The sequence below is a fragment of the Myxocyprinus asiaticus genome, chromosome 29 (assembly GCF_019703515.2).
Source record: "Myxocyprinus asiaticus isolate MX2 ecotype Aquarium Trade chromosome 29, UBuf_Myxa_2, whole genome shotgun sequence".
Taxonomy (NCBI): domain Eukaryota; kingdom Metazoa; phylum Chordata; class Actinopteri; order Cypriniformes; family Catostomidae; genus Myxocyprinus; species Myxocyprinus asiaticus.
The window spans coordinates 14,684,822-14,741,817 of NC_059372.1; the positions used below are offsets into that span (position 1 = coordinate 14,684,822).

The following is a 56,996-nucleotide window of genomic DNA, read 5'->3' on the forward strand; positions in this document are numbered from 1 at the left end:
TACTTTTATATATTCCATGGTATCCCCATAGCACATGTCCAAAAAACATGGTATTGCAATGGTACATGTTCAAAAACATGACATTACTGTGGGACATATTAAGAAAAAAAAAACATATATGTTAAATGTTCAAAGAGCATGTAAGTACCATGGTACTTGTCCAAAAACATATTACCATGGCACTTGTCCAAAAAAAACTGGTATTACCATGGTATATGTTAAAAAAGCATGCAAATACCATGGTACATCCTGTAAATTGTACAAGTACCACAGTACATAATATTACCAAGGTACACTACCGGTCAAAAGTTTTGAAAAACGTATTCTTTATATAATTTTTATTTTATTTTATTTTATTTTTTTTCTTCACATTTTAGAATAATAGTAAAGTCATCAAAACTATGGAATAACATAAATGGAACTATGGGAATTATGTTGTGACTAAACAAAATCCAAAATAAATCAAAACTGTGTTATATTTTAGCATCTTCAAAGTAGTCACCCTTTGCCTAGAATTTTCAGACATGTACTCTTGACATTTTCTCAACCAACTTCTTGAGGTATCACCCTGGGATGCTTTTTAAACAGTATTGAAGGAGTTCCCGTCTATGTTGGGCACTTATTGGCTGCTTTTCTTTATTATTTGGTCCAAGTCATCAATTTCAAAAACGTTTTATTTTTATTTTTATTATTATTAAATTTTAGTTTTATAATGAAATAAATTAATATGGTGGCACAATTATATTTTTGTCTACAAAACTAATTTCAAACATTTAAGCATATGCCTTCAGATCAAAAGTTTTTTAAGATCATGAGAAACATTTCAGTCAAGTGTTTCAAAACTTTTGACCGGTGGTGTACATGTCCACCAAAAAACATAGTTTTGCCAAGTTATATGTTCAACAATCAAGCAAGTACTTGTCCAAAAAATAAAAAAAATTAAAAAAAAATAAACTTTTTACATGGTACATAAAAAACATGGTATTACCATGGTGCTTGTCCAAACAATAACATGATTTTACCATGGTAAATGTCCAAAAACATAACATTGCCATGGTACATGTTAAAAAAAAAAATAGTATTACCATAGTATATTTTCAAAAAGGTCTTAGAATGGTCCTTATTTAAAAACAGGGTATTACCACTGCGCGTGCTCAAAAAAACCATGGTATCACCATAGAACATGTAAAAAAAATAAATAAAAAAAAAACATAGCATTACCATGGTTCAAAAAGCATACAAATACCATAGTACTTGTCAAACTATGGTAAAAGTAAGGTATTACTATGGTACATGTCCAAAAATCATGGTATTACCATGATATTTGTTTAAAAACATGGTAAATGTTCAAAAAACATCGTATCACCATTGTGCATGTCCAAAAAACATGGTATTACAATGGTACATGTCCAAAAACATGATATTACCATGGTACATTTCGGGTAAAAAAATAGTATTACCACAGTATTTGTTCAAAATGCATACAAGTACCATGGTACTTGTCCAAAAACATGGTATTACTATTGTACATGCTCAAAAACCATGGTATTACCATGAAACTTGTTTAAAAACATGGTAAATGTTCAAAAAAACATATCATCATTGTACATATCCAAAAAACGTGGTATTACCATGAAACTTGTTTAAAAACATGGTACATGTTAAAAAAATATATAATCATTGTACATGTCCAAAAAACATGGTATTACCATGGCATAAGTCCAAAAACATGGTATTACCATGGTACATGTCTAAAAAAACATAGTATTAACATAGTACAAAAAAAATACATACCAAAAACAATGGCATTACTATGGAATATGTCCAAAAATATGCTAGTACCATTGTACAAAAAACATGGTATTACCATAGTACATGTAAAAAAAAAAGACATGGTAATATCATGGTACATTTTTGTTAGTGTGACCAAGCCCAAGTCAAAGCCAGTCAAAAGAGCAATCTTGGGTTTATCTATTATTCTGGCTTTTTATATGCATGTATGTAAGTGTGTAAGAGAGTCAGAGATTAAACTCAAACACATCCAAACTCCCACTCAAGGTAGCAGGGTGTTTCCTCGCCTTGTCAGCCATCTGTGGGTGGGTCTCTGAGTGTTGTCGCAGCTGCGAGGTTCGTCGATTTTTCCCTCGCCACACTCCAATGGTTAGATACTCTCACCGAGGAACAGAGTGAGAGAAGAAAAAGAATGTTAAGTGTCAGCATTCAGGCCACACCGGCCAAGGGAGGGGAGCTAGGAGAATCCCACGAGAGTTTTTTGTCAGTACTGATGGAGTGAAAGATAGAGAACTCTAATGGCATGTCAGGGTGAGGTAGTAAAGTTCAGCTCTACGTCATTTGTTTAGGCTAGAACACTTGAAATGAACATAAATATCGCACCGGGAGTCTATGGTTCACGTTACTCTGATAACTTATGGCTTCCTGTACTGACTGGAGACCACCTCTCATTTTAACTTTAAGTTTTGGAATGGGTCTTATATAATAATTGCAATAATTTATAATTAACTAAACGTCTTTGCATAAGTCCCTATGGTTTCGTTTTTCTTTCACCTTATTGCCTAGTGATGACAATCCAGTGACTTGTGCTTTATGAAAAATGAGAAATGCAATGTGTTTCATTGTAAGCCTGATATTTACAGTGTCTGCAATGCACTAAAAAATGTCAATGTATATAAATATATATTAGGGTCATCAGAATTAACATGTTAACACATGCGATTACTTTAAAAAGCATTGATTTTTCTTAATTGCGATTAACACATTTACCGTTAATACAGCATAAACACTGGTGTGAAGGGAGTCATTACACTGATGCACACGCCACAAACAGACACACAACAGCGCCTATAAGCTTAGCATAAAACAGTATAACGCGGCGGTCCCATAGACATTCTATGGGCGGTACTGTCAGAACACGCTAGTTGACTGTTACGCTTTCTCCTATAATAGAGCTGCGGAGGTTGTAATCTCAGTAAATAAAAGAATCTCTGACAGCACTTCCCAATGTCAGTGATAAAATGATGGAGAAAGGAGCTCTTAGCACTATTTGTGTAAAGATGCTGGCAATGGCAATGACAAAGACGATGACGTGAAGATGAAGAACCCAAGTGCAGTTTATTTACAAACGTGATAACCAGTAACCCTATCTACAAACGTAAAACATAAAATATAAACATGAACTTGACTATGACTAGAGTTAAAACTTGACTTGACATAAACATAACATGGCTTGATTTGGCTAGAACAAAACACATCCACATACATACAGTACTTGACAATGGACAATGGCAAACATGAGGGCTTAAATACAAGACATGGGAGAATAAGAACCAATGAACAGACAGAACTCTAACAAGATAATTAAACAATAAACCAATGAAAACATGACACATGAACATGGAGGGAAAACATGAAATCACATGACAAGGGAACAGGAACTAAACTTTTCAAAATAAAAGACATGAATCAACAAAATACACATGACAATTTGATGTACAAACCAAGCCCAGATGGGATTGTGATAGAAATCAAGTATTTTTCAGCCTATGCAAGGCGCTTTTTATTTACCACAGAAGCACACCAAGCCTTAACTACCTCCGAAACGCAGAATGAGACGTTTTTGTCTGCAAGCGCTTTTCAGGTGGAGTTCAAAGCGGCGTTTGACGCTGGCATTGACGCTCTGATGCGAATCATGAGCGCATCTTCACGATAGCTGTAACAAAGAAGATAGCCACAGTCTACCAGCTGATTAATATTGTGGAGGATGAGAGTTTAGGAATGCCCATTGCAATGAATACGCAACTTATGTGAGGACTAGTTCTTTCAATTAGTCAAACTCCCACTTAGACTTTGGGAAATGTTTAATGTTACTTGAATTGGTTTTATTTTAGTGCATTTATATCTTTAAAAATGTGGAAGGCTTTATTTGGAAAATGTTAATAAAGCATTATATTGCTACATATTGTTTTGTTTTCTTTCCTAACGTGGAAATAATTTTGACAAGAAAAGATGTAGTGTCAAATGATGTCAGCACTTTTAAAACTGTAATCGACTGAAAGCACTAATAAATATATATATATATACAGGTGCATCTCAATAAATTAGAATGTCGTGGAAAAGTTCATTTATTTCAGTAATTCAACTCAAATTGTGAAACTCGTGTATTAAATAAATTCAATGCACACAGACTGAAGTAGTTTAAGTCTTTGGTTCTTTTAATTGTGATGATTTTGGCTCACATTTAACAAAAACCCACCAATTCACTATCTCAAAAAATTAGAATACATCATAAGACCAATAAAAAAACATTTTTAGTGAATTGTTGGCCTTCTGGAAAGTATGTTAATTTACTGTATATGTACTCAATACTTGGTAGGGGCTCCTTTTGCTTTAATTACTGCCTCAATTCGGCATGGCATGGAGGTGATCAGTTTGTGGCACTGCTGAGGTGGTATGGAAGCCCAGGTTTCTTTGACAGTGGCCTTCAGCTCATCTGCATTTTTTGGTCTCTTGTTTCTCATTTTCCTCTTGACAATACCCCATAGATTCTCTATGGGGTTCAGGTCTGGTGAGTTTGCTGGCCAGTCAAGCACACCAACACCATGGTCATTTAACCAACTTTTGGTGCTTTTGGCAGTGTGGGCAGGTGCCAAATCCTGCTGGAAAATGAAATCAGCATCTTTAAAAAGCTGGTCATCAGAAGGAAGCATGAAGTGCTCCAAAATTTCTTGGTAAACGGGTGCAGTGACTTTGCTTTTAAAAAAACACAATGGACCAACACCAGCAGATGACATTGCACCCCAAATCATCACAGACTGTGGAAACTTAACACTGGACTTCAAGCAACTTGGGCTATGAGCTTATCCACCCTTCCTCCAGACTCTAGGACCTTGGTTTCCAAATGACATACAAAACTTGCTCTCATCTGAAAAGAGGACTTTGGAACACCGGGCAACAGTCCAGTTCTTCTTCTCCTTAGCCCAGGTAAGACACCTCTGACGTTGTCTGTGGTTCAGGAGTGGCTTAACAAGAGGAATACGACAACTGTAGCCAAATTCCTTGTCACGTCTGTGTGTGGTGGCTCTTGATGCCTTGACCCCAGCCTCAGTCCATTCCTTGTGAAGTTCACCCAAATTCTTGAATCGATTTTGCTGGACAATCTTTTTCTTCAACACTTTTTCCTTCCACTCAACTTTCTGTTAACATGCTTGGATACAGCACTCTGTGAACAGCCAGCTTCTTTGGCAATGAATGTTTGTGGCTTACCCTCCTTGTGAAGGGTGTCAATGATTGTCTTCTGGACAACTGTCAGATCAGCAGTCTTCCCCATGATTGTGTAGCCTAGTGAACCAAACTGAGAGACCATTTTGAAGGCTCAGGAAACCTTTGCAGGTGTTTTGAGTTGATTAGCTGATTGGCATGTCAAAATATTCTAATTTTTTGAGATAGTGAATTGGTGGGTTTTTGTTAAATGTGAGCCAAAATCATCACAATTAAAAGAACCAAAGACTTAAACTACTTCAGTCTGTGTGCATTGAATTTATTTAATACACGAGTTTCACAATTTGAGTTGAATTACTGAAATAAATGAACTTTTCCACGACATTCTAATTTATTGAGATGCACCTGTATATATATATATATATACACATACTACCAGTCAAAAAATTTTGAAACACCTCACTCATTCTTTATTAATATTTTATTATTATTATTATTATTATTATTATTATTATTATTTATTTTTTTATTTTTTTTTTTTTTCACATTTTAGAATAATAGTAAAGTAAAATCAAAACTATGGAACAACAGGAATTATGTTGTGACTAAAAAAATACTAAATAAATAAAAACTGTTATTTTTAGCATCTTCAAAGTAGCCAGCTCCACTTGTTGAGATCTGCTACATGGGAATTGTATTCATGTCTAACTGTGCAGCAGCAGGTCATACATGCTTGATGCAGCATGTCTTGTGTTTTTCTAATTGTGTAGCAGCGGCATGTCTACATGCTTCACTCTCTGTGTCTCTGTATGTTCTAGCAGTAGCAACTCTCCGTACTTGCTCTGCAGCAACAGCAACAGCAGCAGCAGCAGCAGCAGCATAGCAGATCTAGTCCGCTCAGTACAATATTCTATCAATATGTCATACCCACATTAACATAATAAATCTTTACAAGAGCTGTCATGACTGAATTAGCAATATAATGATAATGGCAAAACCAATCAGACCACACCCCCTAATAAATAACAAGCCTGGTGCTACTAACAAGTCTCTACCATCTACACCAGTGGTTCTCAACTTAGGGGCTGGGGCCACCTTGGGGGCCTCAGCAAACTTCTAAGAGGGCCTCAAGATGACTTCAAATTATTTAAAATGAGTTAAAGGTGCATTCAGTAGTTTGGAGCCAATTTAAAAAGTTTTACACATTAACGAATGAATTGTGTTTTTATGAGTGATCTGAATAGTGTACACTCACATGAGATGAAGACTGTACTCATAATAGTTTTCTATAAAAAGTGTTTCATTCTACATGGTGCGGGTCACCCCTTCAATGTGTTTCACCATGTTGAAATCACATGACCGGCGGAGTTTCACTAAACATCAAAGAAGAGAATTCTCATGCTTATTGGCTGCCGCTTGTGTAGATACTCTTGGTTATGCTTAGAACAGTATTGTTTGGTGACGCAAAGAGAATCTGACCTGATTCAAGCAACTTGCTTTAGGCAAGAAGACAGAAAAACTGGCAAAGGCAAAAAACTAGAGTAAACATCAGTAACAGTAAAACATCTACATCTTCATTCGTTTAGTGCAATGTAGCTTGGTACAGCGATTGTTGTGGGTTTTATGTAAACCATGACGTTGGTTTCTTGGAAACAAAATGAGTTCTTCAAATACAGTATTCATGGACATGCTACATTTGATCATCAAAAGCAATTCTAATCTTTACCATATCATTCTGTATCGCTAGATAACTGAGGTTTATTTCACGCTAAGCAGTTCTCTAATAAAGGTAATAACTGTCTTTAGAAATAATGTGAAATGTAGACAGTCTCCAAAGATTATTGATATGAGGGCCAATAATAATCTCTCCTTAACAGTAGAAGCATGTTCACTTGATTTCTGACATTTGTTTTTAGGCAAAGCAATTATATTATAGGAATAATAAATAACTTTAGAAAGTCCCTCAAACTCTGACATTTTCCAGATGCAAATGATATTCCAAAGCTGACAAGGGCAGCAGAGACAATCATGCTGATCCACGTCGAAAGATGGCAGTACAGCGTCTAACACCACTGTAACATCGGTACTTAAAGTACACGAAGAAGAGCAATGCTAACGCTAACTAGAGAACTGCTAAATGCCCCTTTAATAAGCTATAATGTAATAATATAACTTGCAATAATATATATATATATATATATTTTAAATGCTTAAATCCACTAAAAATCAAGATGTACAACATGTAAACTGCCATCATATTTTTTAGTTTAATTCAACAACTCAGTTCAACAACTGTTATTATTAAAGAACATTCAGTTCTTGAAATGTGTGGAATCACAAAGTGGATCATGATGAATTATTTTAATGTACTAATGTTTCAGGTTTCTGTTAATACAGTTTGAAAACAAGACATTTTTGTCATCATTCACATCAACATCAACAATCACATCAACAACCATTTTGCATAAAACACTGGGTTTCTACATTGGATTTCAATTACATTGGAATTAAATTCCTCACAATAAGCAGAGGTTATAATAAATTGAAACCCTCATCATTTGTCCTTATTTACTCACCCCATGTCATTCCAAACCCATTTGACTTTCTTTCAGTGGAACACAAAAGCAGGTATTTTAAAGAATGTTCACACTGCCCTTTTCCATTTAAAAAAGCGTTCAGTGACGTCAATACAGCAGGGGCATAGCAATCATTTCAGAAGTGAGGGGGACAGAATGCTCAGAGTAAAACCAGAAAAAAGTAACCAAGTTTTCTGTTTTGGCTTGTCTTTGACGTAATTGTGTTTATAGCATACTGTACTGGTATACACTCATTTTAGTTCGACGGCCAGACTTTTATTAAAGATATGAGGACACGACCCTGCGTATCCTACGACCATGCAATACAGTGATGCACCATAATAGTCCATATGACTTGTGCACTATAGTCAGGGATGAATTAACCACTGGGCCAATTGGGCTATTGCCCAGGGGCCTCTAAACCCAAAGGGCCCTGAGCTCGAAATCAATTATTTATTTATTTTGAGATACCTATTATAAATCCACGTAAATGTCAGCCTTATGTGAAACACTATTTGTTCAGCCGAATGCGTGCCAGATGACAGCAGCGCAAGCTCAGGGAATCTGCGTCTCACATGTGTAGCGCGTTTATTTGAATGCTGATGGTTTAAATTCATATAAGCGACAGAATTCATGCAACAGTATAGAGGACTTTTAAGTCCTGCATGCATTTAATGTTTAATGATAAAGAGAATGATGCCTTAATACCCTAAATATGTGCACGGTAATCTTTTGTAATATTTGAATAACCACGAGAGTTCAAGATTGGTTATTGTTTTATTTGTCAGGACTCGCGACTCAGGAATAAAGAACATTTAGATGTGTCAAACACAATCTCAGAAAGCAGGGAATAAAATGCACAGTAAACTATGAGCCTAAATTGCACAATACATACAGTTGTGCTCAAAAGTTTGCATACCCTGGCAGAAATTGGGAAATTTTGGCATTGATTTTGAAAATATGACTGATCATGCAAAACAAAACTGTCTTTTATTTAAGGATAGTGATCATATGAAGCCATTTATTATCACATAGTTGTTTGGCTCCTTTTTAAATCATAATGATAACAGAAATCACCCAAATGTCCCTGATCAAAAGTTTACATTTACCGTTACAGACACACATGGTGACTCACATAGGTTTAAATGGCAATTAAAGGTTAATTTCCCACACCTGTGGCTTTTTAAATTGCAATTAGTGTCTGTGTATATAAATAGTCAATGAGTTTGTTAGCTCTCATGTGGATGCACTGAACAGGCTAGATACTGAGCCATGGGGAGCAGAAAAGAACTGTCAAAAGACCTGTGTAACAAGGTAATGGAACTTTATATAGATGGAAAAGAATATAAAAAGATATCCAAAGCCTTGAAAATGCCAGTCAGTACTGTTCAGTCACTTATTAAGAAGTGGAAAATTCGGGGATCTCTTGATACCAAGCCAAGGTCAGGTAGACCAAGAAAGATTTCAGCCACAACTGCCAGAAGAATTGTTCAGGATACAAAGAAAAACCCACAGGTAACCTCAGGAGAAATCCAGGCTGCTCTGGAAAAAGACAGTGTGGTTGTTTCAAGGAGCACAATACGACGATACTTGAACAAAAATTAGCTGCATGGTTGAGTTGCCAGAAAGAAGCCTTTACTGCGCCAATGCCACAAAAAAGCCTGGTTACAATATGCCTGACAACACCTTGACACGCCTCACAGCTTCTGGCACACTGTAATTTGGAGTGACGAGACCAAAATAGAGCTTTATGGTCACAACCATAAGTGCTTGTTTGGAGAGGGGTCAACAAGGCCTATAGTGAAAAGAATACCATCCCCACTGTGAAGCATGGTGGTGGCTCACTGATTTTTGGGGGTGTGTGAGCTCTAAAGGCATGGGGAATCTTGTGAAAACTGATAGCAACATGAATGCAGCATGTTATCAGAAAATACAGGCAGACAATTTGCATTCTTCTGCACGAAAGCTGCGCATGGGACACTCTTGGACTTTCCAGCACGACAATGACCCTAAGCACAAGGCCAAGTTGACCCTCCAGTGGTTACAGCAGAAAAAGGTGAAGGTTCTGGAGTGGCCATCACAGTCTCCTGACCTTAATATCATCGAGCCACTCTGGGGAGATCTTAAACGTGCGGTTCATGCAAGACGACCAAAGACTTTGCATGACCTGGAGGCATTTTGCCAAGACGAATGGGCAGCTACACCACCTGCAAGAATTTGGGGCCTCATAGACAACTATTACAAAAGACTGCATGCTCTCATTGATGCTAAAGGGGGCAATACACAGTATTAAGAACTAAGGGTATGCAGACTTTTGAACAGGGGTCATTTCATTTTTTTCTTTGTTGCCGTGTTTTGTTTTATGATTGTGCCATTCTGGCACAACCTACAGTTGAATATGAATTCCATAAGAAATAAAATAAATGTGTTTTGCCTGCTCACTCATGTTTTCTTTAAAAATGGTACATATATTACCAATTCTCCAAGGGTATGCAAACTTTTGAGCACAACTGTAGATCTTCAAATGATAAAATCACATTAAAGTCAAACAAAAATAATCTCTGTCACTGCCTGCAACATATTAGGCCTATTATTAATCAATGGAAAATGCATAATTCTGCTTGGGCAGGTTCACTTTCCATGAGGCAGCGAATGCTACGGATTATAGAACTTCTTCAGGATGCTTTGATTTTTAAGTGATTCATCATTTAACTTGTGTAATTATTGTCTGCACACCAGAGCAAAAAGGGGGAAAAACATTGGCTCACCGTTTATCAAGCGCTGAAACTTTGCCAGATGAAAAACAATCTGGAATCAAATCAAATCAAATCACTTTTATTGTCACACAACCATATACACAAGTGCAATAGTGTGTGAAATTCTTGGGTCATGTGTAACAGTCACATTAAGTCCTATTTGCAACCTGAACTTCATCAGAATGTTGATTAGCACTGAAAAAGCTTGATGCAGCACAACAAATAGTGAAACAGAACACAGGTGTCTCGAGATGCGTTTATAAATATTGAAGTTCTTTTAAACTTAAAACAGTGTCTAAAAAAATGCAACGGTCCTGCACAAAGAATTGTAAAACAGAACGCAGGTGTCTTGAGATGCATTTATAAATATTAAAATTCTTTTAAACTTTACAGTGAGTTGTGGCATAATGATCAAAGACGTTCGTCCAGTACGTTTACATGGCCTCAACGCACGTGTGAACAGCACGTAACTTGCCCTATAGCCTACTTGAAAAACTGACCCGAACCTGGCCCAAAACTTGTAGGTTTGTCGGGTACCGTCAGACTCAGATCGGATTGAAGACCTCTAAAGACGTGCAGAATAACCGAATAGTGATTTTGGTATTTGAATACCATGCACATCCCTATTAATGCATGATTTTGGATCAGTTCATAATTAAAAAGTACATATAACTGGCCGTGTTAGACATTTCTCCAAATTTTCTTCCATCAATTTGAAAAATCAAATCAAATCTGGCAAGCGTCCTGTAGCGCATAAAAGTGAACGTAGTCACATGACACGTCATGGGGGGCCTCTATGCTGTACCGGCCCATGGGCCCCTCAGTTCTTAATCCGTCCTTGGCTATAGTCCACACTGTCTGAAGTCATACAATAGCATGTTTGAGGAACAGACCAAAATTTAAGCCGTTATCCTCTGAATATCTTGTCCTCTGTCATAGCACTCAAATCTCATTCAAACTTGCCACACAAAGTCACACACCATTGGTTCTTGCATGTCTCGGTGAAAAGTAAAAAAATAAATGGGTTTGGAACAACATGAAAGTGAGTAAAATATTTATAGGTGAATTATCCCTCTAACATTGGCTATTTCAAGAGACTCAGAATCTGTGGATGTGAGATCTTTGTCTAAACATATATACAGTAATTAGCACAGTTTGGACCGTAATGCAGTATGCTCTAATATGAGTCCACCCTGTTTCTTTTAAATTATTTCAATACAAAAAAGCAAATAAATGCATGTTTCACATCAGACTCATTGCAATAAAATCATATGATCCAAATTGCTTTAATCTATCCTATTTCATATGACAAATACTAATCTCATTTGAAGCTGCAGGAAAAAATTATTCGCATGTTAATGAGTCCCAAAGGCATTTAGACAAATAAAACAGAAGAGAAATTCACTCAGACTAGAAATGTATCAACCCAAGAGAAGAGATGACATAATGAATATTGTTGTTTATAAATAAATGTCTTTGGGGGTACAAACGTACAAAACCACTTTCTGCAGCCCTACACGCTCTACTACATTTAAAATCAAAATCAAATCACTTTTATCACTCGACAACAGGTGGAAAAATACCAATATGAATTAGGTCATATATACAGCTGTAAATATACAAATAATAATAATAATTGAAAAATAAACATAAAAATAGATGACCTAAAGATAGTTAAACACAAATCTCATAAATATGTGTTTCATAAAATGGCTATAACTGTGATCATGAACATAATTTGATGTTCCACTGTATTTTCAAAGTTTGGACAAGGACTTAAAAAAGACGTGCTTATGAAACGTATAAGTGCAATTACCTATTTATCAGGAAAATAGCAAATTGCGCTTTGTGCCACTTTATTTACATACAATACACTCACAGTTTGCACGCATACACCCAAAGATAGATCAAACACTCCCACCCACACCCACTTGCACTTTGCACTGGCACGAAATTGCGCTTAGAATTAGCACTCTCACAAAAATTGGTACAGATGTTGCGCACGGTCGTAGAGCGTAGCATTGTGTTTTGCACACTCATGAAAATAGAGCCCTATATTTGTCACATTGTACTGCAAACACAGCAATGGTGCTGAGGGAGTAATCAAAAGTGCTCACCTAAACCATCCTCTCTCTCTTATGAAGCGCTGGGAAATCCAAATGATTTAAGTGAATCGTTCTTTCAGAAAGTTCATGTGAATGAACTGCAAATAATAAACAATTCACTCATATTTAGCGTGGGGAACTTTAATTCATTTTTCAGTTGGTTCGTTTAGATGCTTCATGTAAATGAACTAGTTCACATAAATTCAATGTTACATTTTGTTGGTAACTTGTAATGCAGCTAACTACTTTTTAAAGGGTAGCTTATTATGAGTAGCTTGTAGCTTAGAAAGTAGCAAAGTAGTTCTCGCAACACTGTACGTTAAACTTATAATATTAAACTTTGGCACATAACTCATCCTTGTGCTGTTTGAGCTACGGATTTGAATGATACCTAAAAATGTGTGGCGTGTTGAGTGTGCTATTACTTTTTTTTAGCCAATTGGATTTTTGCCTGGTGGTTGATAAAATGGGTGAAAAAATATCCAACAGACTTTGAAAGAGGGACCTGAGACATTTCTAGAGACCAGAAGACTTGGGGGTGGGCTCTTTTGACCACCCAGAACCTACCAACTGGCAATGCCCTCGTAAGCATCCTAAACACCCTAGTGACTGCAAACATGTTTTTTTAAAAAAAATACATGGACTAGTTGAATCTTCAGCATTAACTGGCATAGACAATAAACAAAGTCAAGTTGTCTCAAAGATATCCCTGCTTGTGCATACAAAGAATGTGCAAATTTCCATCCATCCTTGCGTGAGAGTTTGGCACAGCCATGTGCTGCTCCTAAGTCTGACCTAAGGGTGTGTCCATAACAAGTTTTAACTACACACACACCAAGACATCCAGGCCAAAATGATCTCTCAACAAAAATCTACTCTCTGACACCTGGTGGTCGTACCTGGGGTTTTTAATTTCACCATGTGTAAAATATGATATCCCCAAGTATATTAGGGTCACTAACACACCCAATTGCACACACATACAAAAACACACACATGCTCTCCCATTACAGACCACAATATTGTCAAGTTGCCAACACTGGAAGCCACAATTTCATGAGCCATTATTGATTTCTAAGTCTACGATCATGAGATTTAAAGGGATAGTTAAACCCAAAACAAAAATTCTGTCATCATTTACTCCCCCACGTGTTGTTCCAAACCTGTATTACTTTCTTTTTTTCCGTGGACTAGAGTAAATAATTTTTGTCCTTTGATAATGATTTGGGTCGTATTTAATGGAAAACTATGCGAGTTACACTCTGTGGCACTGCAGATTTTTGAGACTCCAGATCGGTGTGCGTGTATAGACCTTCACAGAAAAAAATTATTTCATTTTAGAATGTGCCATGTCATCCGTGCGACCCCTTTAATTTACCCTGCCCTGCCGCTTACACTTTACTGAAGTTCTGCTGAGAAATATGTTTGAAAAGACAGACTATTATGCAAAGGGTAGCCCTATTTATATCTGAAAGAATCCAGATATATATCGACAATCTTTTTGAAAATCTTCCGATTGTCGATGCGTGAAAAAGGCATCGATCCCAAGCCTATACAGGACTTCTCATTTTTTGGGCAAACTATTCCTTTAAGTACCTTTAAGTGCCCACCATGCCTGATCAAGGTCATTCCAAGGAGCATGTGCAGAGGGGTTTTTGTGAGTCATGGTGGACTTATATAGGTCTGTCCACATCCAATGGCAGTGCTATGGTGTATTTGGTTAGGGAATATTACAGGATCATTACATTTTGCTCCAGTTCTGAGGGTCAAGCTCGCTATCAGATGTTCCTACATGTGCAAAGTTTGCACCTGTTGTTTGGAATATGTATGACCAATATACACAGCACAAGCATGTAAGAACAAACTTAGTATGCTTCAGTATTCAGATTACTGCTGAGAATCAATATGTACCAATTACAAAAAGGATATTATATTATATTATTATTCTTTCTCATTTTAAGAGTTATGGATTAGAAGAAAAAAAAAACCTAACCCTTAATATTAAACATCGTTGTGTAACTTGTCCCACACTATTTGTTCTATGGACCAGAATGATCAGACCTTTTTTTAATCTGCTAGACGATAAAATGGGTGAAATAATCCCCACTGGGGGAGTCTTGGGGGTGCGACACCCTAGCAACCATCTAGCAAAGCCATAGCAGCCACTCAGGACGCTTTAGCACCCACACAGCATCACAGTAGTACTGTGGATGTGACTTCTGCACATCCAACCACCACTCCACCATTTTCTTCAGAAAACATAAAATCTAGTTACATTTACACAACAGACACTTTCATACTGCAGACACTTAAAATAAAGTGTCACAATAAAAAGTCACACATCATGTAAAATAGTTATAGGACATGTAGCAGAGAACTCAAATTCACAAGGCTAGAACTATAAGGCCTTCAATGCCAATGAAAATTCAATAATAAAATGAAATCAGTTTTAAAAAATGTAACTGTTACACAATACATAAAGCAACAGAAAATCAGAAACTTCTGTATGAGCACGATGCCAAAGTGCATCTGTCATGAGGGCCAGAAGAATCTGAAAAACATCTCTTTTTCTCTCTTTCCACCATGATGCAATGCACACTTAAGCGATTTCATTTCCTGTGCTCCTTAACACTCCCAAATCAAGTCTCATCTCAGCTCAACTCTCAACAACATCTAACATTCTAGCCTATTTAATCATAAAACCATTTGTTTCTCTGTATGGTGGCACTAGAATTATAGAAACATTATCTCATAATATTTTCTTTCTTCATGTGGCTACCTCAGCCTGACCTCCACATACATGCTGGAAGTAATACAAGGCATAAAGGAGATACCGAGAACAACTTGGACAAGTTAGGTAGAGTCTAGGGCAGACTGAACACCAGCATATTGTAAAATAATACTTGCATCATACACTGCCTGGCCAAAAAAAAAAAAAATTGCATACTCTAATATTTAATTGGAATGTCTTTAGCTTTGATTATGGCACGCAGTCCTCGTGGCATTGTTTCGACAACCTTATGCAACGTTTCAACATTTATTTCCATCCAGTGTTGCATTAATTTTTGGCTGAGATCTTGTATTAATGATGGGTGAGTCAAACCACTCTGTAAATCTTCTTCAGCACATCCCAAATACTATCAATGGGGTTAAGGACTCTGTGGTGGCCAATTCATGTGTGAAAATGATTCCTCATGCTCCCTAAACCACTCTTTCACAATTTGAGCCCGATGAATCTTGGCATTGTCATCCTGGAATATGCCCGTGCTGTCTGGGAAGAAAAAAATCCATTGATGGGATAACCTGTTCATTCAGTACATTCAGGTAGTCAGCTGACTTCATAACATTGCTGAGCCTAGACCTGACCAATTGAAGTAACCCCAGATCATAACACTGCCTCCAGAGGCTTGTACAGTGGGCACTATGCATGATGGGTGCATTGCTTCATGCACCTCCCTTCTTAGCCTGACGCGCCCATTGCTTTGGAATAGGGTAAATCTGGACTCATCAGACCACATGACCTTTTTCCATTGCTCCACAGTCCAATCTTTATGCTCCCTAGCAAACTGAAGTAGTTTTTTCCGATTAGCCTCACTAAAAAGTGTCTTTCTTGTGGCCACACAGTTGTTTAGTCCCAATCCTGTAAGTTCTCGTCACATTGTGCATGTGGAAATGCTTTTACTTTCACTATTAAACATAGCTGTGAGTTCTACTGTTGTTTTTTACGGTGTGACTTCAAGCGTTTTAGTGATCTCCCATAACGATCATTCAAGATTTTTTCCGACCACATCTCTTCTGTGAAGCTGACGGTTCACCACTATCCTTCCAGGTTTTAATAATGTGTTGGACAGTTCTTAACCCAATTCCAGTGATTTCAGAAATCTCCTTAGTTGTTTTCTTTGCTTGATGCAGGCCAATAATTTGCCCCTTCTGAAACACAGTAACATCTTTTCCACGACCACTGGATACGTCTTCCAACATGGTTTTTAAGAAATGAGAAGCTACACACTGCATCAGTAAGGATTAAAAGAATTGTTTCCAGCTGAAACATTTTAATCACTCCAATAATAATCCAATCATAGGCTCTTAAGTATCTGCTTATTTAAATCCAAACTCTTTTTTTTTTTTTTGGACAGGCAGTGTACAATTAAGAATGCTATCTGATTCATGTTGCCTGTTTTTCTTGGATAATTGTCGCCCCCTGCTGCTAGAAAGAGTTTTCGTAAATTCAGGTATGTATAAGGAGCTTTCTCACTTACTTTCTATCATTCATTTTGTATTAAAGTAGACCTGCTGTATATAATTTTTATATAAGTAATGAAACGTATATAATATATGAAATATTATCTATCTATCTGTCTATCTATTTATCTAAATATCTATCAATTTTCACCCCAAAATTCAAAGAAAATTTTAATTATATTATGAAAATAAAGCCTAATTTAGATAAAACATTTTTTTTAATTTTGATATTCTCATGTATTTCTGATATTCTATAATCTATCTATCTGACTGTCAGTCTGTGTCTGTCTGTCTATCTATCTGTCTGTCTGTCTGTCTATCTATCTGTCTGTCTGTCTGTCTGTCTATCTATCTGTCTATCTGTCTGTCTATCTATCTATCTATCTGTCTGTCTGTCTGTCTGTCTGTCTATCTATCTGTCTATCGGTCTGTCTGTCTAGATCATATTTCACCCCAAAATCCAAAGAAAAATAGTAATTATATTATGAAAATAAAGCCTATTTTAGGATTATGATTTTTTAAAATTGTGATATTCTAATGTATTTATGATATTCTGTAATCTATCTATCTATCTATCTACAGGGTTGTGAGGGTTACTTTTGAAATGTATTCCACTAAAGATTACAGAATACATGCTGTAAAATGTAATTTGTAATGTATTCCGTTAGATTACTCAAGGTCTGTAACGTATTCTAAATACTTTGGATTACTTCTTCTGCACTTCTTCAGATTGTTTCACATGTTTTGACTATAAAAACTCATATGTAAGACAAAATACACGTTAAAATACATTCTCTGAAAAACCTAAATATCTTATGCAGTGTTGTTTCTAAAACAAGATATATCTAATTGATCTTGTTTTAAGGATTTTTAGATATTTTTACAGGAAAACAATACAAAAATTGTCAAGAATATGATTTCTGCTCTAATATCAAAGATCTTACTAGAGAAAAAGAAATTATGATCCAACATGAATTTTCTTGATAAAAAAATATGATCATGCCTGGTAACATGCATGTAAAATGGCTAGAAATAGCATTTTAGCTTAGCGTAAAGTTGACAATTTACACAAGGCTTATTTCTATTTCTTCTGCTCCAAACTTACTTCAAACTTTCTTCTCTGTCTGCTCGTATGAATGCAACACATCATAAGAAAGTGTTTCACCGCTGTTCAAATGCACTTTGGATGGCATCATTTATATGTATAAATGTTTTCCATCTTAAAGGACTAAATATTAAATGAAACAAATGACAAAAAAAATGCAAAGTAATCTCTTCAGTAATCAAAATACTTTTTTTATGTAACTGTATTCTAATTACCAATGATTTAAATTGTAACTGTAGTGGAATACAGTTACTTATATTTTGTATTTGAAATACGTAATCCAGTTACATGTATTCCGTTACTCCTCAACCCTGTCTATCTATCTGTCTGTCTGTCTAGATATTTCACCCCAAAATCCAAAGAAAAACAATCATGAAAATAAAGCCTATTTTAGGATTATGATTTTTTTCATTGTGATATTGTAATGTATTTATGATATTCTGTAATCTATCTATCCATCTATCTATCTATCTATCATCTAGCTCATATTTCACCCCAAAATCCAAAGAAAAATATGAATAATATTATGAAAAGCCTATTTTAGGATTATTATTATTTTTTAAATTGTGATATTCTATAATGTATGTCTGAGGTTCTGTACAAATATCTATATATTTTGTTTTGACATTTGTTTTCATATTTATAATAATAATCATTCACAACATAATCTTTGGTTTACCACCGCAGTCACTAATAACCTCTTTGAGCAATAAAGTGGAAACGCCTTTTTCTTTGATGAGGCATTCTGTATGGTCGTATTCGACGACAGGTCAAATTTATCGCTAAACAATTATAACTGCAAGTCTCGCAGCAAAATACAGAGCAAAGTGAAATGCTCAGTAAGGTTAACCATGCGTGTTACACACAAGCAGCCGCACGCTAGCTCAAACACGCCACAATGCCTCTGCGACATGTGATTCGCTCGAGTGTTTGTAAACATGCGTCAAAAGCATGTGATTCTGCTGACGACACACTGCGTGCTAGAGGGAAAGCCAATCAAAAAACGGGGGTGTGTGAGGTGGGCGGGGCCACGCTGTGGCGCTGTAGAAAATTCTATGCGTTCGGCAACAAAGGGGTGTGAAACGATTTACAATTGAAAAATGGAGCTCGATCTTGCATCTTATCCACCGCATGGCATCGTTTCGGATGAAATAACGTAACTGCACGCTTCTAAAGGTTAGTGGGAGATTTTTCTGCCTGGTAAAGTAGAGAAGTCCTTCACATTGGGCATTGCGTTATAATTGCGTTTTTTTTTTTTTAAATAATAATAATTGTTATGTGACAGGATTATGAACTTTTGTCACGCTGTGTTTACGCTATAAGACAAGATAATTAATTTTATTATTTCAAGGACATGTAAGTACAAGTATTTGGCCATTTAACTTAATCTGTCCTAAACTGCATTAGCTGCATTATAAGGACGTTGTCTAATATATTATATAATGTATGTATATTAAGATGTGTTAATACATTGGTACCTTGATTTTCTTGTAATATGGTCCTTAATTAAATATAAAAGAAAACCCGCGGTCTTGGTATGCGAGGAAAACAAATCAAAGGTGGGGTTTGCAGGGAGGAGGGATTTTTTTGCTGCGACATAGGTGGGCGCGTGTATGTGTGTGATGACCTAGCCTACTTGGCGTGAGAAAGATAGGATGTTACGCATGTCTTATTTACTACCCTGTGTGCTTTGCCCTGGCCCATATGTAACATGTTTTCACCTGGAATGGGCTTATATCACCATCAGATAGTTTTCCAGTCAGAAAAACATCAAACAACAGGTTAGCTCGATTCTTTTTCCATTATTTAAACCATATAAAGTTTTTCGACAGGTATCAGTCGATAAACCAAGTAGGTTTTGTTGTCCTGAGCACACAAATAGTCTAAGATTTGCATGACAGGCTTGCTCAGTCTTAGCTGATAATGCCTATTAATTATTACTGTAAATGACAGGGTTTATGTAACCTTGATTCTATTGCCCTTATTTTCATTTATGGACGTTTTGGTGCTCTATGTGGTAAACATAAGACGTTTTCCTACCACTGACAGCCTCAAAATTATCAACTAATGGTGTTTTTAGTAAAATGCGCACCTTTTATTTCTGATGTAAACAAAGCAGGCGTTTATTCTACGCCTCTAACGCTGGGCGGCGCTGTTTTGCGCTGTGCGACTGTCTGCACAGATTACATAGTCTCAACCAATTATGTTTTGTTTTAGAAAATGTGTGTTTTTATTTATGTATATAACCTTCAGAGAAAATGCAGAATGTGCTTTACAGTTCATGTGTTTACTGTGTAGAAGAGGTGGTGTTGCTGGTAAAAATCTGGACTGGTAAGTGAAAGATTGTAGGTTCTCTGCTCCGGGGTGACTGCCCCTGTACATCAAGCATCAGCTAAAATGACAAGTGCATTAATTAATTGTATCATTCAAGATAGTACGGCAAATTAGTGTTGTAAAAAGCGCACCATCAGGACAGGTCTTGTTTGTACTACTGCATCAAAATACTGTATCATAAATTAGGTTTAGGAAAGTACTCATAGGATGGAACGCTGTTGACGACATTGAAAGCTAGTAGATGCGCCTAGCTCTACAACAGTGATCTTGGTAAACATTTCCATCCCAGAATGTTACATGATGTTAGAGGTTGGATTAATATTGAATGCTGATTCATCAGACAAACTCGAACATGTCTCAGGAATGTTTAAACTCACAATAGAGTGTAACATTGCCTGCCCACTTATTCAGCCCTATGGATTCCGGAAGTATTTTTCCCATTAATTTTGCCCATAGACTTTGCATAAAAATCCTTTATAAATGAATTGTAAGCCATGAACCAAACAGACCAGCTCCAAGGTAAATCACAACATCACACACTTTGTTTTGAGGTAAAAAAAAATTAGAAAATCGGACAAAAAGACAAAGGTACAAGACTGTGTACTTACCGTCTTTCATGAGGGCACGGACTACAATCCCATGAAGCATTGCTAATGATTTAATTGAATAAAAATGACGGGAATATATAAAACTATTGATTTTAGGTGGTTGATTATAAGCATAGAAACAATATATTTTAAATTTATTGCAAAATATTCAGATATGTACAAATAGATAAGTAGTTTAAGGGTGAAGAGACACCAACTTGATTACGTCATTCACAGCGCGTCATGGGAGTGGGTGGTGGCTCCGAGACAAGTTTCGTGGGCTTGGTTAGCCGCGATTCTCTGATTGGTGGATCTTTCTATTAGGGCTGTGTATTGATACAGATTTCCTGATTCAGTTCCGATTCACGATTGGAGCGCTCGACTGGATTCCGATTTAGATTCAATTTGATATAGATTCATATGGGTATATTTCATATATAATAATGTCCCTTTTGCTAACATATGAAAGAAATTCTCTCCCAGCTAATGCTGTTAATTATACATGTTATCTTCTAACTAGGAACATTATGAAAATATAAATTTTACTAATTATATTCTATTAGTTTTTCATCATTTTGGTCACATTACTCTTTTTTTAAAAATGAACAAATCAATGTATTCAGTTAATACATATGATACTATATTGCATATATTATTTTTTGCTACATCTTTATTGTTAATTTAATTACTTAATTGTTTAATTAATTACTTCATTTGCACTATTTACAGGTATTTACACTGATTTGTGTTAAAACGTATTAAGCTTGCTCACTGGGGGTCTAAATATAAATAAAACTGTATTCTATTATTTAAAGGCGCAATTTACAATCATGTTTTTTTTATTATTATTATTAAACTGCACTAGAAGACATTACTATATTACAGCTTTTTCTGTTAAAGCATAATTTTCTGTAAAGCTGCTTTGAAATGATGTGTGTTGTGAAAAGCACTATACAAATAAAAATGACTTGACTTGTTAAAAACCGGTACTGTCTCTTTAAGAAAGACAGCATTTCTGTAAGATGAAAAGAGAAGGAGATTAGAAAAGTGCAATAGATTTCCACCTTTTTTAATACATTGTGACATATTATGCAGTTTTTACTAAATAAAGTACCTTTTGATATCCAAGTGGCTCTGAATCTGAATAATATGCTATAAAAATTGTCCATAAATATATTAAAGTATTTGTGTTACAAAGCTTTTCTCTTGTATTTGCTTGTGAACAAAGTTATGCATCCTTTTGTTTTTCAGTGGAACCAGGATGGGGAGAGGCTGTAACAGTGTAAAGGTATGTGTTCACAAATTAGTAAACATAATTGCCAAACATCAATTTTCACAAAGGTTTGCGACAAATAATGGGTCAATCACTGTTGTATCCATTTCTTAATGGGTACATCAGCTGTATCCATTACTTCGGTGTTGCATCTTTGCGGAATTTACAGTGGGAATCTATAATTTAATTTTACAAGCATCCAAGCCAAATAAGCGGAAACACTGCTAGTCATATCACTATTTCCCTCCACCCAGTTTAGAAAGTTGATTGGAACTTTGTCTTTTAACATTCTTTCCACCTCACTCTCATCATTTGATATTACATAATTTGATATTACTGTTATAAAATGGATCATTCTGACTATATTCTGATTAGATTTGCAGTGTTCCAAGCCTTGCTTTAATATACTGTATAATTTAGATGATTATTGATAACATGAAACTAGAGCTACTTTTCATGACAAATTGTCAGCCAAGATCCTCCTCTCGTTGCCCCTGTTTTGCCAACGTTTCTTTATGAACAGACACTGTGGCAGCTATCTCGAAAATGCGTCATTTAGGGCCTGGGCTATGAGAAGCATTTCAGGCCTGTCGGTCCATGTACAGTCAGTCAGCCAGGCTCCCCTACCGTTATACTGAGATTAAGCAGAGAGGAAGTGGAATATATATAAAGATGACACTGCTAAAATTAACCCATCTGCTTCTTGCTGCTAAATGACGACTGTATTAATAGTAGATGGGAAGGCTTTAGTTAGCATGCATGGTTGCTCTTCTGTATATCCTGTGTTAAATAGCAAGGAGATGAACTTGGTTGTTATAGCAGACAGTAAACTTTGGGAAAATATCTTGTTTCTTGATAAAACGAGAATGCTTCTTATTGTTTCATTGTCTTGTTTTGTCTAGAATTAAAAAGATAAAGCTTCTTTTTTATATGGTTGTGAGCACCACAAGCTGGGTTTCCATCCACATATTTTATGCAAATTTTGGGATATTGCATAAATGCTGGATGGAAACTTCAAGATGCGAGTAAGATCTCCGAAATGCACATAAAAAATATACGTTCGCTTGAGATGGATACATTTTTTGTTCAATAAGAAGATGTGCATAAACTGCGATAGAAACAAATTTACAGAACATATTCCTATAGAATTATAATGAATATAGATGTGAATCAAAAAGTTGCCTGACTTTGCCTCAAGCCATGTGAATACATAATTCGCACAATGTCATCACATAGCATCTCAAATATTGCTCTGGTTATTCTGAAATGCCAAAGTCTGTCATCAGAATTATTGGCTACTATTACCTTCCAGAACTGTCTGACATGCTTTCACTCCCAGACATCAGGCATCTGCCACTGAAGGCTAGAAAACATGAAGTTCGTCAGAGCGTTTTGACTGCACGCTCTAAACCCCAAGTAGGAATTTATTACATTTATTAAAAGAGCCACAGTGGCTTGGCTTCAATTTTGTGCTAATTTCCCCAGAAGTAACATGTGGGCTAGTATGCTTTATTCTCAAACTGTATTTGCAATATTCAGATTTTTCACATAAATGAAATTTGTTACTTGGATGGAAATATGAATACTGTCTGAAATTGCAAAAATAATCCTTCACTAAGCATAAAAATAGAGGTAAAATTGAGAAGTTAACTGTTAAAAAGCTAAAAAAACAAACAAAATATGAGCTTTGTGGATTTCAGTCCATGTCTGTTAGCTTTGAGATTATCGATTTGCTGGTGTACTCCTAAAAGTGGACAAAATGAACTTTTAGCAGATAAACACATTTACAATTTACACTTACAATTACAATTTATTTTCCGGGAAAACAGAAACATTGCTCACTCATCTTGCACTAAGGGGCGTATCCAAATTATTGTCCAATTAAATGCTTTCGCAAGCGATTTCTTCAGGTCTTCAAGGTGGATTGGTTCATTTTTAAGTCACAGAAGTGAACTAGTATTAGCAATGTCTTGGTTTTCATTAAACAAAATCTGACAGGATATACCTCAGATTCAGAAACACTGCAAAGTTTAATTCTGCCATGTATTGCAGTTAGTGTGTAGACTAATTGGCACTATTCATTAACATCCGACTGCAAAAGGTAGATCACAGACAATCTTCATCATCATCATTATTATTAATGCAATGCTCCAGTGTCTTTACTCTGCTTGCTCATAATCCACAGTCCAAACTCAAAAGCCAATGTTTAAGGTTGATTTTATGATTATGTTTAAAGCTGAAGTATGTAATTTCTGTGACAATAGTGCCACCGAACAGAACTGCAAAAATAAACAATGTTTTCAAAACAGCTTTGTGAATATGCCCTTCGTCTGCTGTTGTTCAAACCGTCAGATAGTCCCGCCCCCAACTCACACCATTGGTTGAGTTATGTTGTCTAAACGGGTCTTAGTGGATCGCTCCAAACAAACACAGGAATTTGATAGTGCCACAGAGAAACAGTGTTTACAGTTTTCGAGAACATTAACCTATGCATTGCTATGCACAGTTGTCTCTATTTTATCCCAGCTTAATACGCTAAGTATTTTAATAAGGGAAAAATTATTCCAAAAATTAAAATAAAAAAAACTATTCTATTTTTAAAGAATAGATTTAAGCCTTTTTAGTGCGTCTTTAATTACTTATTCCTACTTTCTATGAGTTTTGAAATATTACATTTGCCAGAAATTTCTAACTCACTCAGACTTTTGAACTCTTCTCAACAATAAATGTATAGCTAATAAGTATAAATTTCAGATAGGCCTAAATTATCCATTGTACTTTTTTTCCTAAGAACTTATTTGGCTTATGTGAAAAATTAGTTTTTTTTTATTATTAATGAAAAAAGGAAATTCTGTCCCTTTCCTATTGCTGTTGTCATTACATCACAAAAGCATTTCAGATAACAACTTTAGGGTTTCAGCTGAAGTTATGATGGAAATGAAAAGTGATATTGAAGTTTTGGCATTGGTTTTGGTTAGTTGAAAGTGCTTCACCCACAGATCGTCGTTAAAGTGGGTCCTCACAATCCACCAGAACTGAACTGGAGGCTGTTGGCGAATGGGAATAGCCTTTTGAGCCCTCATTATGTGAGCTATTGCACTTATTCTGCGACGTCTCCTGGCAGCATTTAATAACATAACGTACAATTGCTTTATTACAGCAAATACAACTCTCCCCAAAGCAAAGAGGTCATTCAGCTTCTCCATGACAATAAGACGGGCTACATCAAGATAATGCGCATTTTACAGTTCATGGAAACGCGCGATGCACATTTTCTTTAGTCGAATTTTCAGAAATGCGCATTAAAAATGTGAAACATTTTGATGGAAACCCAGCTATAGTGACGGAACAGCTCTTTTAATGGCCTGAGCTTGTTTGCCTCGAGAGCACAGTGGTAATATGGGAAAGGTTTTATTTTCGCATGCAACAGTAAGTGGCACTCCTGACTCAAGTAAGTAATGAGAGAGAACCAAAGAGATGTCTATCAAGCACCTAAGGGTCTCTGCGACTCTAAAGCACGCAGCAGACTATCATTTTATGGCAGGAGGATCTTTTGTTTCTTTTGTTATAAATAAAAAAAAAAATAATCCTGCAAGTAATCCCAATTTTTACAAAATGTAACTAATCTGATTACAATGTTTTTTTTTAATTTTATGTAACTGTAGTGGATCGCAGTTACAATTTTTTTTTTATCCTGATTATGTAACGCCGTTAAAAGTATTCAGTTTCTCCCCAAGTCTGGTCCTGATATACCTAGTCCTAGACACAAATAAAATTAAGCATACAATTGCTTTGGCATAAATGCACTGTGAACTATCAGTCTTGTTTGAAATTTATTTTAGACCATGACTAATTTAATCTGTGTTCAGAAAAGCAGCCCAAACAGAGATTGTACATGGTGATGGATGGAAGTGTATTTGTTCTCAAAACTCCAGTTGGTTCTAATCAATTGTAGATTCTGTTTCCAGTGTATCTTCTTGCATACTTAGGTCTTAATCAGTACACAGTTGATATTGTTTCTCTGCCAAGTTGTAATGCAATGAGAGGTTATTCAAAAGGCCATTAGGAAGAATTAGAAGTTCCTCCTTAGGCGAGAAGCAGACATTTGATTTCTGCATACAAGCCAAATGTTAAAGATATATAAGAATAACATCATAAACTGCACAGTGCTGTCTCATACTGTGTGCCTCTTAGAGTCTATCATATAAACTGGAGCAAAGAGGAGGATTATTATCGGCAAGTGGTGTGTCATCAGTCTGCGGGTTGCCGTGCACCCTGCCAGCCGACCCGCCTGACATCCACACTTAGATTTAGATGCCAGAGGGAGGAGCATGTTGGGAATTGTGGTCTATATGAAAGTAGGTCAGGCTACTCTGAGCATGGAGAGATTTTAGCCGTGCCTCCAGGCATGTGATCTGTTATCATAATGAAAGATGTATGAATATTTGCACTTCGATCAGATCTTAGTAGCTCAGAGAGGTGGTGCTCTCTTTGTCTATTTGATTTAGTAATTCATTAATTTCTTTGAACTCCCATCACGTCCCTTTAATCAAAGTTAAACAACATTTGTGGTTACAAAAAACTGAGCAGAAATGTTTTTCCACTTTTTATTCATAAGAAGACGTGAAAATTTCTTGAAGCAGATGGCAGTACTGTTTAGAATTTAACTTAAAAATCATATTACTAAATACAGAGAAATACATTAGTTCGCTGGAATACTTGATTCTGAATGGTAAAAATGCTAGATTCTGCTTTCAGCATTTTTGTATGATAATATCTAAACAGTATAATTGGCCGTTGTCCCAGGCAACCAATTAGGTGATTGTATATTACCCCTTTTAAAAAAATTATATAATTGTTATTTTATAATTAAAATTATTATTATTAATATTTTTATTATTAATGTAGTAAACATAATAATAACAATATATTAAATAATTATTATAAAATCATAATTAAAATGATTATGCTAAATATTATTATTCTTTTTATATTAATTATAATTAGGGCTGACGATTTAATGCGTTTATTCGGTGAGATTAAAATTGTGTTTTTAAACACGTTAAAAAAATGTACACAATTCATGTCCCTGGACCATAATAAGAAATATTTCTTATATATGAGCAATTCAAGCTTGGAGCGCCATCTGTCTCCAGGGGGCAGTAAGTGAAACTCGCTGTATAGGCAACGCGCAGCTCAAACAGAGAACAAACCACATTTACTCACTTACTGAGGGCAGACAACACAAGATGAGAACACGTGCTTGCATGCAAACACTGCTTGATGGAGCGCAAATCCGAACGCAGGGATCTCAAGACAGATTTGTCTAAGTTTCAAACTACATTTAACTTGACACAGCAACGCAACCGAGACGCTCCAAAAGCATCCATCTGATGCAGGTGTACATTGACGCATCCTTAAACAAGCCCTTATAATCAGTTTTGGACTGACTGACGAATTCAGTTGCAAAAGGAATTGCTATGGACTGTAGACCAATGATATTTGGCTTATGTTCAATAATATGGAAATAAACAATATATGGCATTCTAAAGTCACTTTTTGTATTGTCTTTTTTAATGCTTTACTTGTGTGCGAAAATAATGTAATGCATTTTAGTTATCTGTATTATAATTTATATATATATATATATATATATATATATATATATATATATATTATTTCTAATTTAAATATAACTATTTATAATTATTTAATCATTGTATATTGAATTATTGATTTTTGAGGGGTTTTCTAAGCAAATATTTGTGTATGCAATTAATTTAATTGATTAATTGGCATACCGTGTAATTAATTCAGTTAAAAATGTTAATCGATTAACAGCCCTAATAATAATATACTATATAATCTAATAACTACTTATTTATAAATATTGTTAATATTAATTCTATATTATAAGAAAATAATAGTAATAATTATTATTATTATAGTTATTATTAATAATATAGTAAATAATATAATAACAATTTAACTATTATTTTATAATAATTACAATTATTATTAATAACATTATTATTGTTATTATGTTTTTATATTAATAATAACATATTATATAAAATAATAAAGACTATTATTTAAAAATATTGTATCGATTGTATAATAATAATAAGTTAGTAGTAGTAGTTGTAGTATTGTGTTTATTTTAAAATGTGATTACAAAAGGTTTACCCACATTTTCCACTCATACATCACTTCAGTTTTGAATTTGGTGACATAATACATGTGGTTCTGCTGTCTTGTCTCCATGGTTACCGATCTGTAGTCTCAAAACAGGAAGAGGAAGTCTGTGAGATACTAATGTGATTTTCCAAGATTCTGCAATGTTTTGCGGCTTGTTATCATATCATATCTTTTCCTAAATATGTTAGTACTAGTTTTAATTTTGATTTATCTTATCTGTCCAACTGATGGAGTGATGTTACCATATTAGAAATGTCAGTTCTGATGTTTATAAATAAAAGATTCCTTCCGTCCCTACCCATATTATCTCATACAGCTCTCCACTGACAGCCTAGATATTTTGAACAGGCCGAGCAAATAAGCAAAGATTGAAAACACAAGAAACAAAGCAGCCCAGTTGTTACATAACTGAAGCACGGCACAGCTCTGCGACGTGCCTTTAAAAAGCTGCAGGCTGTCAGGTGATCAAACAGGCACCATCATCTCAGTTCACTGAGACACCACAGCATCTCTGGGAAGCAGATGAGATGCTGAAGACATAAAGGAGGGGATGGAGGGGGGTTAGTAAAGGCTGATGGGGTGAGAGGAGGACACGAGATAGAGAGAGGTCCCTTTAACTGTAATCAAAGAGTTCTCTCTGTTTCTAATCCTTTCTCACTCTCTGTCTCTCTTTGCCACTCATTATGTAGCAGCGAGCGTGTTGCCGGGTTGGATGTTTCGAGAAGCCGTGTTTGTGTAGCCATAACAGAGCGAAAAAGACCCAAGAATTAAGTGCTGCGTCACAATGAGCAAGAGAGATAGATAGAGAGAGAGAGAGAGTGAAGGAGATAAAGGGATTGTGGGAGTATTTGCAGCATCAGAACTATCTGTTTGGATGATCACACTGTGTATTCGAGATCTGTTTATGCAGACATGTGTCCGTGTACTTGAACAGCAATCTGAAAGAGCGATTCTGCTGTTGCAACAAGATGAAAATAGAGCGATCAGGAGAGGGTGGAGGGCTGGTTAAGAGAGGAAGGGAGGGTGAAAGAGAGAGAGAGAGAGAGATTTTGGATTAGTCGCTACGTCACTTTTTCACGTCGAGAGGAAACAGCAGCTATTAGGAGAGGATTCGGACATATGTGTTTTTCTCCTACCTGTGAGTGTGTCCAAGCCCTTCGTTTACTCGTCCACCTTTCATCCTCCTCTTTTTCTTCTTCATCTCTCTTCTCTCGCACTTCCAATCGCTCTAATTTGGCGCTTTAGTCTGTTCGCCAGAATCGCAGCTCCAACATGGATGCTGAGGATGTGATATAGTTTCTCGGAGTCCAGGGCTTTCTCTGTATGTCGATGTGTGTGTTGAGTGCGATGCTGGGCGTAATGGCGTCGCAAGCTGTGTACGGGCATAAAACCTTAACATTATTAAAGCGTTAACTAAATAAATGCCGTCCTCGAAGGTTCCTGTGACATACAAGAGGAGTTTGTGACCATTTAAAATTAACGTCCAAGATAAATACAATTATTTTTATTTGATCGGCACCCATTATTCGAACCAACATGCTGGACATCGAAAGTGTCTATAAACGTTACGTATATCACTATACGTATGTTTACAGTTGATATTGTATATCTTTATACATAACATCCTATCTAAGCTGGCTCCTAGTAACAGGTAAGTGATATATAACAGGATGTTCAACGTCAGACAAGATCAGTCTGAGCTTTTTAAGACATCAGTACTTCTTTAGAATTTATTTTATGGTCTATCATTTTATGTCCCATATTTTATGAAAGCTTGTTTAGAAACACGAGAAGAGCAGATGGAGGAGGTATTACTCAAGAGATGTTGTTTTTCGAAGAGGTACCACCAGAACAAGGGACGGTGCTGCTAAATTTGTGATCTTGGCAGCGAGGAGGGCATATCAAAGTGGTAAACGGAGCTCTTATACCGGTTGTGTTATTTTGACATCGCAGTTCCATCAACAACATTTGTTTCTGCAGAGTTTCAGGAAACACAATTAGTGACGCAGTCATATTTGCTGCACTTTCTCACTAATGCATGATTGTTTTCACCTCTCTGTGTCTCTCTCTGTCTCACCTTAAATTCAGGGGTGTAGATTGCATCCTGAGGAGGGTTATTTTTTACAAAAAGGGTGTACATGTCATGGGAGGGAATTAGGGAAAGAACTAGAATGAGAGAGCGAGAGAGAGAGAGAGAGAGAGAGAAATTGTTTACCTTGCTCTCTTGGTGACTTTGCACTGGCAGGCATCCAGTTCACATGCGCTGGACTTCCTACAGCAGCTGCATCAGGGAAATGAGTGACAGAGCTCTCCTCCTATCTGGCGCTGGTTGCTCCTTCTGACTTTTCTCGCAGCTCAAAAAAATCCCATTGGATTAGCCTTGGCAAACAGTTGGAGGGATTCATCTGATTGGCTGAAAGGTAACATTATAATTTATGAGCAGTCTATGGTGTTAGATTGTTTTTGTTTTAGAGGGCTGTTACTTAGTAGAATCACACTTAGCAAAAGCATATTGTTTGATGTAATTTCAGTAAATGTGTTGCTTTTGCTGTAAAATGATGGTTAAAGGGATAGTTCATGCAAAAATAAAAAAAATGTCATAATTTTATCACCCTCATGTTGTTCCCAGAATGCATTAAAATGGGTGTAATATGGATTAAAAGTATCTGATTACCAGTTTTTGATTATGTAAAGTACATCCTCTTGAGGGTGTAGCTAAATTATTTGAATATAGCGGTCGTCTTAATGTGGTGCTTTTTTATTCTCCAATCCCGCCATTGTTTGTGTCTGATTGTCTGCGTGATTTGGCAGAGTCTATCAGTTGCCTCCTTCCTCTGCTAGTTGACCACTGTGTTTCCTGTTTAGATAGAGAGTATCAAAACAGCATCTAACCTTTGCATATTTGTCTACCTGCATGCCATTTGTCCCATTATGTAGGATACAGTTCTGTCCTGTAAACTTTTAATCCTGTAAGTGTTTCTAAAATGTGTTTTTCCATCAGAAACCTGTTGCATGTCAAGCAGTGCAGTCCCCAGATTACATTGGACCGTGTGTGTGTGCTTTTGTGAGGAACAGGCCTGCACTGCAGTTGTTATTGCTGCATTAGACGCCACAGACCAAAGCTCTGGCAGACGTTGGTGGTTCTGTGGCACCATAGGGTTAGAGAGGATAGCATCCTCAGTCCACCTCACTGCTCCTCATCGCATGGGGAGGGGCATTTTTTTATAGATGAGGCTCTTAACCCATAGGCGTCTGAGCCAAGGATTGGGCTGTGACGCAGATTGGAACTTGTGCTATTTTTCCCTGATGTTCAGCGTGGTATTGTTTCTCCCTGTGATATCAGGGTTCCTGTAGGCTAATTCTTCCGGGAGCTCATCTTTGACTTTTATTACTGTTATTTGTTGAAGATAAGGTAACGCAGATGCAGTGAAACAGAGTAAAAAAGAACAGTATGTTTTAAAGGTTCAGAAGTGAATGCTAGTATGGTAAAGTATGGTGCATATATTGAAATTGACTTACAGTACATTAATATAGGTTGTATAGGAAATAATATCTATATATATATAGAGAGAGAGAGAGAGAGAGAGAGTGCGTGACAGACAGACAGGCAGGCAGATGATAGATAGATAGATAGATCGATAGATAGATAGATAAAAATACTTTCTTTTGTGATTTGTTATTTAACAAAGAAAAACAAAGCTGGCCCTTTAAGTCCTTAATATTACACAACAGGTTAAAGGCAGGGAAGCAGCAAACAAGCAGGTGGGAGAAAGTGAGAAGGGCAACCAGATACCTCTAAACAGCAACTGTCGCCATGCTCCTCTTCGCTCAGCCGGGAAACTCCCTCGAGCTCTGTCCTATCAGTCAGATAAGGGCCACCGAGCTCCTGGGGCATGTTTCTTCCCTCTGCCATACATCTCAAAGCAAACACGTTGTGTAGTCTTTAAGCAAACTAAAAAAGGTTGAAAAAGTATGGCATTTGTGAACAACTTTGCTAAATGTTTTTAATCGTTTTTTAGGAGTGGACACTTAAAACGATTTAGCAGGAAGTTGTAATAAAGCTGAGTTATAAATGTGGGGTGATGGGGTTTACTTGCAAAGGGTTTGGCTCTTAGGACACAGGCACATAAAGAACAAAAACCCTTGGCAAAGCGTCAGTCTTACAGGGCAGTACCTGTTGCCACACCCTCGCCGAGTGTTGGCGTCAGGAATCTCCCTGCCAGATTTCTCCATTTCCTGCACTCACTTCATTTTGGAGACACTGCAGCGATGGAGGCGGCAAAACAAAGTGAGGTAAACGTCTGCAGGAACATCTGCCTCTCTATGCCACACGTATAGTGAAGAGCTAAGCATTAGTGAAGTATCTAAATAGTTTTTGATAATGGGACTTTTTTTGTTAACTTAATTCGATCTGTTGTTTTGTTGATATTAAAAGCCAAACTAATGTCATTTTGAGAACGAGGTTGTGCAGAGCCATATTTGTAGAGTTTTGGTCAAATATGCTGACCTGGTTTTGCTCTTAAAACATCTTTGCTTTGCCTCCTTAGGTGCTGCCTAACATTCCAGACCTCGCAGCGGCATTTCTCAGCCTCTTTGCCCGAGTCATTAAGTGACAAATGAAACTGCTCTTGGAATGCAGGGCGTTCTCCAGTGCAGTGGTTCTCAACTGGTTTTGTTTCAGGATCCAGGTATTACATTGGACATCAAGTGGCGACCCAACACAGTACCAAAATTGGTACCAAAACTTTGGTAACCACCAGGCTCATCAATATGCAAAAATAAATAACATGGCACAGGCTTAAGTTTAGTTTAACTTTGTGTTTATAGTGTGTTTGTTTTCTAAATGTCTTTTGAATTGCAATGGTTTCAAGCTCTTATTCACAGCACAAAACACATTGTTGTAGCCAAAACCTTGTCTGCTGTCAGTAAATGTGGTTTGTTGCCTGTACAGCTGGAGTTGCATTACTGCCCCCGACAACTGAGACTCATAAAAACATAAAAGTGGTACTTCAACTTGAATTGCTCTGATTGTAAAATTCCTTATTATGGTCCAGTAGCATGATTAATTGCTTTTTAAAAAAATTAACATGTTATCTTTTTATACAATTAATAGCACTGAATTAACGTGTTCAATCAACAGCCCTACTTTTGACATTGTCAACAAAAGATATGGGAAGCATTTTTTCCTCCCTTTTAAAAGTTGATAAGCCTGTTTATTTTACTATTTTAAATATAAATGATTGTATGGTTAGTTGCATTTTATTTTTGTGCATTTGTCATTGTTTTTACCAGCTGTCCATGACCCTTTCAGAACAGATCTGAAACTAATCTTTGGATCACGACCCACCAGTTAAGAACCACTTCTCCAGAGCATTGAAAGGGAGTTGTTAGTTGGCAGTATGTTTGTTTCTATAGGGAAGTTTTAGATTAGCATGAGAAATACAATGTTTCAGTTTGTAAACCATAAAGGGCAGTGATTGTAGCTATTGAGATGGAAGCAGGGATTGTTGATATGCAACTTTTTACTTATAAAACTGTACATACTTTCTTTATGCTTACAGTTTTCCACTAAATCCCCCCACACACAGACTGCTCACAGCTTTTCATCCATGCCAAATTTGCTTAGATAGCAAATCAGCATTGTCTCAAGCATAATTATTCACTGGCATTTTGCCACTGTATTTGCCCGTTGCTGTATCTAGCGCTTATGAAACCACATTATCTATTATTCTCAGATCGATATTTCTTCAAAAGATATTACGTAACATTTAATCTTACCCACTTTATGTTTAAAGAGAGAGGCCATATGGAAAATGTTGAACAAGAAGATTAAAGTAGCATGCCTGTACTCTTCCACGTTGTCTCTAGAAGATTCTTCAGAGGTGTTTTGCAGACTAATAATCTTGATTATCATTTGTGAAAGGAGTCTAGCAGTGTTGGGTATCATGCAAGGATGGGTTAGTGATTTTTTTGTTTTGTTTTTTTGTGGCTTTCTGTTTGAATCTGTCAGCAAGGATTGGGTTTTGAGTAACTGTTCTTTAATAAAAGTTCAAAATAGATTAGATGATGAAGATATAATTGGCAAGGAGTCAAGGTTTGGCTGGTTGGCATGGACAGTTAGTCATTGAGATGAACGGGAATGCTAACGGCTTATAGCTTTCTCCAGGTATTACGGACCTCCTTGGTAATGAGCTATGAACCAGCCAGTGTGTTGACTTTTTCACATTTTAGTATCAAGGCACATGATCCGGTGACAGCTCTGCTAAATGAGTTGTGTGTTATATTAATGAAGGAAAAGTTTAATTCCCAAAGCTTACTAAGTATTAGAGATTGGCATTTTAGAATGCCAGTCTCTAATGGACACTCATTAAATACAAGATTTAAACATTAATTTCTGCACTGCCTGTTTGTTTCGCAGCAGCCGGTTGAAAAAAAAAATCATGTGACTTACTATTGTGTTTTCTCTCATTTTGTTTGAAGGCCAGCCATCTTAGCAGTGACTCTTCATTGTTTCGGTACCTGATCATCAAAGACCTGTGAAGAAGGCTGACTATGACTCCTCTTGGAAGCTGGTTTTAGATGGTGTCTTAGAGTACTGTTGTAATGAATCTAGCACCATTTGAAATCAGTGTTCTTGGGGTGGGAAGTGCACCTCTCTCATTAGTAACAAGTAAACTGTGACAACATTCATGCTGTAAACACATCTTAGAATTTCAAACCTTCAAAATCTGTGTCCTCTACCCAAGGTTGACCGATTTCTTTTGATGTTCAGAGTCTTTTGGGGTTTCTAGCACCATTTGAAATCGGTTACAATGAAGGACAAATATCCTCGCTGGAACAAGAAGGCATTTAAGTCGTCTCTCCCTGGATTATTTTATATTTCACATAATGTCTTTTTTAGTTGTTACAGTAATTCTAAATGAATAAACAAAGTAAAGATGACAAATTGATGTTGTTTTTTCTACTTAAAGTTGTTTACATCATTTACTATTTAAATCAATGTTTCTTACTCCTGGTCCTGGATGACCCCACTGTACATTTATGATGTCTCTTGTTACATTACTTGTGATGACTCTTGTTATACAAAAAAGACTGTTTACAATGAAACACAAAAGATAACTTCAAATCAATTGTTCATTTTTCTTTCAACTATTTCAAATGTTGCACTTATTGAATTGAATGTCTTACCATTCTTTCAAAAGGACAGTTCACAGAAAATGGAAATTTGATAATCTTTTACTCAACCTTGTCGTACAAACAACCAATTTTTTTTTTTTTTTTTTTTAAATGTACAGGTCGTTCATTCTTCCAGGCAATTACAAAACTTGACTGGAGCTTTCAAGCTTAAAAAGGATGAAAGTTACCATAAAAGTAGCCCTTACGACATGTGTGCGTTATATTTAAGAATTTGAAGCCATATACGAAAGTTTTTTTTGACAGACCGAAATTTATGCTAATCACTCACGCTATCAAGAGTGAGAAAACGCGATGTCTGATTCGTGAACGAATTGTTCTTTTGGGTCTGTTCAGTGAATTGGTTGATCTGGTTCACAAAATGTGAAATTCTGGTTGATCTGGTTCAACTCTGACTCAGTAATCCGGTGGCAGTTGTCAACAGCTCTCTGACAAGTTAAATTATCTGTGAAACATAAATGTAGGACTTTGGCTCACACAACGCCATTGTTTGTTTAGAGTAGAATGTACAACTTTTACTTTGTAAGGTGAATTGTTGTGAGGTGAATTGCGTCCTTTTTGACGCTTGAAAGCTTCCGTAGCCATTACAATTCTTTTAGAATTGTTTTGTTTTGTGTTCCATGGTAGAAAGAAAGTCGTACGGGCTTAAAACGACACGATTGTGAGTAAATTATGACAGAATTTTCTTTTGGGGCGTAATTATCATCCCAAAAAAAAAAAAAAAAAAAAAAGCATTGTACTGTAGGTGAGAGCTTTTCACAATAGAGCTGTCAATTTGTAGGCAAACCCGGAAGTCTAATTCGCTATGTGTTCTTTCTGGATTTTCTTATGGGATTTTTGAATTTATGAGTTAAACAAGGTCTGTGGTACACATTACTTGACGATACGTGGACGTTTTATTCTACTACGTAAATTACGTACTTTCATACGTCAAATGTAATTTTTGAAGCCACTTTTTTTTTTTTTTTTTTTTGTGGTTTTTTTATGCAATTCAATACGGTTTCAAAACACAGTAAGCTTGTATTTTTTGTTATGTACTGCTACGTGAATAATATGACCGTCTACACAGAGTGGTTTATTTTTTAAATGGCAATATTTCATTCTGGTAAGTATTTTGCTTGATCAGAACCAACAATGTCTTTTTATTAGTAATGCATGGAAAGATGGTAGTAGTACTTTAGTAGATCTAACTTTATTTGTTTGCATTATTATTATTGCACTATTGCTGTGCTTCTTGAAATCACTGCTGGGATGCAGGTCTATATATGGAACTAACAAACCCATTTTCTTTACAATCACATGATGCATACAGAATGGTACTAATAAAGGACTTTCAATAAAACAATAACAAGCTATTTCATCAAAATATTATGAAAATGTTTTTGTAAGTAAAGTTAATGTAAAAATATTTGAAAGTCATTACTGAAAGTTATTTATTGGTATCTGATGGGAAATTATGCCATGAGATTCTTATTTCAGTAATGATGTCCATTTTATGCAAGAAATGTGAATAAAAAACTTTAACCCTGCTTTAGGACTTCCAAGAATGTTGAAATTATTAATAAAGTTTTCCTCCTGTTTAATAATCTGTGTTCTGTTATAATGATGTTTAATATTAGGAAATAAACTGGATAATAAATATAATGGGTTCATATAAATAAATATGCTCATCAACTTTTAAAAGGAGGGAAAGAACGTTTGTTTTTGGCATCAACAACAAAACATTATGTTACTTGATACATGCATTTGAAAACCATGAACAAAACTATGGAAGAAAAAATGTGACCCATGCAGGATCCATTGAATTCAGGTTTTGTACTTTACTATGGTGATTCGCCGCTTGATGTCCAGTGTGAAATCTGAGTCCCAAAGCAAAACCAGTTGAACCACTGTTCTAAAGAACTCGTGTCCGGGAGCGACAGCGCGTGATGAAGTTACAACGTAAATAAGCCTGCGCGACTTTACTTTTGTTAAACGTTCCTTCAATTTATGCATTATTTTATTCGTCCAGAAATTATAACATTACTTACAAGATTAACTTACCAGTTGTACACACATCACAACAAAAGGACAGGCATTGCCTACGTTGCAATATTTTAGAGACGCAAAGTTCTCACGGTCCGTGGTTGAAGCTGATGCATCGCTCCAAAGAGTTCATTGATTTGTGCAACTCTAACACGAGTCATCCCTTTAAACACAGCACTGAAAACAGAGCGAGAGGTGTCGCAATGATCTATCTAGCGCATGTTTACATGGGCCAAAGAATAAAAAAATAAAAAAACACAATATCAATAGCAGCACTGATATTTCTGGTGGTTAGTGTCACCAAACAAACAGAAAGAACTCCCGTTGTCACACTTCACAACGAATGCCATATGAAACATGGTAACCTGAGGTATATTCATTTAATTTGCGGATCTTACGTATTAGTATACTCCCAAACATTATATATGTTTCCTTCCTTGATTAAGATTTGCTAAAACATTCCTGATGTATTATACAACAATAAAAATAAACAGATCAAGTACCACAGCTGTCATCTGACGCCTTGTGAGCATAAGATTCATGCTTACTGATAGTGGCACCTGGTGGCTGAGGCTGGTACCGCATGCTAATTGTTAGCTAATTTCTCATGTGTTGCCTCTTCTGGGGGAAATGAAGGACATTTTTTTTTTTTTTTTTTTTTTTTTTTTTTTTGAGATAATTCTTTTTTATTATTATTTTTTATTTTTTTAAAGAAAATAAAATTGAGAATTTAAAAAATAATACAATTTAAAATTGGGTAGATTTAAGCCACCTTTTTCATATGAACATTGTAATGTGGCCAATTTAAAGGGATAGTTCACCCCAAAAAAATGTTAATTTACTCACCCTCGTGCCATCCCAGATGTGTATGACTTTCTTTATTCTGCTGAACACAAAGAAAGATTTTCATAAGAATATTTCAGCTCTGTAGGTCCATACAATGCAAGTAAATGGTAACCAGAACTCCAAAAGCTCCAAAAAGGAGATAAAGTCAGCATAAAATAATACATAAGACTCCAGTGGTTAAATCAATGTCTTCTGAAACGATCTAGTTTGTTTTGGGTGAGAAAAGACCAAAATGTATCTCCTTTTTCACTGTACATCTTGACAGCAGTCTCCTTAGCGATCATGATTTCAAGCTTGATTACACTGCCTAGTACTGACCACTAGATGGCGCTATAGGAAGCGTAATCAAGCTTGAAATCATGATCGCTAAGGAGACTGCAATCAAGATGTACAGTGAAAAAGGAGATACATTTTGGTGTTTGGTAGTGCTGTAAATCTGCTGCTATTTTTTCCATCAGTAGTTTATAATTTAAGGAATATTCTGGGTTCAATACAAGTTAAGCTCAATAAACAGCATTTGTGGCATGTTACAGTGAGGCACTTGTAAGTGAATGGGGCCAATTTGGAGGGTATAAAGGCAGAAATGGAACGTACAATTTAATAAAAAGCACTTACAGGTGTATAATTGTTTAAATTGTTGTTTTTACAGTCTTTTTTAGGGTTTTATGGTTTACAGCTATGTCGTCATTGGATATACCTTTATACAGAAAAGGTTAGTAAGCAAATTTATCAGACTAAAATAATGTTAAGATGCATTTGTTTATGTCTTGTGGCTATACTTTTGAAACAGTGAGCTTTTAGTGACAACAGTAACAATTTAACTTAAACCTGGAATATTCCTTTAAAGGGGTCATGATATGAGGAATCATATTTTCCTTCATCTTTATGCATATAAGAGGTTATGTAAGTTTCAGAACTCAAAACTTCCTCCTCACAGCAAAAAGAGCATTTGTTGAAACCAATCTGTCAAAACGACTTGTTCTCTACTTCCTCCACATTGTGATGTCACACTGTGGTAGACATTTGCATCCGACAGCCTGCACATCAACACATCAACGCCTACTTTACCTTATCACTTCTGTAGCCCACTGAGGGGAGCAGTGAGATGGCAAGTAGAGAGAGAGCAGGTTAGTCAAGAGCAGAGAGCCAGTCATAACAGTCAGTTATGTTCATAACAGTATGAGTTACTGTCAAGTCTTAAAGGAGAAGCAACACAGGGTCAGAATGAAGATGGAAAATGTTTTTCAAATATATTACTGTTTTTAATGCAAAAATAACACTTAAGTAAAAGTATTGTTCTCCAAATCTGAGAATTATTCAATAAAACCTATATGGTGATCATACTTTTTTTTTTTTTTGCGGACATACAACTCTTTTCTGGAACGTAAAAAGCATCCAGCCAGCATTTCTAAATTACCTTAACTGGCTGGGATTTGTCTTTATTTTCACACAAATATACTCTATATTCCTCATACACTGTGTGTGTGCGCAACTAGAAACCTGTTAAAACCAATAGCACATCGGTTTTCATTGTGACCATGTTTAAGTGTCTCCTCTCTCACTCTTTTACACATACACACGCATATATACAGCGCACGTGCAGAGAGAGAGAGAGCACAGAGAGCCCAGTGTCTAACGAGCAGTTTTACCCTGTTAATGTGTGTGATTGTGTACCGAGATTGCTGTCAAAAGCATATGTCCATATGTAGCTGGCAGTGAGAAAAGGATTTATGCTATGTTCATTAAACACAGACTGTCCTGACTTTTGTTAGTTATGTTTAAGTGCTTGGTAATGGGAAGAACCAGTGAACTGAAGTATTTAGCATCCTTGTCGGAAGCATGCACTATTTAAGCATAATGGGTCATTTCTTTGTCCATGCTAAAAAAGCGTGGATACTCTTTAATAGAAAAAAATAAAAATATGTGTAATATTGATTCTATTAAATGATTTATATCCAAAATGTGTGGGGTTCTAAATGGTGCATTAAAAGAGGATAAAATATGAATATTCAGAAAAGGAATGGACAATATTCTCAGAGATTTCTTGTAAGCATCAAGAATAAACTGTTTTATTTTATAGAATAAACGGCACACATTTTTTGCAAAATGTCTTTAGTTACATCAAATGCACCTTCGAAATGTTCACTAGGCTGTGCAGATAAAGGCAAAATGTTCCATAAGTTTTGGAAGTGTAAAAGATTATATTCTTGAAGAATACATTTGTAACATTGTCTTAAAGAAAAATAAATATCAATAGATCCTTGACTGGCATTGCTGGGAGATTTAAACTTAGTAAATGAGGCTTAGAAAGTAAGAAGACTGTTTTATTATTTGTGACTGCAGCTAAAGCATTTAAAAAAAAAAGGGAAATGGAGAACTAACCCTCCAATGAACAATGGTGGAATGAGTTATTGTCATATAGTCAACCATATATAAAATATATATACAATATTTAAGGAGACAACCTGAGAAATTTGATATAATATGGAAACCAATATTACATTAAATACATCTGAATGATGTTTGAGTGTGAATGGATATGAGCTTTTAATACCATGTTCTCTGTACTATGTATAAGGTAATCTGATAGTTATTATGCTTGTCATTTCTTTTCTGCCATGTATATTGTATCTGCAATGGGAAAGGGGTAGGGTTATTGTTGATATTTAATAAACAATGACAAAAGGGGGAAATAATGGTTTGAAAATTGTTATTTATCAATTTACTTTAAAAAAAAACAAAAACAAAATCAATATTTGGTGTGGCCACCCTTTGCCATCTATTGCACCAATTCTCCTGGGGTTCGGCTGTTTTAGATATAGCCATTACTAGCAGGTGCATTAAATGAAGCATTCAGCTATACAATCTCTTTAGACAAACACTTTTAGTGGAATGAGGTCCTTTTCTGTTTAAAAATGACAAAGTACCTGCGCACAATGAGAGGTCCATAAAGAAATGAATCAGACCTCACTGAACTGAGGATGTGGAGCTCATAGTCAATGCCTGACTTTTTCATGGATTCATAGTATTTTATCATGTTAAATATAAATAACTAAATATTAATAATGTCTTATTAAATAACTTTTTGGTGGTTTTGTTAAGTCTTATTAATCTTTTGTAAAATGTTGGAGTTCCAATTTAGATAACTGACAAAAAATGTTAAGCTACGCCCATGTCATTAGCGTTAAGAGATTTTGTCCCACCCATCCCTGCCCATTTAAAAAAAAAAAAAAAAAAAGACCCAGTATTTTTATTATAATTTTTTTTTTTTGTTTGTTTCAGACTTGCCTTTATAATCAGAAGGATTCAGCCTTCTTTTCATTATAAGAAGGCTACTTCCATTTTTTCACCTATCTACACATTCAACATGAACTCTAAATTCTTCCTTGTAGGTATGTGGCAGTAAATTTATATTGACCTGTTTCTTGTTTGTCATGTTATGCTGAGAATATGACACCTTTAAAAGTCATACATTTGAAATAAGTTTCAAATGCATAATTTTTTCTTTTGAATTTTTCAGTGCTGGTGCTAATATGCCAACACGGTAAGGGCTGATTTTATATGCCATGGTAAAATGTACAACGCAATCCAGACAAGCTACATTCATAGTATAAGGACACATTTAATCTTTACAGGAAAGCGTAAAATTTAACTTAGTGGCATCATATGGTCTAAATAGCTGTTTGTCTCTCTACAGGTGTCAAAGCAGTGGAACACATCACCTGTGAGGAAGATACCACCACCCTCAGCTGTGGTTAGCTCATGTTTTAAACGGTTATTCACTATTATTTCATGTTTCACTATTATTCTCAAGACTCTTTAACAGAATGAGAAAATCTATGAACAAAATTAAGTTAAGGTTACTTTATATCAACAGCTGAGGGGACAATTGAAGTGTTTACAGCCAATTTTGGGCGTACAGACAGCACAACCTGCTCTGCTGGAAGATCTGCTGGAGAGCTTTCATATATTCAATGCACCCAGGATACATACTCAAATGTGGCCAACGAGTAAGATCATTAAAGAGCTAAGAGACATCAAAATGCTATCTTCTCTTCTTTGTATTCAAACAATTTTAATTGTGTCATAGATGTGATGGAAAAAAGAGCTGTACCTTTAATTTGGACACCACAGATTTTAATAATCTCTGTGTAGGAACTTACAAATACCTGAATGTGTCTTACATCTGTTTACCACCAAGTAAGTTTAACATTTGACACTCTAATACATCCAATTGATACATTCTAGACTACAGTAGTACTCATAAATGTGCTTATATATATTTAAATGTTTTTAAATTGGCTATTACTGACTGATATTTTTTAATTTTGTACTGTTTCATGTAATTCCATTTTTTACACATTTATTCTTTGAAGTACTGTAGGAAAATATGAAATGTAACTGTGTGGCATCACTACTCCTAATTGCGGTTTCTCTCTCTCTCTCTCTCTCTCTCTCTCTCTCTGTCTCTCTCTCTCTCTCTCTCTCTCAATGTGTAACAGAAAAGGAGCTTCTCACATGTGATGGAAAGACCGCCAACATCACTTGTGGTTAGTTCTTGAATAAATAAGGTTTATTGAAACCTTGCATATTTCACTGTTTTTCACTGAAAAAACTTGTTAAACAAAGTTAAGTTATTGCTAATCTTTATCAACAGCTTATGGAACCATTAAAGTGCTTGAAGCCAATTATGGGCGTAGAGACAGCACAACCTGCTCTGCTGGAATAGATCTTTCAGAGCTCACTAATGGTCAGTGCACCGAGGCTACATCCATCAATGCTGTGGCCAATAAGTAAGAAATAGTGAACATAAAGCACATAAAGCTAAGAGACCTTCCCCTCTTGTATGCTCTATTTGTATTCTTCTTTGCATTCACTGTTGTTTTTTAATTGTGTCATAGATGTGATGGAAAAATGAACTGTTCCATTTTTGTGGGGAACACTGATTTCACTGAATCCTGTCCAGGAACTTACAAATACCTTAAAGTGTCTTACAGTTGTGTCCCAGAAAGTAAGTTACAATTTTGACACTGTTATACACTAACCTGATGCTTTATCCTAGACTTAAAGGAATATTCCGGATTCAGTACAAGTTAAGCTCAGTTGACAGCATTTGTGGCATAATATTGATTAGTACAGACAATTATTTCGGCTAATCCCTTACTGTGAGAAACTTACAATGGAAGTGAATGGGGCATGTTACATGTTGAAGCTACACTTTTGTAACAGTGAGAATTTAAACATTCACGGATTGGCCCCATCCACTTCCATTTTTTTAAAGAAAAGATGGGGAAAGTCAAATTTTATTTTCTGTGGTTATCAATATTACACCACAAATGCTGTCAATTAAGCTGAACACTTTAAGCATTGAGGTTGTTTTTAAAGATTTCCTGTTTCAGTGTCATACCCCAAATTAAAAGCTTATAACATGAAAAAAAAACAAAAAAAAACAAGGAGGGTCAAATGTTTGGTATCATTGTAAAAGAAATTTAATCACCCCCATATCGTTCCAAACCCTAATGACTTTTGTTCTTCCATGGAGCACAAAAGGAGCAATTCTGTTTTTTCTCATGCAATTACAAAGAATGTGGACTGAAGCTTTCAAACTTCAAAAATGAGGCAAAATCAAAACAAAAGTTAGAAGCTAGTCCATACAACTTGTGGACTATATTCCAACACTTTACGACAAGGTCCCATTTGTTAACATTAGTTAACTAAATTTGTTAATGTGAATAATAATGAACAATACTTTTACAGCATTTGTTTGTCTTGGTTAATGTTGATTTCAACATTTACTAATACATTTTTAAGCTTAAAATTGCCTAAGTTAACATTTGTTAATGCAAAATGAACTATACTGTAATTAACTTACAATGAACAATTGTGTTTTTATCAATTAACATTAACCAAGATTAATAAATGATGTTTACAAATATTTTTTATTGTTAGTTCATGATACCTAATGCATTAACTACTGTTAACAAACGGAACCTTATTCTAAAGTGTTACTTCCAAGTCTTCAGCATTTCAAGAGCAAGGGCGGATGTCAAGAATTTTAGTGAATCTGTTCCTCCCACAAAGCTATGGGATGGCTTTAGAAGACTTGGAATTTAGTTCACAAATCACACAGACTACTTTTATGATACTGTCATGATGCTTTGGCATCCTTTTTGAACCTAGAAAGTGCCAATCCCTATTCATTGTAATTGCTTGGAAAAGAGCAACTACATGATGTCAATTTTAATTTGGGTTAAATTTATTTTACATGTATTCATTAATGTCCTTTGAGATATTTAGATAGTTTGCTTGATTTCTGGAGTTGGCTATTACAGTCCAATACTTTTTTAATCCTGTCCTCACTCAAGAAATTACATTTTAAATTCCAAATTTAAATATATTATTTAGTCTTTCAAGTAGAGGAAAACTTGAAATGTAACTGTGTGGCATCACTAAGTCTAGAAGAGCTGTTTGTCTCTCTCTCTTAATGTGTAACAGTAAAGGAACATGTCACCTGTGAAGGAAATACTGCCAGTCTCTACTGTGGTGAGTTCTCAGGGTTTCATAAAAACATTACATTTGTGTGTTTCACAGTTATTTTTTAGACCCTTTTTAGTTCAATGAGAAATTATATGTAACACAGAATCAAATGTAGGTAATGTCCCTCTTTATCAACAGATCAGGGAATTAAAGTGTATGCAGCCAATTTTGGGCGTACAGACCCCAGAGAATGCTCTACTGGCAGACCAGCTGGTCAGCTCTCAAACATTCAGTGCATCTGGGATACATCCTTCAGACTGGTAGCCAATCAGTAAGAAGAGTGAACATCATTAAAGAACTAAGAGACATTAAAATGCTATCTTTCCTTATTTTGTATATTTTTGGTATTCTTATTTGTATTAATTTTGTTTTATTATTATTGTATCATAGATGTAATAGAAAACAGGTCTGTTCCATTGATGTGACAAACACCTTTTTTGGTGATCCCTGTGGAGGAACTTACAAATACCTGAAAGTGTTCTACTATTGTTTGCCACCAAGTGAGTTAAAATCTGACAGTGTGGTACACCTTAACTAGTACTAAAAGTCCTTTTAGATATTTAAATGTGTTGCTTAAGTATTGTTGGACTGACCAATAGTTTAATCCTTTACTCTCTGATGTTATTCCATTTTAAAAGTCAAACTTTATGTACACATTCAAGTAGGAAAACATAAAATGTAACTGTGCGGCATCACTACTCCTAAATAGCTGTTTGTCTCTCTCTCTCTCTCTCTCTCTCTCTCTCTCTCTCTCTCTCTCTCTCTCTCTCTCTCTCTCTTAATGTGTAAAAGTAAAGGAAATTCTCACCTGTTATGGAAAGACCGCTAACCTCATCTGTGGTGAATCATATGATTTTACTAAAACATTGCATTTGCATGTTTTACATTGATACTTAGACCTCTTTAGCAAAATATGTAAATATAAATATAAGGATCTTCACTGTTTATCAACAGAACAGGGAACCATTAAAGTGCTTGCAGCCAATTATGGGCGTACAGACAGCACAGCATGCGCTGCTGGAAGAGATTCTTCAGAGCTCACAAATATTCAGTGCACACAGAATACATCCATTAATGTGGTGGCCAATCAGTAAGATCAGTAAACATAATTAAAGAGAAAAGAGACATGTTAAAAATGCTTTTGTATACTTTTGGTATTCTTCTTTGTATTGACTGTTTGTTTGTTTGTGTGTGTGTGTGTGTGTGTGTGTGTGTGTGTGTATGCATGCATTCGTGCGTGTGTCATAGATGTGATGAAAAACAGAACTGTTCCATTTTTGCGGAGAACTCTGTTTTTTCGGAACCTTGTTTTGGAACTTACAAATACCTGGTTGTGTCGTACATTTGTGTCCCACCAAGTAAGTGAACTCTATTGCCTTTAAATTGTTTAAGGACTCATATAAAATACTTTATAAATAGGAATTTTGATCAGTGTCAGTGTTTTAATGTATAGCTAAATCTGTTATTTTCATATGCCCCTTATTTTATTTTTATTTTGTTTATTATTGTTGTAATGTTTTATGCTGCTATTTTGGCTAGGTCTCTATTGAAAAAGAGATTTTGATTTTAAAGGTTTTATTAAAGCTCCAACTGTTATTAGAGTCCTAGCTGGTGCGGTGGTTAATATTTATAACTGACCAATACGTTTGGCTTCTCTTCTTTCCAATATGATTCCAGAAATAATTACAATTTGTCAAAATGAACATGGAACCATTAGCTGTGGTAAGATTCTTTTATTTTTCTCTGCTTTTATTATAATCAAAGCAACAAATAAAACTTTTTACCAACCTAAATAGGACTGTTTTTATCTATAATATTTATGTACCAATGGTCATGAGTCGGGGGCCTAGTATAATTTATAATAAAAGTTATGACTTTCAATCGATTAACTTTTTTATCACAAATAATTGAATATTAATACTTGCTGTAACAAGGAAATTAAAGAAAATGAAGATACAGTAATTAATATTTGTATTAGTGCTGTCAGTCGATTTTTTTATCACGATTAATCGCACAATTTTTGTAAATGCGATTAGTCGCTGATTTTGAAAGTGCTGAAATGTTACACTATATATACACTTCTTTTCCTGTCAGAATGCATTTATTGCTATCTTAGGAAAGAAAACAAAACAAATGTAACAATTTAACTTTATTACATTTTTTCAAACGAAGCTTTCCACAATATAAAGATAGAAATGCATCAAAATTGCACCTATTCAAGTAATATTAAAGGAATAGTTCACCTAAAAATGAAGATTCTCTCATCATTTACTCACACTTATGCCATCCCAGATGTGTATGACTTTCTTTCTTCAGCAGACCACAAATGAAAATGTTAAGAAGAATTTTTCAGAATTTCTTTTGGTCCATACAATGCAAGTGAAAGTGTGCCAAAAATTTGAAGCTCCAAAAATCACATAGGTCAGCATAAAAGTAATCCATTTGACTCCAGTGGTTAAATCAATGTCTTCAGAAGCGATTACAGATAAATATTTTAGTCAATTTTTACTATAAATTTTCATCCCTGCTCAGTCAATCTCCACTTTAACTTTTACGTTCTTTTTCTTGTTTATGGTGATTCACATTCTTCATACATACGCCCCCTACTGGGCAGGGAGAAGATCTGTTTCTCATCCACACCTATCATATCACTTCTGAAGATATGGATTTAACTACTGGAGTCTTATGGATTACTTTTATATTGACTTTACATACTTTTTGGAGTTTCAAAATATTGGCACCCATTCACTTGCATTGTATATACTTACAGAGCTGATATATTCTTCTAAAAATCTTAATGCAGAAGAAAGAAAGTCAAACATATCTGGGATTGCGTGAGGGTGAGTAAATGATGAGCGAATTTTCATTTTTGGGTGAACTATCCCTTTAAACGTTTCCCAAAGTCTAAGTGGGAGTTTGACTAATTGAAAGAACTAGTCCCCCCATAGGTTTTCATTGCAATGGGCATTAAATCTCTTAAACTCTCATCCTCCACAATGTTAATCAGCTGGATAAACTCTGACTATCGGCTTTGCTACAGCAATCGTGAAGCCGCATTCATGATTTGCATCAGGGCGTCATGCCAGTGTCAAGCGCAGCTTCGAACTCCACATGAAAAATGTCTGCAGACAAAAGGGTCTCATTCTGCGTTTTGGTGATAGTTAAGAATTAGCATGCTTCTGTGATAATTAAAAGGCACCTAATATAGGCTGAAAAATATTTGATTTCTATCACAAGTCCCATCTGGGCTTGTTTTGCATATCAAATAGCATTAAGAGGTCCTTTCTCCATCATTTTATCACTAACACTGAATCAACATATTGCAAAGGTGGACATATTGCAAAGGTTTTGCCTTTGGTATTAACGGTAAATACGTTTATAGCGATTAAGAAATATTAACACGTTAAACTTTTTTAATTAATCACATGCGTTAACGTGTTAATTTTAACAGCTCTAGATTGTATGTTTATAGCCTTTATTTAGGCCTATCACTGGCCTACAGTCCACGCTCACTTTCTGCTCCAAACAGAATGCACTACATTTCGAGTGTGGCCACATTAATATGTGTGTGCTTCTACACTGACAAATATCTGGTGTTGGCGGCTGTATTAGGTCCTAGATTTTAAACAGAGTGGATTATCAGAGATGAGGCAGTATTTAAACTCGGTGTGATTCATGAGCTAATGGTGACAGGTGCCGATTCCAACAACAGACTACAGTGAGGTGAGAGCACAGAGGCAGTTTAAAACATAGATTAGTTTCCCGGACATACTGCTGTAAAGTACAATTATTTTATTAGGCTACTACGGACGTCTGTAAGGTTTACCATCAATTCGCACGGGATAAGCAATGTCTGTATAAATCACAGAGATGAGAGTGTGGACTGCATTTACACACTGCTGTCACACATAATTGACCCATCAGAAAATGTAACCTATTTAGCTGTGCTGATTAATTATGAAGTATTAAACAAGTTCATATGTATCTGGGATTATTAGAAGAAACTGACTTGAATAACTGACAAAATACAACAGAACTGGTTACATTAGCAAGCCAGAAATCCTACAGTACATTCTTGAATTAAAAATATAGACAATCTTTTCACATATGTTGCAAAATGTTTCAGAGTATTTAGGCAGCAGACTACAGATATAGGTGGTACTTAAAGCTTAAGTTGCTCTTATTGTTCCTTATTATGGAATTTACATATGGGTCAGGTAAACAGGTTTCATTTTATACATATCATTGGTGTTTATATAATTAATCACACTAAAAACACATTGACAGCCCTAATAAAATGTGTGCTAAACATGCTGAAACTTTCTAATAAATCAATTTCACAAAGTAATTTAAAACGTTTTGTGTTATTTCAGAGGGGAGTCGTACAATTTCCATTTACTATGCTAATTATGGGCGAAGAGATCATATGATTTGCCCTCATTCCAGTGCTGATGCCATTTCCTCCACATGCTATTCTCTTCAGACCAGGACCTTGCAACTTTTGTAATACTGTTGAACATTAAACACATGCATGCACAAAAAATGCTATCACACGGTCTTCAATTAATTAAAAGTGTTTTAATGTAATTCAACTATAATCAAGTGAACTTGAAAATAATCCCAACTTCTCTTTTTCTTTTCTTTTTTTTTTCTTTTTTAGGTGTAATGGAAAGAAAACATGCAACCTATATGCTTCAAGTTTACTTTTTCTTGATCAGTACCCTCACATCTACAAATATTTGGAGGTGTCATTCAGTTGTTTAAGATCATGTAAGTATTTTTAGTAGCTTATAAACTTGGTACATTTCTACCTCTCTTTGCAACTGCTTTGTTGATATGATTTAATTATATAGACATAATTTCATGTTATGATATAATGAAATATACAGTATAATGATGAATGATTTATGATGACAGTTGTGACGTTTTGGTGACACAAATATAAAACTTTGCTCTTTCATTCATTTATCTTAGCTAATTAGAAGTTTTCTAAATGGAGTTGGAAATGTTGCATGATGAGAACCAGAATCAAATCTTCTACCATAGTAATAATGTAAAAAAGTTCTGCTTCTAGCTTGACAATCATTGGTAAAATCATGACATGCTTACAGTATTGTGAAAAGGCCATTATCTACATATAATGCTTTTCTTTGTTCCTATGTTGCAGAATGTAGGCTCAGCACTATAAACATCTACATATCTCTATTTCTGTGACCTTCTATTAAGTGGGGAGTAAATCTTCAGCTTCATTTATGTATCTGTTTTCTTCAAGAGATTTTATATATAAGCTCTTAAATGATTTAATATAGTTTTATATAGTTTGTTTTAACCATCTTGACAATATTGTAGAATGATTAAATTCTTATATAATCCTAATAATATTGTCAATCAACATTACAAGAGTAATTGGTTGGTAATATGATTTTATGTTAGTTTAGCAATTATCTTGAACTGTATCTTTGGTGTGTTCTGTCTGCAATAACTTACAATGTACAGTATTTCCAATAAACTACTTTCAGATGCAAACTCTTGGTCTTTGGTCTGAACCCTTGATAATTTTACCGCTTCAGTATGGGACACAATGCCTAAAATACGGGCCGTTTCTCCATCAGCCCGGGAGGGGGCCCTTCATACCATAAAATTAGTCCTTATGACATTTATGATACAGACCATAAAAACAAATATAAAACTTGTCCAAGAGAGAGATGGATTACATCGACGTTCGTTTGCTTTTCCTTGCATTCCCAGATGTCATCCTCGAATTTTGCCACTTGAATTTTTCAACTTGTATTCAACAACCTGAATATTGAGACCTGAATTTCACGACCTGAAATCCACACCTTGAATAATAAAAACTTGAATTTCACAAACTGAAATGTTTTTAGGTGAATTCACACAAAATATTTTCAAATATTAAAAATGAACAGCAAAATGTTTCGATAACATCAAATTACCCCCAGTCTTTTTTCAAGATCATGAATTCAGAGGCTTTTTCAAATTCAAGTTCTGGTGATATAAAAATGACGCCATAGACCTCTTCATTAAATCGGTTGATCTGGTTCACAAACCAATATGAATGATTCAGACTGCAGCAGAATACGGCTGTCAGACTTTTGAGTGCTTAATACGGTTGCATTCACACAGGACGGTTTTTCGAGTGTGACAACCGCATTCTATAACCGAACTGACACCCGCAAATTTTACCGCAGTAAAGATAGTTTGCGGTTTGAAATTCAGACTTCGATTGGCAATAAATCTGCTATGCGCTGTCGTAGACATGTAAATAATGTTGCATGTGATTCTTCATGATTTGTGAATTCGGAAGACATCATCCTCCGCTCCGCAATCGGTAATTTCAGTTTTACGAATGTTCATTTTCTAATCCAAATAGCTCCAAAAGTTGAACACCTAGAAGACTGAAACCAATCTCATCTTGACCAGTTTGATTTGTGAATTTTTTCACAGCAGTTTGTTTTCCTGTCAACTCTTTTTAAGTCCATGAGTCGGGAAGGTGAAAAATAAGCGCTCTTCACTTTTAACGGCTATTTCCGGTAAACACGCAGTCTGGGTTCATGCAAATTCACTTGAATTAGATAGAGCCTGATTTGTGAAACCTTTCACAATCACATTTGGTCACGTTTGATTGCGTCTTTCTGCTCTACCTCCATTACAATATAGGCTGTGTTGATGGATAAAGCATCAGAGAATCTACTACTTTTATGATACTTTATTGGCACTTTTGCGTCCTTTTTGAAGCTGGAAAGCTAAAAAATTTAATTCATTGTAATCACATCAAAAAGAGCTACCACATTACAACAGAATTAAAATTTGGGGTGAACTATTTCTTTAATGAGCAGTCTTAAACATCCTTTGAGATATTTAGATGTGTTGCTGGAGTTGACTGTTACTGACCAATTCATTTTTAATTGTAATTACATTTTCAAAGTCAAACTTTGAGAACACATTCAGTTTTTCAAGTACAGGATTACATTAAATGTGTGGCCTCAATACCCCTAAATTAGAGGTCCATGGATAGTGGATTTTCCCGATACTGATAACGTAGGTGGTGCAAAAGTCCTTTTGTCCATTTCTGCATATTACGGCGCTGTTTTGCGGCCCTCTTCAGCCTGTCTTGGCCTGTTCTGCATAACACGGCGGCCCGTTTCAGCTTATCGCGGCCCATTCGGCCCCGTTTCGCGGCCGGCCAATGGGAACGGTCCCGGTTCTCCCGATGGCCAGTCCGCCCCTGGTTAAGGAACATGTCACCTGTGAAGGAAGTACTGCCAGTTTCAACTGTGGTGAGCTCTCTGAGTTTCATTATTACATTGGATTTGCATGTTTTACTATTATTCATAATTAGAAATAAGAAAATATATGTTTCACATAATAAAATGAATTATTTAACTTTTTATCGACAGACCAGGGAATCATGAATGTGCTTGCATCCAAGTTTGGGAATACAAACTGCTCCGCTGGAATAGATCCTCCAGACTTCTCAAATGTTAACTGCACCCAGAACACATCCATCAGTCTGGTGGCCAATCGGTAAGAACAATAAACATCAATAAAGAACTAAGAAACATTAAAATGTTATCTTTCCTTCTTTTGTATACTTTTGGTATTTTGTATTCACTGTTTGTTTGTTTTTTGTTTGTTTTTTTCATCTTGTTTTTGTCATAGATGTGATGGAAAACAGAACTGCTCCATTCTTGTGGAGAACAGCACTTTCGGTGATGTCTGTCTAGGATTTTACAAATACCTGAAAGTGTCTTACATTTGTTTACTTCCAAGTGAGTTTGAATTTGACACTGTGATACATAAGTTTGATACTACATTTCAGAACTAGAACTAGAGCTCATAAATGTCCGTATAGATACAGAATGTAAATGTGTTGCATACTAATTGGAGTTACACTGACCAATCGTATTTCAGTACTTTACTCTTTCATGTAATTCCATTTTCAAAGTCAAACTATAAGTTCACGTTTAGTCTTTCAAGTAGGAATATAACTGTGTGGCTTCACTACTCTTAAATAGCTGTTTGTCTCTCCCTAGAGGAACTCGTCACCTGTTGGGGAAAGACCACCTCCCTCACCTGTGATGATTTTTGTGGGTTTTATTAAAACGTTGGGTTTGCATGTTTTACAGTGATTCTTAAAACTTTTTTTTAGCACAATAAGAAAAAATATGTATAAAAGTATTTTTTTAATCAAATGTAGGAAATGTCACTCTTTATCAACAGACCCTGGAACCCTTAAAGAGCTTTCAGCCAATTATGGGTGTACAGACAGCTCAACCTGGTCTGATCTTGAAGACTATAGAAAGAAGTATGTCATTGAAAAGCTAAGAAACATCAAAATGCTAAATTTCCTTCTTTTAAATACTTCTGGCATTATTCTTTGTATTTACTTTTGCGTGTGCATGTGTGTCACAGATGTGATGGCAAACTGAACTGTTCCATTGATGAGGGGACCTGATAGTACCATTACTAATTAATATTACTAATAAAGTAGTTTAAAATGTGTTTTGTGTTGTTTCAGAGGAGGATTGTACAATTTACGTTCACTATGTTAATTATGGACAGAGAGATGCCACATCCTCCTTATGCTACTCTCCTCAGTCCAAAACCTTGGAACTTTTGTACTACTGCTGAGCATTTAAACACATGCATACACAAGAATGTTATCACACAGATTTCGGTTAAAGTGATTTTAATCAATATAATGCAATCATAATAAAGTGAACTTAAAAGTAATACCAACATCTGTTTCTCTTTATTTTTTTTTTAGGTGTAATGGAAAGAAAACATGTAACCTGTATGCTTCAAGTTTACTTTTCCTTGATTGGTGCCCTAACATATAAAAATATGTGGAGGTGTTATACAGTTGTGTAGGAGGATGTGAGTACTTTTAGTAGTTTATAAAGCTTTATACCTTTCTTTGCAACAGCCTTGTTGATATGATTTATTGAAAGATATATGGACATGGCTACAGGGTGCAGGGTTTGGTTGTGTGTGTGTGTGTGTGTGTGTGTGTGTAGAGAGAGAGAGTGTGAGTGTGTGCAGTGTGCAACTGTGCCCATTTATGCCATACGTAGTGCTGCATGTTCTTTCCAAACAATTCAACCTCAGTTTCATCAGTCCATAAAACATTTTCCCAGTAGCGCTGTGGAGTGTCAAGGTGGTCTTTGGCAAACTTCAGGGGTACAGCAATATTTTTGTTAGAAAGCAGCGGCTTCCTTCATGGTCTACTGCCATGGACTCCATGCACGTTTAATGTTTTCCATATAGTAGACTCATGAACAGAGATATTAATTTCTTCAAGTCTTTAGCTGTCACTCTAGAGTTCTTTTTTTTACCTCAATGAGCATTCTGCTGTGTGCCATTTGAGTCATCTTGGCTGGACAGCCACTTCTAGGGAGCGTAGCCAGAGTAGTAAATCGTCCCCATTTATAGACAATTTGTCTAACTGTGGAGAGATAAATATCTAAGTTCTTCAAGATAACTTTGTAACCGTTTTGAGGTTTATGCAAAGCAACAATTTGTAGGTCTTCTGAGATCTCTTTTTTGTGAGGCATGGTCCACGTCAGAAGATGCTTCTTGTGAATAGCAAACTCAAAAATAATAAAGTGCTTTTTATTAGTTGAAGTAGCTCTAACCCAAACCTACAATCTTGTTTCATTAATTGGATGCCAGGTTTACCAACTCCTCACTCTTATTAGCTTTTGTTGACATCATTGGCCTAGGAGGTTCACATACTTTTTCCAACCTACATTGTGAATGTTTGAATTATGCATTCAATAAATTTGTGTGTTATTAATTAAAACAGTTTGTGTATGTTCATTACTGTAACTTCAAAGCAGATCCAACCAGATTTTAAGATTTTAAGGAAATCTTCAGCTTCATTTCTGTGATTTTATAAATAAACTGATGATTTTAATTATTTAATATATTTGACAATAAGTAAAGATTTGATATTTTCACTAATTCATTTTTTTTAACCATCTTCTAAACAATGTAGAATCATTCAATTACCGATATGTAGAATCTGAATGTTAGCAAAACATTTTGTATGGTAAAATTGTAGTAGGATTTGGGCTGCTCAGACTGATATCTGTTGATGTTTGTATACCTTAAATTCACTATCATCTTAAAAATAATAATTGTAATTATGCTTTCAATTATCATTGCAAGATTAATTGGTTGGAAATATGATCTTATGTTAGATTAATAACTAACCATAATTTACAAATGATTACTATTATTTTATTTTTTTTATTGTATTTTTATATTTTGTTTGGTCAGTCTTTTTGTTCTAATCTTGAACTGGGTCTTAGGTGTGTTCTGTCTGTAATAACCAACTATGTTTGTTCATTAAATTACTTTCAAATGCAAACTCTTGCTCTTTGGTTTGTGCTTCATCCGACAGAATGACAGAGTTCTCTTGTGATGCATGTGCTGTATGTACACTTTTGGACATTGCTAGCTAGTGAGTGTGTAAAGTGTGTTTTAAGTCCACAGGGCCAAAAAAATATCCATAGTTTAACTGTGCACTCAGTACTCAGTATTTTTGTTTGTGTAGCATTGAAGCTTCTGTCCTTTTGTAGTGTTGTTTGTGCACCTGGTAATGTTATGAAAGCCATTAATCATTTTGATTTTAATGATTTTAGTTACGTAAATTCTGTTCTTTTGTATTGTTGTTTGAACACAGGATAATGTTAATCCCATTCAGTTACAGTATAGTAATATTAGAATGTTGAAGTTGCAGGCCTACACCTGTTTTCAAACTTGTAAACTGTTTTTGTTGCATGCTTTAGTAACACTTTCTATGACAGCCATATTTATAATGAATTATAAAGGCATTATAAATGCATTATGGTGCATTTCTAATGTCTTATAATATGCCTTATAGTATGTTATAACTTCTCATAAATAATTGTAACCACATTGTAACCATTAAATAATTACATATTCATAGTTATATTTTATAATGCATTACAACATGACCAACAACAAATTATATCTGCAGAAGTTATCATATATGTAGTTGTATAATGTGTATTATGCTTTAAGTAAAGTGACAGAAACAATGTCTTCTTATAAACATCCATATGATATTTTTAAGTGGTTATAAGATAAAGGAAGTCATACAAATGCACAGAATACAAAGGAACACAAATCAATGTACATTTTTAGACATGGAGAAAAACACTTGTAAAGCTACAAGGTTTAAAAACATGTCAGTAGCTCTCAAAAAGTGTTCCTTTGTATTATTGTATTGTGCATTTTTACATAACTGCCATTAAGTACGCTTGACTTCTTATAAAATGGCTGTTTATAAAAAGGCAAGGCTTTTGTAATTTTACTTAGAGGCTACTTAGTTCATTCATTAATGTAACACCACTAGTTTAAAACCAGAGTATGAGAGCAGTGCAAAGCGCAGAGTTGTGCTTAATGCTGAACTTTTTTCTAATTCTACTTAGAGACCAAGACCACATGGTATATGATCACGTCACAAAGCCTTGTGACTGTTTAAACTTTCCTGATTTTGCATGACAGCACTTATGCCTATATATAAAAATATATCAAATATATATACATTACATTACAACTTTTGTGGATAATTTTTTTATTTTACTCTTTAGGGTATAACTATGAATAGGTTAAGTGCTGCATTGTATTATAAATAGTTACAATTATTGGTAACACTTTACAATAAGGTTACATTCGTTAACATTAGTTAAAGCATTAGGTATCATTAACTAATGAAACAATGAAAAATATATTTTTTACAGCATGTCTTAATCTTTGTTAATGTTAGTTTATGAGAAGTAATAATATATGTTAAGATGCTATGAGGCATTATGAATGCTTTTACAATGCATACAATATGGTCTTCATAGAAAATGTTACCTCTTTTTAATAATAATTATGATTAATAATAATAATAGTAATTATATATATTAATCATAACTAATGATTGATT

General features: G+C 35.3%; 2 protein-coding genes across 4 annotated transcripts; both read left to right on the forward strand.

The window, feature by feature from the left end:
• Positions 1-19,067: 19,067 nt before the first annotated feature.
• Positions 19,068-50,899, forward strand: LOC127420206 (rhamnose-binding lectin-like). Of its 3 annotated transcripts, XM_051662262.1 has the most exons (21): positions 19,068-19,195; positions 22,192-22,228; positions 30,185-30,831; positions 41,759-41,868; positions 41,997-42,020; positions 42,174-42,230; positions 42,354-42,486; positions 42,567-42,676; positions 42,979-43,026; positions 43,134-43,269; positions 43,378-43,487; positions 44,972-45,019; positions 45,152-45,284; positions 45,404-45,513; positions 45,806-45,853; positions 45,968-46,103; positions 46,262-46,371; positions 46,691-46,735; positions 49,387-49,516; positions 49,674-49,783; positions 50,181-50,899. In XM_051662262.1, coding segments are annotated over exons 4-21 (1,515 nt in total). In that variant the 5' UTR covers positions 19,068-19,195; positions 22,192-22,228; positions 30,185-30,831; positions 41,759-41,843; the 3' UTR covers positions 50,183-50,899. The 3 variants fall into 3 exon arrangements, with proteins under 3 accessions (XP_051518222.1, XP_051518220.1, XP_051518221.1); XM_051662260.1 differs by lacking the exon at positions 30,185-30,831; XM_051662261.1 differs by lacking the exons at positions 19,068-19,195; positions 22,192-22,228 and having other exon boundaries at positions 28,305-30,831.
• Positions 50,900-51,985: 1,086 nt separating this feature from the next.
• Positions 51,986-55,335, forward strand: LOC127420207 (L-rhamnose-binding lectin CSL1-like). The gene is made up of 5 exons (XM_051662263.1): positions 51,986-52,558; positions 52,694-52,803; positions 53,068-53,121; positions 53,255-53,339; positions 53,802-55,335. Exons 1-5 carry the CDS (start codon positions 52,443-52,445, stop codon positions 53,872-53,874), a joined length of 438 nt encoding a protein of 145 aa, XP_051518223.1. The 5' UTR covers positions 51,986-52,442; the 3' UTR covers positions 53,875-55,335.
• The last annotated feature ends 1,661 nt before the right edge of the window (positions 55,336-56,996 follow it).

What these genes read in the sequence shown, in the direction of transcription:
- LOC127420206 (XM_051662262.1), top strand. Translation starts at nt 41,844, where the DNA reads ATGAACTCTAAATTCTTCCTTGTAG. An exon ending in TTCAGACTGGTAGCCAATCA is followed by an intron (nt 45,285 to 45,403) that starts GTAAGAAGAGTG and finishes ATTGTATCATAG; the next exon opens with ATGTAATAGAAAACAGGTCT. An exon ending in ACCAGGACCTTGCAACTTTT is followed by an intron (nt 49,517 to 49,673) that starts GTAATACTGTTG and finishes TTTCTTTTTTAG; the next exon opens with GTGTAATGGAAAGAAAACAT.
- LOC127420207 (XM_051662263.1), top strand. Translation starts at nt 52,443, where the DNA reads ATGAATGTGCTTGCATCCAAGTTTGGGAATACAAACTGCTCCGCTGGA. An exon ending in CCTCACCTGTGATGATTTTT is followed by an intron (nt 53,122 to 53,254) that starts GTGGGTTTTATT and finishes CTTTATCAACAG; the next exon opens with ACCCTGGAACCCTTAAAGAG. An exon ending in CTTGAAGACTATAGAAAGAA is followed by an intron (nt 53,340 to 53,801) that starts GTATGTCATTGA and finishes TTTTTTTTTTAG; the next exon opens with GTGTAATGGAAAGAAAACAT.